Source organism: Pezoporus wallicus, unplaced genomic scaffold, assembly GCF_028554395.1.
Source record: "Pezoporus wallicus isolate ANWC-B61680 ecotype Strahan unplaced genomic scaffold, APGP_CSIRO_Pwel_v1 contig_2871, whole genome shotgun sequence".
Lineage (NCBI taxonomy): Eukaryota > Metazoa > Chordata > Aves > Psittaciformes > Psittacidae > Pezoporus > Pezoporus wallicus.
Window position 1 is genome coordinate 3,323,800 of NW_026640775.1, and position 72,089 is coordinate 3,395,888.

General features: G+C 41.4%; 1 long non-coding RNA gene across 1 annotated transcript; it reads right to left on the reverse strand.

Annotated features, from left to right (window-relative positions):
- Window positions 1–8,210: 8,210 nt before the first annotated feature.
- On the reverse strand, window positions 8,211–47,893 carry LOC130605291 (uncharacterized). Its single transcript, XR_008973662.1, has 3 exons — window positions 47,759–47,893; window positions 12,121–12,227; window positions 8,211–8,337 (listed from the first exon to the last, which is right to left on the reverse strand). It is a non-coding gene; the product is annotated as an uncharacterized LOC130605291 (long non-coding RNA).
- Between the last annotated feature and the right edge of the window lie 24,196 nt (window positions 47,894–72,089).

Below are 72,089 nucleotides of genomic sequence, written 5' to 3' on the forward strand. Positions count from 1 at the left end.
TCAGGTTATTACCCCTGCATTAGTGAAGTAAGGCAGGGGACACGTGGAGGAAGATTGTGCCCCATAATTTAATGTAGTATGGCTAAGAAATAATAGTAAATGCAAAAAAAAGAGAAAAAATGACAGGACCCAATAATCTTTCAAAACTGGTAGTTAAAGATCAAGAAATACAGAATCAAAGGGAATTCGAACTGCCCTGCCCAACAACCAGGAATATAAGCCTGACCAGTAATACAAAAATAGCATCTTTTTATAAAACAAAAAATCTGTCCTAAGCCACAAAGCTTCAAAGCATCGTCTGGTTCTTCTGTTAAAGTATCATCCTTCTCTGCCAGACACATTCCTGCTCTGCCCTTCCAAATAGAAAAAGAGAGGGAGAAAATTGCTCAAACATGATGAAATAAACTCAAAAACTACAGAACCTACGGCAATTACAGATAAAGATGTGGAAAAGGATTCTTAGAGGGGAAGTTTGTAGTGCTTCTCCCAAATGACTCAGGCCTGTCACTGGCCTGCAAATTATCACCTCTGAAAGATGTCATTTTTAATAAAATTATTTATTATTTAATTATTTATTCTACTTCTTCAAGAATAATAATTTTATAGAGTGAAGCAAAAAGATAATAATAGCTGGGTATGTGTGAGCAAGGGAGCAGTGTTCCCCAGCTGTGCCCCAGTGGAGGAAAGAGGGCAGTTTGCCAGTGCCCTTGGATTTGAGAGATTAGAGACTGTATCGTCTTGCTACTTACAAAACACAGAAAGCAATGCTTCATAGAGAGGGTTTCAACCTTTGCAGCTGGTGTCCTGGAACTTTTGTAGCTACTCCAGTGATGGATGGATTGAACCTTTAGTGGTCTGGAGGTATGAGCTGGCTGAGGTATGCCACCAGGCCACTAAGTTTAGGTGCATAATTGGGCTCCTGTGCCTTGCAGGAGTGGGCCAGAAATACAATACTGTGGGGACCAAATCCTTTTAAGTTTTGTACGTAGTACAAATCAGTGTGAGAGCTGTGGTCAGAACCTCTTGCTTGTACTGGGTCACAACAAAGCTGAACTGCCAGTCGGTGATGACAAGGATCTCAGCAAAGCTCAACAGAGAAGTTAGCTGGGACTCACAAGCACCAAGGCATGATGATTGTGCACTGAACTGCTTGGAAGTCCCTCAGGTGGTCACAAAAGTGTCATTGGCCAATCCTTGCTGCTTCTGACAAAGCTATTCATTTGTCCTTCTCTCTTGTAGCAGCTTGACTTCCTACTGGATATCAGATGTCTATACCCCTCTGCCAGCTCTTGACTTTCACTCAAAGGCTTGGCTTCCACAGCTGAGATTGCCCAGTAAGCTCCATTTTAAAAGTCCTATCTGGGAACCTGCATTCTGCTAACAAGCAACAAGTTAAAATAATAATTAAAACAGGCTAATTAAACATTGCTTCATAGGGTAAAGATAGGAATGAACAAACAAATAGTTTGGAGGCCAACAACAATAATTTCCTGAGTACAAGTAGAGGGACAAGAATCAGCGACTATCTTTCCTGGGAAAGGCAGCTCCCCACTACTATCCATGCCAGTCCCTTAGATCCCATGCTTCTGGGCCATGAAGGGGGCAAGAGCTGAAGCCATTTCATTCACTCTTCATAAGCAGCCAGGAAGAAGCTGGAGCTGATGATCGCCTTGGAAAAGCTGAACTGCCTTTTCAACCACCACTCCAGCTAGCAACCCTCTGCCTGCTACACCACTCACCTCCTCCTCTTCACTGAGTTTAAGCTGCTCAGTAGATGACAGCTGCATGAGGGCCCAGGAAGACTCCTCACCCGAAGCCATTTATTTCCCACACAGGCTCCCCTGCTTCTTCCAAAAGCCATACCTTTAGGTCTTCGGGACTTCAAATTGCATTGTCTGAGTTAGAGAGGCTCACGTTTGCTGGATACTTTTGGGTTGACCAAGACTTTTCATATCCCTGATATACCTTTTTCAGTTCCTTCAATGTATCTATTTGTGTGGGTTTCTCTGAAAAGTAAATGCCCCATGGATTGTACAAGGTGCAATGTAAACAAGATATTTTTAGGTGTGCCTGCTGGCTCTGTCCATGTATCCTCACTATCTTTCTGGCTTCCGGCTCTGGGTTGTTCTTCATGGGAATCTACTCTTCTTCCTCTTTAGACCTCAGCACTAGCCTTATGTATCAGCCTAATAGAAACTCCACATTCTTGAAGGCTGCAAAGCATAATGGGTTGTCTGAAGAGACCTTGGTTTACTGAAATTTTGCATCAAACCCACATTTTCAGCTGTAAATTTTTGTATGTTAGTTATTTTTATAAAATGGATAGCAGGTGCTTGAAAATACGCAACAGTCAACCAAAAACTTTGCATATGTGACTCAGCATATGAAAGTCAACACAAAATTTGGGCCCAGAGCTAAGCCACTGGCAACTCAGTGGCTACCTTTCCTTACCGCTTCATTTTGACCCCCCTTGCACTCTCTCTCCACACACTTCATTATCGCATCACTTCTAAATCTGTTGGAACGGGATTGCTCACGCTGTGTTTCCTTACAGACCTCAGACTCTCAAAGCATGTCTAGTATTCTGTGAAGGTCTGCGTTAAAAGCTTTTTAAAATTATGGCTAGATTAGATCTACCACTTTATTCCTGTTGGCTCTCTGGCTGTGCAATATAAGCGTTCGAGCTTTGAGGTAGATGGAATTATGGCATTAAGAAAAACACAAGTAAAATTAATGACCGGACAATGGTCTACCTAAAGGAATATATTTATTCCTCACAACCTTCATGCTAAACTGTAATATAAGCATTTATTTTTTCATGATAAGATCAGTCGATAGTTCAAACATACCAAAACTAGACCTCACAGAGAGGGATACTCAAGCTCCTTACTTGGCGTGACCTGTGAATATGTTCTTTTCTGAGTCCTAAGGCTACTGTAGTCTTTCTAACAAACTTTTTGTTAAGATTTTTTTTCAAGCACATTTGTGTGTGGAACAGAAAAAGAGGGAGCAAAAGGAAAAGTTAATGATACACCAAGAGAACGGGAGAGAGAGAAGATAATCATCCATATTAATGCAGCTTATGCACTTTCCAGATGCTTGTTAATGAAAAAAAACATATAAGGGATGAAATTAAGATAAAAATAATCGAAAACCAAGTTCACATTTGTGTATAGTTTGCCACAGCTCGGAAACCCTTTGTGTGAACCTGGACTGATTTATAATTTCACATCAAAACCACGCCAGCCAGGGGATTTTGCATGGTTAGGTTGTGTGACCAGATGATTCTCACTACTTCCAGGGTTTATTCAATTCCCAGAACACAAAAGAAAAGCCAGAGGGTGCAAGCCTGCATGAACTGACATTAAAGAGAAAACAGCAGATCTCTGAAAAGCACAAGGGCCAAGTTTTACATAGCTCCAGTTGTGAACTAGGAATTTCCACATATTCTTTCCACACTAGTGATTCCTTTGAAATTGCACCCTCTTCCTCTTCCAGCCCAGAGAGCCTAAAGTTACATGTGTCTTGACTCTTCTGTAACTACATAGCTTGGCTCTCAATCCTCATCTGCAAAGCTACATTAAAGTTCCCAAGAATCCTTAGCCAGGCACAGATTTGGGACAGAGGAAGAAATTGAGGGCTTGAGTGCATGCTTCAGGTCATGTAAGGCACTAGTGCTCATATAGCTGCACAGCTCTCTCCACACTAAGCATGGCTGTCTTGGCTTGTGCTAGGCTATTTTTAAATCACAGTATGCCATTTCCTCATGCTTTTCATTCTTTTATCTTGCTATTGCTCAGAAATGTTATTCTCATTTATTTAAAAGGCTGGAATACCAAGCCAGCATGACTTCCTTTCTAATCTATGTGGACTGCAGACTGCTATTTCTTGGTTATGCTTACCCATTTCAACATGCAGAATTTACACTTCCCATGTTTTACATATGTATGTACATACATATACATGCACACACACACACATATATATAGTGCCCTTTGACACTGGTTCATCTGCTTCTTGGTTCATTTAAATAGTGCCCAGGCAATGGCAAAAAGTCCTGAGAATCCCACAGATACTGTTTCACAACATTATTTGGCATACATTTCCCTCATTGTAATTATTTATCACAGCTTCAAATCCACATGGAGAGGACAGCAGTTGCCCAGTTGTAGGTTCTACATCCATATATTTCTCTGACATGGTTCATCAGTCTGTTTCTCTGCTCTGTGGAATTGATCTAGAGGTTTTACTTCAAAGGATGATAGTTCATTTTGGTATCAAACTGACTGACGGTGAAAATAAGAAATCCACAAGCACCCCTCTGCAACTTAAAGTCACTAAATAACTCTGAAATACGGCCTCCTCTGTGCAGCTACTATTTTTTCTCCTTGGGATCTGTATTTGAATAGCTCACCTTGCAGTTGTTTCTGGTGTACAATAGAACTAGCACTGTAACTAAAGGTTTGCAAACTGACAGACACAAGCTACCTCTAAGGGGCATGGCCAGCAAAAAGAAGGATGTGTCCTCTACACACAGCAAGGACCAGAGCCCTGAAACTCTTGCTACTGCTGCCATTGCTGCTGCTGTCTTCCAAACCAGTGAGGGTTTGAGAAGCTCTCCCCTAGGCGATTCCTCCTACTTAGAAATAGACATTATTAGCAATTCTCTCCCAGACAATGAAGTGGTTCCTGCCTCAATTAGTTCATATGGGTCTCTACATTTCCAGCAATAGATTTTTCACATCAGCTTCTGGAAATGTGGCCAATTCTTTTCTTGCTTCTAGTAGCTGTTGGGCAGTCTGCATTTTCCAGTTCTCAGCTGCTGCAAGGCAGCATAACTCCTTCACAGTAAATGGGGTTGAACAACATCATGCCACTCAGGATGCCACACCATGGGACAGTATTTACCTGTAAAGTACCCTGGACGTACATGGGCTTTCAGCTGCAATTCTTCCAGCTTTTCTCACCATGGTACTCATCTGTCTAAGGCTTGTTTGCATTTTCATGCATTTATTTACTGGCTGTGATGTAATGGCATGTACCATGTCTTAGTTTTTATTGTGCTGCTGAATGAGGAATCACCCCCTTGTGATCTGGATTTGTGTCACCTACCAGTATTTTAGATTAACAAATGTGCTGTTATAGAGCATGTTGGTCCATGTGTTGAAAGCACAAAGTTACCACAGCAACTCTGACCACTGTCAGGAGATTCCAAGCCAAGTCTGAGGACAGCATTTCCCCCCCCCCCCCCCAAAAAAAAAGCCCAAACCTTAGAAAAGATCCCCAAACTGATTGCTGTCTATGGCTCTGGGTGACCAATTCACCCATTCCTACTCCTTTGAAGACATTCACTTTACACAAGTCCTGTGCCACTGGAAGAGCACATGCTGCAGGGAATCCTGGCATGGTAATCGCAAATCACTTCCCATTCCTAGGTGACTCAGAAATGGTTCTTATTAAGTAGTAGTCCAAGGTTACAAAGGTTTTAATGTATTTTAATAAATTAGAAATCTGTTGGAAAGGCTGAGAAAGTTAAAAAAGCTCTGCACTTCATTTTTGCACTCAAACTGGTGAGTGGTTCCTGGGTTGGAGCTATTAATAAGAATTTCCAAGCCAATTAGATTTAAGATGCCATCTTAATCTCTCATTGCTAGGGGGTTTCTCCTAGACTGCCAAAGGAAGCAAAAAAGTAGCACATGATGGGACAAAGCTGCCAAATTCTCACCTCCTTGACAACCGCTATACGTGAAGCAAGCTGGCACTTATCTTAAGGCACACCAGTCTATGGGACTGTTGGAAGAATTTAACAATTTCAATACCTCAGACTACTTTCTGAGACATTCTCTGCTGGCCCCTGAGAAGCTGCCAAATCTGCAGGGTTCCTGGCTTAGATCTGACTAAAGACATCTTTTTCTAACTGGGAAATTACTTCAGATTGTGTAATGTTGTCAGGAGATTTAGAAATTTAAAGCTAAACCTTAAATTAAGCTTATTTTACTACATGCTTTCCCAGCTTTTGCTGTGTCTTCGACACAGGCTTGTTTAATTCAGGCTTACTTAACTTTTTGTGAGGTTTGGGTTGGAAGAAAATGGGAGATAGTTTATGGAAGCTGGCAGGGTAACGGAACAGGAATCCTACCCATCGTTTCATCTGGTTTTGTGTGTGTGCATGAATTCAATTGCTTTCAGTACAAGTTCACCTCATTACTCCAGCTGCCTTTTGAGAATGGTGGAGAAGAAAGAACATCTTAGTTAATGTGCTGGTTAAGTCATTTAATTTTATCTTTGAGTTAGAAAGATGTGCTGACTTCTCCTTCCTAGCATTTCAAAGAGTCTACAGCCCTGAGAGAAGTGTCTAAACAGACACTGTGACATTGGGTTTGAGCCCTCAGTGCTGGGCTGGTCACCCCCTTATGCTGTAACTGATGAAGTGCAACACCATGTCATCTGTGGCAATGGCTTTTAGACCTGAAGAGTCTAAAATAATGTGGAGTTCTTCATTTACCCCCCAGTTATAGCTTAAAAAACCCCAAAATATGTAATGCCCTATTAATTTACGAGTGGTTGTTGTTTGCACAGCATTTACACTTATCGCTAAAAATAACCCAGAAGAGTAGAAATTACATGGCATATCTTTGTTGAGAAGTTCTTTATTGCTTGCAAAAGGCTGAATGAAGAATAATCCCAGCAGGACACTGTTGTACACTAATGTCTTTTTCCAGGAGAGTAAGAAATCTATGTCACCTCACCAGTTTCTCATCTGGAAGAGTCTCTAGGGTAACTCCTAAGTAATATTACTCTAGCTATTCCATGTAAAATTGCTGTTGATTCTTCCTGAGCTTGTGGAAAACACCACTTTTAAAAGACATTGTGTAAATAATAAAATACATCCAGCAAACTTGATTCCTTTAACACTAATATTTTCAAGTTAAAAATTGCATGTCTGTTTCCAAAGCCTGGTGCTTTTTTTTCCAGTGCTGTTGTAGTTTATTAATGTCTTGCTTATTAAGGGTGATCAGCATCAGCAGTTAAGGAAAAAAAGTAGGAGAAGCACCCAGATAGCTGAATGCAACCTCAGAAATTAAACCATGACACCTCCCTTTGCATTTTCTGAGTAAATGAATTTGCCCTTGCCCTAGTAACTCCTTTGATGTGGTACCATCACTACTACCAAACAGGCTAAGCTCAACTGGTGACTTTAAGTAGTTAACTATCTTTTTTTGTCTTCCTTCCTTACGAGAAAGGACTTAGTCATTTTTCAGAAGGATCTAATGGTTTTGGATACTCCAAGTCAGAAATCTCATAGATATTGCCTAGCTATGTTAGGAAGCATCAAGCTCCCTGGGAAACAGGCTTGCTGCAGGATTCCCAGCTCAGGCACAAAACCAAATAAAAACTTCAGCAGGGAACTAGTTCCTGGGCAGCAAAAGCCGACATCCTGGTGGGCTGACTGTACCTTGCAAAAAGAACACACATGACTTCGGATCACTTTCCTTCAGTATCTTCATTCAAACCTGCGTGTCTTTTGTGAGCTCTCACAATTCACTAAAGTTTCTTAGGGGGCTCTTTGTTACTCCCATTCATCTGTCTTTTTTGTCTTCTCTGACAAATGCTTCTGCTGTACTTTGCCAGCCTCCTTTGTGTGCAACATTGATTTTGGTGGAAATCCTGCCTCTGAAGATCAGGCTGGTTCACTGACCTATTCTTCATTCTCCTACACTGCCAGCTTGCTCAATCACTGAACTTTCACCTAGGTTTTTGCCAAGTTAATGGTTTCCTTACAGACTCAATAGATGGGCATTTCTTCCTTGCCATGTTCTTTTTCCTTCTTGAGTTTCAGAAATGCACATAACTTTAAGCTACTCTCCAATTACAGCTAAATTATTCCCTAAGGCAATTAAGGTGAAACATTACTTCGAAAGACATTGCTAGTGTTTCGAATTAACAGCAGCATTTGATACAGTTGTCAGTATTTTTCCATTAACAGTGCTAACCTCCCCATCCTCCCTGCAAACCCATAAAATTGATCTGATTCCCATGGAGCTGATGGGAAAAACCCAGGTGTAGTTTCTCCCAGTGAAGCTGAAATAAAACATTTGCAATTCTCAGAACTCCATGCTTCGTTTATTGATCTCTTTCATTCAGTGCATTACAACTTAAAAAGCTCTTCCTCCCCCCTTTTAAACCCCTTTAATCAGTGGAAGATCATGTTTCGGCAGGGCTTTAATGGATTCTTGAGGACAGTTATGGAGCGTTTTACCCTTATGACTTGGCGGCTGTGTAATCAGTCTACTGGCTTAAAATCCATTTGATTTCCTGGAATTCTTCTGAAGAGATCTGAAAGGACCCCGACAGTGACAGAATTACACCGCAGCAGGGAAATCTGCTCATACTCATGGTATGTGCTACTGGTTACTCATTCCTCTCTCTACGTGTCTAGCAGCGACAGTCCAGCACACGCAGTGAGAGAACAGTAGTGCTCATCCAGGGGATTTCAAAAAGGCCTGATTATCCATTTATGCACACAATGTATTTCCAAGGTTAGAAAGAATGTAGTTACATTACACTTCCTTTGGCATTATTTATAAAGCCATGAGCTCTCATTCCCTATTGATGGAGGATAAGGAGAAAGGTTTGGGCAACCTAATTCTCTAAGATACAATCAGTGCCCGATATTGTGTTGCTTGAGTAATGCTGGCATCAAGCTAAGCCTTAGCTGAGTGACAATGCCATCTTTGCTCAACTAATGAATATTTTTTGACGTTACTTCATGCATATTTATTGCATGTTTATTGATTATTTATATATTTATTTAAAGTAAATTAGCATTAACATTTGCTCAATTCTAAATGTTTTTAGATTAACTCTTTAGAGGTAAATGAAGGTATTATGATGTGTGAAACTGCTCTCCATTGATCTGTTCTGAACAAGGAAGTACAGAAGGATACCTTAAAATGTCCAGGCTGGCCACTCAAGTATGGTGGCAGCTACAGTGCCTGGAATACCGGGCACAAGAAAACAGAAGGGTTGTTGTGGTTTTTTTTTTTTCTGTCAGAAACAGCTCAGTCTCATGGCATTAACCTGATAACATCCAAAAAAACCCCAACATTTTCTGGGCTTTGCATTGATAGATAAAACCCTTAGGAGTATTGTAAGTATTCTATATGCAGTGAGGAGGTGTCCTAAATAAATGATTAGGCACAGCAGGAGAGCTAGTGCAAGGATGGCTCTGGTTTGTACTCTGACTGGAACATGGTGCTAACCTGAGCCTCTGGCCAGCACAGCGGAGATATGCTGGTAGTTGCTGCATCTGACATGTCTTACAGACCAGTTCCTGTTCCTGCCATGGTCTGTCATTAACAGTAAGTGATGTGGCAGGCAAGCAGGACTGTTTGAAACAGAACTTCATAAGACATGTTGAGAAGTTACAGTTTTGAGCTAAGGTTACAATTCTAAGTAATTCTGTGGACAAGTTCGTATAACTGAGTCAACAGCCCTGACCAGCCAAAATGTTTCGGAAATCCTGACCATTTTTAGGTCTTTTCTTTGTATTATAAGGGATCCCTCTGTGGCTGACAGAATTTTGGCACGTACATGCCAAGCGTGGTCATGGAGAGTTGCTACCACGTTCACAAGGCAGAAAAGACACAACACGCAGCTCTTCCATGTAAAGCACCTTTTGTTCTCCCCAGAAGTCTATGATGTGACCTCATAGCCTCAGTTCAAAAGCTGTAAACAAAGGTCCATAGGAATTTACATGAACAGACCAAGACACAGAGCAAAGAACCTGTAATAAACTAGGGAAACAAAGGGAGCGTATTGTCTTTCTCAAGAAATACAGCAATTGTCATGTGCACTACAGCCAAGGCCACTCTGAGAGAAACCATTCTTCACAGATGTGCTTGCGATTTATTCTGCAGGAATTAATCTCCACATTGCAATATTTTTGCTACCAGTAAACATGAAGGAAAATGAAAAAGCGATAGCAAAGTGACTGCTGTGGATGGCTGCAGCAACTGTCATTGCCTCTGCAACTTGCAGACCTTGCACTCCAGGACAAATTAATCCTTCTGTCTTTCCATAGGCTTCCTAAGTGGAGGTAACAGGCACACAAAGTGTACGAGGACCAGTGCCAGTTTGCTGTTAAATTTGAAGCCTGTTGTCAGTACTAACAGCTCTCAGCCATGAAACACTGGTGAACTGCACTCAGCACCTGATGCCAAATTTTCACCTGGTAAAGAACTTACAATTCTATTGCAAATTGTTCTAGAAGCAACTGCTAGAAGCAAAAGTACAGATAAACCCGTGAGATTGAGGACTAGACTTTCTTTTAAAGGCTATATGAGCTGTGAGAGAAGTCATGTTTAAAACTAAAATTTAGTAGGTAATATTTCCAGTTACTGTCGCTTTATTTTTCCCAAATATCAAGATAATAGCTGACCCTGCTTTGAGCAGGAGGTTCCTACACAGAGACTTTCTGGAGTCCCCTCTAGCTTGAGCCCTCCTGTGACCCTTAAATGTTCAGATCTTTCAGCCTCTTCTGCAGAATGTCCACATGCCTTCATGGTGCCAATATGAAATTCCTCTCCTCACCACTTACCCTTTTCATTCCTGTTCCTAGATCTTTGCCAAAGCTTTTACTGTCTCATTCAGAATCATTCTACTACCAACATAAAAAAATACGGGGCTTTGAGCAACCCGATCTGGTTGAAAATGCCCCTGCTCGTTGCAGGGAACTTGGACTAGATGACTTTTAAAGGTCCCTTCCGACCCAAACCATTCTGTGAATACATTTCTCTCTAAGTCCTGAGCTCCAAGAAACTGCAAGAAAAGCGTACATCCTAAAGGATTACTTCCCTTGTGGTTACAAAGCAGCAGATTTAATAGGACTCCCTGTTGTAATTCAGAGCACCTGAAGGAGCCCAGCAAGCTGACCTTCAGATCTACATTGCTATGCTTGTGATCTGGGGCTCGCCTTGTTCCTGTCGCCCCGGTGTAGTCCCCCCTGTCCCGTCCTCCCCCTTGCTCCTGGGCCCCCTGTCAGACTCTCCCAGACAAGGTGCCCAAATCAATGGGGTTGCAGTTCACCAGCTGAGCGTCTGGCCCACAATGGTTTAACTCTGTCAACTAGTTGGATCTGGTTAATATTAGAGATGGATAAAATTCATCTGTTTTGGAAATAAAGGTAAGCCAACAGCTAAATCTGCCATCAGTAAAATAATAAAAGAGGTTAGGGGAAGCCTGAGAATGATCAGTTCTGGGCCCAAACTAACCAGAAAACAAATACTCCTCAAAGCTACCACCAAGAAGAAGAGGTTGAGGCCAACATTTTGATGCATGATGGTGTAGAAATAACTCTGACTGAGAAACATAATGCTGGAATCAACTTTATCCACTGGCGCAAACAATAAAAACCACGAGCCAAAGCCTACCCCGGACGTACACATGGGACTCCCGTTGATTTCAGTCCTAGCCACACACATGCATCTCAGGGTGGATTTTGGAACCCCAGGTCTTTAATCCACTACCTTTACTAAGCTGAGTTATTGCATGCACTGAGGATGAGGGTTGAATAGCTGTAAGTGAGAACAGAATTTGGCCCATTTATTGTAACTGCTGTATCTGAGGTGGGTTTTCTCCACTAAAGAAACCTAACTTTTCAGCATCATGGAAAATCGTAAGCGCCATATCATAAAAAACTTCCAGCCTACAATATAAAATACACCCTGGAAAACTAATTATATGAACAAAATCCATCTTCCAGAGTCAGGAAATGATTCACTGTAGAAAGGGAATGAGGAAAGGCTTTCAGTTTCTTTGACTCTGGGCTGGGCTAGTTTTCTCTGCTAGTTTTCTGACTTTAAAGTCCTTTAGTACTCTTCTATCCAACTTGTACTGTCTCTGAAAACATCTGACCCTTTGCTCAAATGGATTACAGCATCTGTGTCTCCCCTCTTTGCTTTGGCCAGCAACACTAGGCAGACAGATAAATAACTTCAGAAACACATATCATAAATCACTGGGAAATTGAGGTAATTTGAATAGTCCTGCTGAGTTCTGATACACATTAACTACACACACAGCTTTAGGAAAGGCTGCATGCAATTGCAAGCCATTAACCTGAGGTGCATCCCACACTGTGTTCCTCAGAGCCTTACCCAGTGCTGCTGACCTTAGGGGAGTGCTCTCCAGAGTTCATGGCTCACGTACTGAATGCTTAAATCCACCTGGAAAATCAAGCAGATTATGTTTTTCTTAAGAATCCATGTTCGGAAAACATGAATTATCACAAAAAATGTTAGCAAAACAAACAGAGGATTTCCAGGGGACCACAGAAATGTGGGTGTTTGCACAAGTTCTGTGTTTGCTTAGGGTCATTGGGAAATTACAGCCTTCATAGGCTGAACTTTCTGAAAGCATAAGCAACAGCTAGGACATGAACTGCAATTGAAAGCCAAGGGAAAGGACATGTCAAACTGCTGGTCCTGCTCTCAAGAATTTTCCTGAGGGTTCAGTAATATGACTGCTATTAATTTCAAGGCCATCTAAATCTCTGGCTCTCGGGGCCCTGAGTGCACTCTCCTCAAGGTTCAGCTGCCAGGGTAAGGGTCAGTGGGAGGCTGTTCCAACCTGTGATGGTCATGGAGGGCTGTCAGTAGTGATGGGTGAAGGCGACTTTCAGCCAAGCCAGGCACTTTGACTCTGCCAGAGCTACCACCATGCAGCTCTGTAGGAGTCCCAGAGGGATATATCACCATAACCTTTAAAAGGTCTAAAGACAAGCCACATGGAGGCTCCCTGAGGCAAAACACCTCACCTCTGAGAATATTTAGCTAGAACACAGCTGAGCCCCATTTTTGCATCCTACATCTTGGCCATGAGCCTGCTTCTGGACTTCAAGAAAATCCCATGGGGGCTATGGGAAGCTTGCATTTGTTTCAGCACAGTGACATTTTAAAAAGGGGTCATTTACTGTTCTGAGCAGGTTCTGATTTATGTGCAGAAAAGAAGAACTCCAGCACAATAAGATACCATCCACCAAGAAATACAAGATCAGTTTTCACTGGCAGCTTGGGAGAAGGCTTTTCCCAACAAGTAAGTTATCTGTCACGGGCATTTGCTCCACCTTCGTTCTAGATTCAGACATAGAAATTGTACCACAAAAATCAAGAGTACATACATATTTTTATCTAAGATATATGTCTGCTTCAAAACATTGTGTTTAACTGATATGTGGTCTGACTGTTGAAGCTGTAGCCAATAGTTTGGGGAAGAGCTGGTAGATACATTGAAGGAAATTCATGACAAACCCATCAGCATACCCTGCAGTTGCCTGTTACAGTATTTCTCTTTCTATTTTAAAGAGTAAGGGAAAACTGATTTGAAAAGTAGACTGTAACGAGCATCTGTTTAGGAAAGAAGAACACTTACATTGATATGTGACAGTTCAGCTCTTCAGCTGGAAATTGTAAAAGTTGTAAATAGTATGATTTTTGATCAGATGATCAATGCTTGTAAAAATAAGGATCTGTACATATTGTTCTTTATGCCTTAATGTCCTGAACTGGGCTGCAAGTGAAACATCAGCTTAGCTGACCGCATTAACCTGTTGGAGTTTAAATCCTAGGAAGTCAAAAAAACCAAGAAATGTAAAACAATGTTAAGCATGACTGGGTCTTTCACTCATTTCATTCACACGTCCAGGCAGAGGCACCAGATTGACTGTAGACTCACTTGGCACTGATGAAACTTGAAGCAAACTTGACTGAGGGAACAGTCTGCTTTTGAAAACCAAATTTTTCTGTCATTTGGTGCTCTCCATGCTCCACCCCAAGCCCGCAGAAAACATGCAGAGTGCACCACTTCCTTTGCTGAATTGTGCAAATGTTTCTGATAAATTTATCTCATGCTACCACGCGTAATGGATGGTTCAAGTGCCTTGGTGAGGCTTCTGAAAGGACTGACTGTCATCAGTTGATACCGAAGGCCAGTGTGCAGACACAGTTGCCACAAAAGAGGCAAAAAGCTAAAATAAACACCACAATATCTGATGAGGAATGGCCGTCTCTTATCGGAACCATTAAAATTCCAGTCTTGCAGGGAGAGTGGGCCGGATTGTCCCCTGGAATTTGCCGCCGTCATTCAGAGGAGTGTGGCATTCAATAAAACAGTGAATAGTCGAGGAAGTGCCAAATACATTTTTTATTACAATACTGTATGGCTGCCTATTCTCTGATTGATGCTGTATGACAACATTTTGCTGATAAGAGTACTTGTGAGTGGTGACTTAGCTTGGTCAGGTGGGTTTGCTTCTGCTTCCTGGGAGAACGGTTTTGGATGGAAAACAAGACTTGCCTTGTTTGAATTACCTGAGTAAACCCAGCCTTGTAAACAGACTTACTTCTGCGGAAGGTGAATATCACTCTTGTAAATCATAAAAAGCTGCAGGATGTATGTTCTTGGCTCTGATATAAACCAGCAAAAATGAGGAATTTCATAGCTGGAACTTTAAACCTCCGCTGCTGTCATTTTGCTCTGAACAAATTCATTGCACAAATCGGAAATCAGCCTCTCTAATTATATGAGTGGACTGCAGCAAGGCAAACAAGAGGGGAAACTGGGCATCCAGCTTTTTATTTTTTGACAGTGGAAAATCTTTCTCCAGAAATACTCAAGCTAAACTTGACTGACTGATAAGACTCAGTCGTATCGCTTAAAGGAAAAACATGGTCCTTACTTTGATTTTTGCTTTGCAGACACTGGCTAACATAATTTTGTTCAGCAAGGACCTTCAACATTATTATTACACATGTGGAAAGGCTTTATTCTTTGGATACTTTAAGAGAGATACCCTATTTTCAGTTTACTCCTGGAAAGGTATTAAAAACCTTTCAAATGCAGTCTTAAAATAAGCAGGCTTTTAGAAAAGATATTCAAGTGGCTTTGAGTGCTGGCGAGTGTTAAAAAACATACTCCTAAAGCCTTTAAAGATAACTTTTATCCATCCAAATCCATCATCTGTACTATTGTATTAGTATCCACTCTCTCCCTCTTTTCTCCTGCCTACCCTGCTGATGACTGGACTTCTCTGAGCTTCATACGCATTGCCATGCATAGATTGTTAAAATCATCTTTCTAGCATGACCAGCCTTCTTATCTTTGTAATGTTGGCACTGAAAATCATTAACAGTATGCCTACAGTTGTTACAGGGAGCACTGAGACAGAAGGAGGATTTAAGGCTGACCCAATCCAGCCTTAACTCCCCAAGAAGTGGTAAACTCACCTGCTGACAGTATCCCGGTGATAGGATTTCTTTGCCTACTTCACATATGAAGATTTAGTTAGTAATTGTGGTTCATGTTATCTCAGTACAAAAACTGGGCCATAACTCTATCCGTAATGGCAAACGCTATTGATACTGAGACTGGTACAAATGAAAATGCAGTCCAGAAGCTTTCCTTACTATGCAGGTCTTCCAGAAGACAACTTTTCATTATGGGTAGCATTTCTGAAAAGTTTGAGATGTTCTACAAATAGATCCTTTCTCTGTAGTGGAAACTGGTGCCATCAACTCAGCAACATTGATGCAGCTTTGCTGCATAATCAGAGAACATGTATTTTGGAAAAGATCTTTCCCTGGTGTTGCTGAATTATTTGGTGTTCAAATTATCAGGACATAGCCAACAAATTAAGAAACAGAATAATAATAATAAAACTTTCCCACCTATATACTAAGAAAGTCAAACTTGTGTCCAGGTTTGCCAACATTTCTTGCATATTTCTATTGTTCTACCAATGCACAGCATCTTATCAAAACATCAGCTATGCCTGTCACTGTTTAAATGAGGGAATCTTTGAAATCTTCTATATACAAGGTACATCCACACTTTATTTTATCCCACTCCTTCTTGGTAGCCCTCCAACCTTAACATGAGGGCCAGCATAGGTAAATTCGAGAGAGCACCAACACTGAACCTTCATATGGTTTCTGTTTACTGGAGAGCCAGAAGAAACATTAAATAATATGTCACAGATGTTAGAAGGAGATGTCCACAGACATTACAGATGCAACAAACACTCTCTGTAAATGCGCTGGATTAAACAGAACCTGTGGGTTAAACATGCACTTGTGCATGTGCACAGTTTTTAGAACAATAATTAAGGTCTCAAACAACACTAACTACAATACACGTTACCTGCAGTGGAAGAGGAGGGAAAGGCTTTCCTGCATAAACTATACATGTTCTACACTTTGTAAGACAACATAGGAAACCAAAAAGCAGGTTTGGCCTTTGTTGAGGACAGCGTGCCTCTGCTGTACAGACACTACTTGTACATAGGTGATGTCACGAATTCTAAATCTGATTTGAACTGTTCTAGATGAATGATGACCATAATCACTACGAGCTAGCAGCTAATTCAAACCAGCGGACTATGCATTTAGAGAGAGGCAAGGCAATTACATAGTACAAAGATTCTTGCAGGGCATAACAGAGTTTATGAGCAGCTGGTAGATAATAGCTTTTAAAAATAAACACTGCCTAAATGCACAATCCAGATTGCACACAGCTCTTTGACTCTTAGTGGCTGCTGTTTTATTTTCCCTGCCGGTTGCAGCCAGAGACTTAGAAAGATGGCAGTGAGCTGACTGCTGGTTGCAATTACAGAAGCCCAGTAAGGTGGCATCCCCATTAGTAGGTGACCTCTCTAGCTCCTCTGTTTGCTTTAAACAGCTCAGCAGAAAGTGTGACACCTCCCAGAACATTATCAGAACTCAGGGAGGTGGAAGGGAGGGGTCCACAGGGATCTTTCTATCTGAATTACTTTTCAAGTCTAAGCATGCTTCATCTAAGGGGTTGTGATTATGGGCTGCAGTGTGATCCTCCCTCTCAGAATTTTCCGTATTACTCCTTTGCCTTCCCTACTTTTTTTTATGTTTGTCCATCATATTTGAAAAATCATGGCAGTCAGGTGAAGTTCCTGGTGACTGGAAAAAGGGAAATATAACCCCCATTTTCAAGAAGGGGAAAATGGATGATCCAGGGAACTACAGACCAGTCAGTCTCACCTCTGTGCCTGGCAAAATCTTGGAGCAGATTCTCCTGGAAGGCATGCTAAGGCACATGAAAATCAACAAGGTGCTTGGTGACAGCCAGCATGGCTTCACTAAGGGGAAATCCTGCCTGACCAATTTGGTGGCCTTCTATCATGGGGCTACAGAACTGATGGACAGGGGTAGAGCATCTACCTGGACTTGTGCAAAGCATTCTACACTGTTCCACACGACATCCTTGTCTCTAAATTGGAGCGACATCAATTTGATGGATGGGCCATTGCGTGGATAAAGAACTGGCTGGATGGCTGCACACAAAGAGTTGTGGTCAATGGCTCAATGTCCGGCTGGAGACCAGTAACGAGTGGCGTCCCTCAGGGGTCGGTGTTGGGACCGGTCTTGTTCAGCATCTTTGTCACTGACATGGACAGTGGGATTGAGTGCGCCCTCAGCAAGTTTGCCGATGACACCAAGCTGTGTGGTTCGGTTCATACGCTGGAGGGAAGGAATGCCATCCAGAGGGACCTTGACACGCTTGTGAGGTGGGCTGATGCCAACCTCATGAAGTTTAACCATGCCAAGTGCAAGGTCCTACACCTGGGTTGGAGCAATCCCAGGCACAGATACAGGTTGGGCAAAGAAGAGATTCAGAGCAGCCCTGTGGGGAAGGACTTTGGGGTGCTGGACAATGAGAAAATGAACATGAGCTGGCTTCAATGTGTGCTTGTAGCCCAGAAAGCCAACCGTATCCTGGGCTGCATCAAAAGGAGCGTGACCAGCAGGTCGAAGGAGGTGATCCTGCCCCTCTACTCTGCTCTTGTGAGACCTCACCTGGAGTATTGTGTGCAGTTCTGGTGTCCTCAACATAAAAAGGACATGGAACTGTTGGAACAAGTCCAGAGGAGGGCCACGAGGATGATCAGGGGCCTGGAGCACCTCCCGTATGAAGACAGGCTGAGAAAGTTGGGGCTGTTCAGCCTGGAGAAGAGAAGGCTGCGTGGAGACCTCATAGCAGCCTTCCAGTATCTGAAGGGGGCCTATAGGGATGCTGGGGAGGGACTGTTCATTAGGGACTGTAGTGACAGGACAAGGGGTAACGGGTTCAAACTTAACAGGGGAAGTTTAGATTGGACATAAGGAGGAAGTTCTTTACTGTAAGGATCATGAGGCACTGGAATAGGTTGCCCAGGGAGGTTGTGAATGCTCCATTCCTGGCAATGTTCAAGGCCAGGTTGGACGAAGCCTTGGGTGAGATGGTTTAGTGGGAGTTGTCCCTGCCCATGGCAGGGGGGTTGGAACTAGATGATCTTAAGGTCCTTTCCAACCCTAACTATTCTATGATTTTATGATTCTACTATAGGCTAGTTCACAATCACAAGAGACTTCTGGCTAAATTTTTTCACATTTATTTGAGCTGAATTTCTAAATCATTGCCATTTTCTTGATCAGGTGCCATTTCACTTTTGAGATGGTTGCTCATTTTAAGATAGCATCTGTAGATCTCTCCTTTGCTGGACTGTCACCATTGTACTCGGAGATGCCTCTGGACCCCTGGCTGCCCACTGACTGTAGACAGACACTCTTATTCCAGGGTTCAGGACAGTCAGGTCTGTACAGAAAAGATCCCCAGACACATTAGGATGTTATCAACAACTACAGAAGCCTACTCAGATGTGAGGAGAAATAAGGGGAGTTTAACAAATGCACTCATTCACTAGGAGAACTTTGTCTAGATCAATACCTGACAGGAACGCACAAATAGTACCTCATGTTCTCACTTACTAAGAATGCTCTGATCAAACCAGTAGGACTTTGGGGATTTTTTTCCAGCTGGGAAGTATCACTGTTTTGTCATAATCCCTGTCCATAACCTTTGCTTTGATATCTCCCCGCTGGACATTATTCATCTAAGTCAAAGGAATCCATGAGAAGCACAGATAAATGGCCAGCTGGACAAGTAGACTTCTTAAACTTACTTGGATGCATAAATGTGAAGTACCTGAAATTCAGCCTCTCCTAGAGGTATCAACATCAGCTCTTAACACAGAAGAGCTGAGCCGCATGGCGGGACCAAGTTCTACCCTCAGACAGGACCTTCAGTTTTGTGCTGCAGAGAAAAGGCTTCCCCAGGGTGATGGGGTATCCACTCTGAGATCTGTTGCCTCTCCTGAGAAGCGGAGACAACAGGAACAACAAGCAAAAACTGAGAGGGAAAAGGAGAAACCAAAAGATTTACTAGAAAACATGCCACATTAAAATGAAGGCAATCCCACACCATTCCAGCTGTACAAAATTTGGGCCCTTAAGTTTTTTTCCAAGCGAAGATATTAATAGCAGAGACCAGCATTTTTGATGCAATTCTTTTTATGTAGAACAATATAGAGAGTCTGCTCTCATAAACACAGTAGGAGACAAACAACCAGAGGCAGCTTCTCACAGCAGCAGATCTTTCCCAGCCAGCTCTCTGACCTCTCAAGCTTCTCCCAGGACAGGCATCCACACAGCTCTGCTGAGCTGCAGCAACCCTTTGCTGCCTGTTTCCCACATGCTGTCTCCTTCCTTCCCCACCTGAACTGTCTCTCATCCACCCACAAGTATTCCTTTCCCAAAATAATACCCAGACAAAGCCCAGCTTCCCACAGTATTCAAATTCCTGAGCTGCCTTTGTTTTGGGTGGAAACATGTGCTTAGCGGTCTGTTGCAGTGTCTTAAATGAAGGAGAGTTTACTCTAAGACATAATCCAGTTTACAGTACACCAGTGTGCTGAGATACTACATTCAGGCCTTTGCCCTGAGCTCTCTTCTTAAACATCAGCTGTCATATGTTTATGCAATACTAGAGCTGCGTGTCCTTATCGCAGTATTAATACCAATGACGTTCTACCAAAGTCTGTTGTCTTGTTTCTATGAATTCGACATCCAACACAGGCAACAGTTGTACTTGCAGAAATACTGTTAGGGTCCTGCACCTGTGATAAATAGAGAAAAAAAGCAGAAGTAATGCGTGAGAAAGAGCAAATGGAAAATGCCTGTGAATCAGTGCTGCATGCATCTGCCTCACGGCAAATGACTTCCTCTTCACCACCTCCTCCCAGCTAGCAAAATGGCCCAGCATACAGCCAGGGTAAAATCCTCTTCATATCAAGGCAGAAAATGAATATAAAGCTCCACTGTCCCCTTTTGTAGGGTTTTTGTAGTGTTTTATGTCACCACCTTGAGGCAGTGGTCCTGTGCACCTCTGAAAGCTGAATGTGAATCACGTGAAGCAGTTATTGCCTACACCTGAACACTGGTAAAACAGTTAGGTTTTATAGCTTAAGTACTTGCTGCTTTGTCTCCACAGCTGATGAGATCCATGGTGGCAGTGGAATTGAACCCTCTTGTTGAGCACATTTTCTCCTGCCTGTATAGGCCACCCACTACCCACAGATGTCCTGTAAAGGCATACCTTTAAAAAAAGCAGGAGATGAAAGAGGTAATATTAAAGCAGGCTGCAAAGTGCATGGTAAAGTTCCTTATCATGCAAGTACGAGTGTGGTGGGTCATTTACTTGGCGCCTGCAAATGCAATGCCCCTGGGGAATCTCGCTTAAATGTTATCATCCTGCAGCAGGGTTTCTCCTCAGAGCCCCATAAAAGAGGCCAGGAAGTTACTTGCATTCCCGGGCCAGCAACTCTGAGAGTACAACAGAGCACTAATGCCCTGGCTAAAGGATATCGGGAATGAGGCATTAGCAGAGATCTGGATCCTACCCGTATGGATCTTGACAGATGGTGACTTTTATCCATCAGAGGATAACAAAAGCAGTATAGGGATACAAGCAAAGCTGAAACACTGAAGCCAAATATATTCTTGTCACTTGCTCAGTGTCAATGCCAAAACCACCCCCTGTAGATACATGGATATGAGGCATTCTGGTACCAGACACTTCTTCATGCTGGGTCAGCCAGCGTGGTCCTACTGCATAGCTCCTTTCCAGAAGTGGTAGCATCCACATGCAACCTGTGAGAGCAGCCTCAGGAGTCTGGGAGGTGTCATATTTTTTTATGTGAAATATTTGTAATACTACATTCCCCTGAAAAGCAGTTGGAAAATACAGCCAAGAAGCAAAAGGAAAGGATGAGGATACTGTTTTCTCCAAGACATCTGTATCTGTCAAGTTTGCCTGCATGTGAAGACTTTGAAGAGATAGGACTTAAGAAATAACAATGAGAGCTATTATAGACTTTTAATACCAACGTTTTAAATGCCTCAGCTTGGGTATAACGAGTAAGAGAAATGACAGAACAGCTAGAAGAGTCTGGCTTGGTCTCAGCACACTTCAAAGAGAACATTAAAACAGCTTGGACCTACATATACAACTCTAATTCACTTGAGTACTAGCCCCACTCTGCTAAAATATTACTCCAGTGCTCAGGAACAGGATCTGTATTGCATTTTGGAGTTATAAAATTAGCTAGGACTCAGGTTTTGAGAATGTGCCTCCACTTAAGCACAAGCAAAGGGGCAGAAGTGGTTTTATCAAGCTGAAGACTGGGGATGTAAATCTGCGGTGAAAGGAAAAATGGAGAAAATAGAAGTTTTGTCTGAAAATGGGTCTCATTCCAACGTAACCAATTCCACCCTGACCCAGCATCAGAAAGTGATTTAATGAACCACAGCTGAAGTGGGAAGCAAAACTGTTCAGGTTTAAGAACATGCTGTATCCACTCTATGAGGCACAGGGAATTCATGTTGGGGTTTCAAGGGAAACCCCTTCTCTTGGATCACTGTTCTAGCCTTATATATTCATGCTGACAAGATTTAACAGCACTGAGTAGATAACAAACTTTTGGTTGATGTTGCACATGAAAGAAGTTACAGGGCTCTGCTATGTACAGGATATAGCTGCATATAGGTATATGCATCTTTCCAAAAGTATCTGTACATACACAGATGCATCAGACTTCATCTCGTTTAGCCCACTCTTTGGTAATCTCAGGGGATAGCCAAAGAAATACATCCAGAAAGCTTAATGTCTATTCTGACAAAACACATTTTTAAGTTAAAGAGGACATGTTTTGTTCTGGGGAAATCTGTCCTGATTCCACTGTGGCAAAGCAGCAGCTTCAGAGTCCAGGTCTCTTTGCAATGTGGTACCTCTCAGGCAGGTGGTGTGGATGTGAGAGTCAGAAAGCTCATGTTCACCCTGGATTCCTTTGGCCTTCCAGCCTCTCTCAGCTTGAGCAAAGGAGAAAAACACAACCACTTCTGGAACAAAATGTCCTTGTAAAAACAACAGATCTTCCTAACTTTAAGCATTTGCTAATTAAGGCTATGCCTAGGAAACAAGACCTGTTCTCTCTAATCTCCATAGAAACACTCAGTCATGCTTCCTTCCTAAGCCATGCACAGACCACTGCAAGCATGTCAGCTCAGACCAGCAGACCAACCCTGCTGGTTGGTTCAGCCTTTTTTAGTCAGCACAATGTTTGTCTGAAATATGCAGAGAAGCTTTTGTTTGTTTGTTTTTAAAGTATTCTCTTATTTATAGGCACAATGAGCAAGAAATTCAAGTGATCATTCTACCTTTCCTGTTTATCATGCATCACAATGGGAAAACTGGAATACTGAGAGCTGGCTGCAAATTCCTGGAAATCCACAGACATTTGAATGCATTCCCATAATATTTGACTAAAACTAGGACTAAAAATCACAGCCATGAGCAGATCAGGTTGGATGGGGCTTTGAACAACCTGTTTTAGTAGAGGGTTTCTCTGCCCAAGAAGAGGGGTTGGAAGTGGGTAATCTTTAAGGTCCCTTCCAACCCAAACCATTCTGTGATCCTATGAAAATGCTTTTTATAGCAGGTGTTGGTCTTCCTTTTTTTGTTAGAAAACCAGGCTATTCAATTATTCTTCAGATTAAGACTTCGCCTCAGAGACTCCAACTAGAAGCTAACTTGAAATCTTGCATGACATTTGAGGTCTTGCTTGCAGCCTGATGGCTGGAAATCTGACAGCAGCCTGAAACAACTGAAAAGGCCACTCCACCTTCTTCTGGCAGAACCTAGGAGCACCAGGAGCAATGCATATGTGTCCTTGCCGGTCTGTTGGCTGCTTGCAGGCAGACTTCTGGCGCTTGGTTTGGGTACATGTAGCAGGATAGTCACAGGGTTTGCTCACTCCTGTGACTGACTGTCCTCCGGAGAACATCTTCTTGCAGTGCAAGGGCCCCTTAGCTAACCTGTCCTTGGGTAGACCTTCAGGTGTCATGCATGCTTGTTGTTAGGTCTTCTCCTCACAGTCAAAGGTATACCATGGTGTTCAGGATAATAGTGCTGCCACTGTGATTTAGAGCTCTCTGGCTTACCTGCTCTGTGAACAGGATCCTCCATCTTTACCTACACCAGCAGTGACTCCTTCCATCTAGAAGCCATGGTGTGATCACCACCAGTGATAAAGATGCCTGGTGCCAGACAAGGCAACTCATTTGCCTTAACTTATCATGCAGAGAAGGTCCGCCATACACTAGCACTTGTTCTGTGGCCAGTGTGTACTGGAATTTTCTTCCTTCAATGCATGCTCATGGAAAAGACTTTGTATGCTCCGTTCTGAGTTCATTTCATTCATTCCTTATCTCTTTTTCCCGTATTTATGAGGGAAACAGATTTTTGGTTGGACTGTCTCACAGTAGCAGTTTACTTAACATCTCAGAGAAAATCCTAAAGAAAAAAGAATGGAGATCCACTCCAGGAAGCAAGACTTGTGTAATGAGTATGGGTTCCATATCTGTTCCCTGAGTAATGTTTCAAATTCATCTTAATAACAAAGCAACTGAAGTCTATTTGCATTTTATAAAAACAAAATGTGAAATCCTAGCCTAATGCTTTGAAATTGAATCTAACAGCTCACAAATTCCATGTGTCATGCTAATCTGAAGGCTCTGCCTACCATAAACATTTCTGAAGCCACAACTGCATTTAATGCTGCCTCTGCCACACTTCAATGGAAGAAGAGAGAGAGAGAGGAAAAGCTCTCTCTGCAGCACTGAAAGTAATCAGCCTTAGAATAATCAGCCTTTTGTAATCAATCTTAATTGTAAAAATGTTTTTGAAAGAAAAAGGATAGAGTAGGAACTTGTGACATTAACAACAGGATTATCTGGACATTGGATTTTTTAATTCTATCGTCTAGTTGAATTAGCCAATTCCCTCCATCATTCCAATGTCAGATTTAGCCAATTAACATGACCAATAAACTTTATGACGTGTAGATTAGGATTTCAAAATCAATTAAACAATGTTTAGAAGGTAAGTGCAATCAGGCTGCATCACAATCTTGATGGTATTTGCAATTAACTAGAAGCTTCAACATGAATGACCGAAGTCCAGATGCTCAGCAAAGCACAGCTGGCAGTAAGTTAATTAAATTATATCACATGATGCTAGCTCCTGTTTGGGCTTAATCCAGAACCCTAGCCTGATGCAAGATGAATTACCTTAATTATACACTGCAAAAGGAGAACATATCCCCCACTGGCTGTAGGTAAATCATGGTATGCACCTTAGCCCTGAATCAACAAAATTCATACATAGTGTAGAAGAGCAGCAGTGCTGAGTCATACCAGAAGCCCATGTCATTCTCTCTGGTGCCTCTGAGAGCACTTGGTAGCAGATGACAGGGGACATCCCTGCCAGCTGGTTTCAGTGGGACTTAACATTAAGTACAGGCTTATTTACGTAGGAGCCTCGATGCCAAGGAACTGGAAAGCCAGGGTGTACAGCCAGAGACAAATGCAAACAGTGAGACTTCTGCTGCTTTGCCCTTTGCCATTTCCCCCAGGGAATTAAGATTAATCATCATTAATAAGGTTATGATCTTAGTTTAAAAGGCTATGAAGCTGTAGCACTGGGTATTTCAGTGGCCCATGGACGTCACTACCACAAGGTCTTTGAATACCTTAAAACCTGTGAGCAAATCTAAAGGGACTAGAAAATTTTATGGACATGGATAAGGCTCCAAACAACATGAAAAGATGCTAGGCTATTTCCAAATACAACAGAGAAGTTGCAGTGAACTGTCATTTTTTAATGACTACTTAACAAACTAGGTGCTTGGCTGTGAATTATAAAGATTACTGTGTGGTTGTTCTTGAGTATATTTTAGGAGGCAATCAGCATTTTTTTTCTTTCTTCCACAGAAGCTGTTGAGATCTACATCTTCAGGAAAAAAGAAATGAGAAACTTAGAAAAGGGCAGGAAAGGACAGAAACATATGTCTAGCAATTTGAAAAAAAACAAAAGTATTTTTCATCTGATTGTGTTAATATATTTGCTCACAAAGTCTGAAATTCATCTTGTCCAGCTTCATATATATAAGAAGTATCTAAGTTTCCCTTATAAGAAGTAGAGAAAAATAAGCACCCCCAGAGGGCATAATATCCCAGCTATCTTCCATGGACATGCTTGAATGGGGTGACTCACTCTTCAGAGATGGCTATTTCTTTCTATAGAGAGACTTCAAAGGGTGAACTTAGACTGGGATAACCAGATTTCAGTTACTGGACAAATTCCACCCAAGGAAACCAAAGTTGTGAGGATTTTTCCTAAAGAACTAGTCAGTGATTAAAGTAAGTAGGAAACTGAGAAGGAGAACAGAGCCCTGAGATAAGAATTATAGCTCATATACATTTATCTTCCCATTTATTCGCTTGTTTGCAGCATTTAACTGCTATGTACTAAGACATAGCCTGGATCCTTACTCTGTTTTGGCTGAGCAAGCTTTTGAGGTGAATGGGAACTTTTCAGAATAAGGGTAAAGATAATACTAAGAATGCACATCTGGATTTCTTCCTGTGAGAAAAATAGGAACGTGGAATCTTACTTATCCTTTGCTACAACAGATGAATGTCATCACCCACTAAAACCTACCTACAACAGGACCAGTAAAAAGAACTTGCAGTCTTTGAGCCAAGCTTGGAAAACTCTGTTCCTGGAAGTAAAAGTGGCTTCTTTCAAGATTAATGGTGCATCATGCACCCTTCTGCTTAACATGGGAAATGGAAAAAAGGCTTTTGGAAAACATCAGCCTTGGGCAATACATGTATTTGGAAGGCCCTATAACATGTGCCTTTGCTGAGACCTTGCTTTCTTCTTATTCTATTTACTCAGAGCAGCTTGATACCTTATTCTTCTTTTTATCCCAGCTGATTTTCACTTCTATTTTTCACTGCTACATTCTTGCAGTGTGTTATGTTGGAGGTCAGGTGAGGAGATCGTTTTTCCAACCGTGAAACTGCTTGATGTCTGTTCACTGCACCTTCCTTTTCCTTTTCTCTCCTTCTCATGATTTCATGATCACTATGACTTCAGTCTCCAAAGCTTGTTTGGCACCATGAGATTTCTACCTATACTTAATAACATTCGTTATCTTATTGGTTTATTTTAAACACATAATGGTGATGAAAGCCTCTATTCAGCTCTTTTGTAGAAATTTCACTTTGGATATCCATTCTCGAAAACTATTTGTTCCATGATAGCTGGAATCCATTTGCAGCCTCTAAAGAAGGTGAGCCTGCTCCTGTACAATAAAACTGTTATTTCATAGCCCTAGTGTAACTTCACTGATTTCACAGAAACACAGCAGAGTGGAATTTACACCCATTTGCGTTTATGCTACTCCAGAGCACAACTTGGTGTAACTTGTTTATTGGTTTTAAACCTCTGATGCAATTTTGAACCTGTACTTTATGTATTTGTCCTGAAAAGCTTTGCCCTATCCAACTCTGGCTGTCTAGAAAAGCAATTTGATTCAAAGGCAAAATTACTAATTAGTGCCATTTTAATGAGAAAAAAACTTTCTAGAGTAATCCAGTTTTGTCATCCTGATTTGATTAAGGTATCCAGCTTAAGGCAACCAAATTTGCTTCTGAGCAATCCTCTGCGTTAGTAAGTTGGGTGGATGTAGGTGATGGAAAGGTTGGTCTGTTCTTTCTAAAGGTATTCACTGTCAACTCGTCTACCTTACTTGTGCAGCAAGTGGCTGCCTGCAGTAGCAAGGGCTGATGGTGAGCTCAGAAGTAGCTTATTACCTGTGCTCTTCCACATTTCTGTTGTGGAATACTCCTTTGTGTGACCACAGAACTACTGTATTACACTAAAATCCCAATTAGAAGTAAATATGCACCTGAGAGACATTTCTTTCTCATGCCTGCTGGTCTGAATTATTATACCTTAAAACTTTAAGACTTACATAAAATTTTTGCTGTTGCCATTTTTAGGCAGTGGTTAAAATAAAGTATGTGAGATACAGAATAGCAAATTTCAGGTTGTTATCTGTGGATAAGGATTAAGATGGATGTTTAACCTTAGAGTCCCAGATATGCCCTGCAGATATGTATAGACTAATTGGTGAACAGGCAGTGACTAACCCAGGATTTCTCTTTGATATGACAGCACTGTTGAGGGTGGAAGGATCCTACCTGCCCTGCTCTGCTCAGCCTGCTGCTGTGGCAAAGAACTAATCTAACCAGATTGAAGCAAGTCAGCCTTGTCAGCAGATCCAAGGCAGGAAGTTCATGGCTCACATTTTGGACAGAAAGCGTACAAAATGTAGAAATTCAGCAGAGTGATGCTTATAGAATTGGCTGAGGGGGCCATTGGTGAGATATTAAAGAAAAGGGCATTTTGCTGTACTTTCTGAGCTGGCATGAACTTAACCCCAGGGTTCTGTCAGTATTGCCTCCTGTGGCTGGGAAAGGGGGTGCTGGGGGCAGAACATCTACACTGGTGGTCCCCATGTCCAGACCATTGCCACCAGCCAAGAACCCAAATCCTAGTGACCTTCATCAAGCAAAACTCTGACGTGCTGCAATGGTCCATGAAAGCTGGCATAGATTCCCACTGTTAAATGCTTTGGGACACCTCAAAAATGAATGGAGCTGTATAAAATTCAATTCTATTGTAAAGAAAACAGCTGTCGTGAATTAGGCTATGTTCAGCTTTTGAGATGTGGACGACTGTCCAGTAGGGAATGAACAGAAAACTCAACCCATTTAACTTCAAAACAGAGATTTGTCTTCTCTTTCCCAGAAAACAAAACCCCAGGGATTTTAAATCTATAAACCACATATAGCGTATCACCCAAACAATTTTTTCTGAGGTTTGAAAAACCCCTTGCTGCTAATTATCGGTTATAGATGTTTGAAAGAAAAATGTAGTTTTAATGCTGGCTTTAATTAAAATGCCTTTAATAACAGTCATGGATTTTGCAGCACAAGTGCTAAAAGGCCAAATCCTGCTTTTGCAGTGAAGTGAGTTCAGAAGAACTAGATGAGCAAGCAGTCCAAGGCAGATTCAGGCCAAACTTTGCAAAACAGTTTTGCTTTTAATGTGATTGAAGTTCACTTTCTCAATAGGAACATTTTCTGGAAAGGAACAGATTTACTGTTTGAACTTTACCATTTCCTCTTCTACAAAACAATAGGAGAGAAGAGGAACCTTTCCAGTTTTTCACCCTTTTAATTAATAAGACATTCTTTGGCGTATGACAGGAAAAATATGTGATGAATGTACTTGATAGGTTATGATTAATAATGGTCTAGGGAGGTTTTGGAGACATGAGACGCCCCATAAACACGGAATTAATACCAAAGTGAACATTTTTATAATGTCCATTTTGGCACTCTCCCTGACCTAAGATGTTAGTAGCTTTATATGTCATTTAATTAGCGCTTTAAAAAAACAAAATGCAAGCAACTCTTTTCAAACCATAACAATTCATTGCATGACTTATGTGGGTTTGAACTGGCACAGTTAGTCAAAACATTCCTAGTGCCACTTTATTTCCATAAACCATTTGTATTGTAAACTTTACCAGAAATTTCTGTGCCAGGTTTGAAGAGTTCAGGCAGAGGGCACTTTGAATACAGGGAGAGGATGTAGCCTACATATCAAAATCATTTAATAATGTAATTAGTAATAATTAGAGAAAGAGAGGGAAGCTACACCAACAGTATCTCTAACTTATGATTATATCTAAGAGTCTGCAGCTAGATGTATTTTAGGAAAAATTAGTATCTTTATTCAGGACTGAAAATACTGGACCTGACTTACCTCTCGCATTGGTAGAAATTACAAGTAATTAGTGGTGTTAATCCAAAATAATGAAAAAATAAAGGGATCTATTTGCCTATTGCCTATCTCTTGCAAGAGATCACCTACATCAGGTGTTTTTTGCTCCTGAGTGGCAGCCTCTGAGCATGTATTATCCCATCCTTCTGGTTTTATATACTTGTCCCAGCAGGCTTTTCTTCAGTGGTTGACTGCCTCCACCATCAGCTCAGTACCCAAAACAGCCCTTGACTGAGGACTTTTGGAGAGAGGACCAAGTGGAGGACATTGCCTGCATCAGGTGCTCCAGCCCTCTGAGCATCTTCATGGCCCTCCTTTAGACTTGCTTCAACAGGTCTCACATTCTTCTTATGTAGGGGACACCAAAACTGCGCACAATACTCCAGGTGAGGGCTCACAAGAGCAGAGTAGAGGGGCAGGATCACCTCCTTCAACCTGCTGGTCATGCTCCTTTTGATGCAGCCCAGCACACTGTTGGTTTCTGGGCTGTGAGTGCACTCTAAACCCGGCTCAATCCCTCAGAACCTGCAGATGCATTTTATCAGGTACCATCGGTTTGTGTACCTTCTTCAGGTCCCTCAGCCTTCTACTACTCATCGACCTGTCCCAGCCTTCAAAAGAAACACTGGAAGGGAGGAAAAATTGAATGTTGATACTGAAAGCAATCACTCAAGTGATGGCACTGTTAGAGAAAGGGTGATTTCTAATCTAGTTACTAAACTAGCAATCATTATGGGACAACTGAACTGTTCAGGTTGTCGTGCCCCCCCCCCCAAAAAAAAAAAAAAAAAAGAAAATTAGGATGTGTAGATGAGGATCTTAAATCTTGTTTCACCAAAAATGCAAGATATTTGTCAAGGATGAAAAACAGGCATATTGAATGGTTTGTGATTAAAACATGTATTGTTAAAGAAAAATAAGGTGGAGTAACATTATGTACTATGCTGCAAGAGACCATAAAGGAATAAGTAGTCACATAACATGGACAAAACTACTCAAAGTACATAAGTGCAGTATATTATGCTATGCAAAAATATAGGATGAAAAATAAATATTAATATTAAGGATAAGGTCCAGGTTTCCTGAGTATGATAGCAGAGAATTTTATCAACTGAGATAAAAGGTTCATCAAACAAGAGGGCACCCTTAATTACACTTTGTTTTTATAAGTGATAAGAAATAAAAACTTGTTTCAAGTAGATCATGGGTTGATTCAGTTTAAATACAGTTTAAGGATAAATAAAGGCAGTTTTGTAATTAAGGTTTTAGATTTCAAATGGATAAAGACTGAAAAATGAAGGTATCTAATTAGTGAGCTATCCAAAAGAAATCAAGAACCTGAGTGCAGAGGAAAAATATCATTACTCAAAGTCAAAGGGAAGAAGACTATCTGTAATCTGTACCATAAGCAAAGGAAAAATCTTTGTAAACTTTGAGGGAAGCACTCTGGACAGAAAGAGATAAATAACCACCTTAAAGAATATATTAAGGTTTTAGAAAAAGCCTTCTCAGGAGGGAAAAATTGAATCAGCATAATGAGCTACATTAGCTGTCAGGAAACATACAGGTAAAGTGAAAACCAATGAAATTCAAGCTGAACTGCACCTTGAAAGAAAAATTGAGACAATAAGCAAACAGCTGTTTAACCGTATGTATAAGATTGAAGAGTGGACGATCTCCCTCCTGGAACTGTGAAAGAGATGGCATGAGAAACAGGATCAAGAAATAACTTTTGTACTGATCACGTTAAATTGGATGATGCATTATGGTTAAACATACCTAATGCAACGTTACTTCTTGTGAAAAGATGGAAATAGGACACTCAGAAGTAGGGCCTAACGTTACTTTAATAGTGTACAAAATGTAAGAACGAATTTTGAAAGAAAGTATATGTAGGGAGAAATACAAATCAGTATGAAATTGAGCGTGGCTTTAACAAAACTGAATCATGCAAGAATAAGCAGGTATAATTCTCTGGTGATAAAAACGCTTTGCTAGGCAAAGGAAATGCAACATTTTATCTGGATTTCAGGTAAACATTTGATATGAAGGGAAATAATAGGGAAAAAAGGCTACATTATGTGCAGAAGCTCACTATTAGTATAATAACTATAAGGTCAACAGGGAACTGCCTAAAGGGCAGCTCACAACAGGTTCTGCTGAAACGGAAATTATCAGGTGGGAGGAAATCTATTGTTTGACAGATTGACTTTAGGACCTGGTTACTTAATAGTTTCGTTACTGACCTTGGCACAGAAAACAGCAGCAAATGAGAGATATTTACTGATGACATAAAACTGGAAAGCACGAAAAGAATTGGAAAGAAAGAAATGGATGACCTTGGGGGCTGGCGCACTGAAAGTGAGATCATGTGTAACAGAACGAAGAGCAATGCCCTTGCATGGAGGGAGCAAAGACACAGTTCTTCCTCCATCTGTCTGCTACTGGCTATCTTGAGCCTTTCAGAGATAAATAACCAGTAGTAAGCACATGGATACAGGTTGAGTGTAGGCCACCTGCCCCTAAACCAAAATTTCTACTGGAAATAAATATCCACATACGAATGGGCCACAGGATGGGTCTGGGCCATCAACAGGATGCATCCATGGATAAACCCCAAAGCTATAGGGTATATATAGAGTATATAGGGGAAGTACTTCCAACAGTAAAAGGAAAGCAATAGCGCTAAATGAGAATCTGTGGGAAGTCCAGAGGAGAATACTGTTTTCTTTCCTGCTCATCCATTATCAAGAAAGAAGCACTGAAACTAAAAATAATGCAGTGAGGGCCTTCTCAGAAGGGTAGAGAGACTGCTTCCTGAGAAAATATAACAGCAATTGTTTGGGTCAGCAAGGTGAAGTTTGAGAAGAGGTAGAACTCTTTTCTCTGAGTACATTGTGGGTGGTGAAAGGAGATCATAGAAAAAAATAGCTATTTAAATTGAAGAACAGCTCTGGCACAAGAGCTGCGTAGTCCGCTTCCTACTCAGAGCCATAATTTTTGGAACAGTTTCCTGCTAGCAGTGTTTAAAGGAAGAAACCTCACTAACTGGTTATTAATCAGTTTACGCAATGGGCTCTGCTTCCACTAGCTGCCTGATGTAGCCAGGCAGAGGGCTCACAGCTGGCAGGATCTCTTCCAGTCATACGCACTGAAACTGCAGCCGCATGCATCTTGCCAGCTGAGGTTCACTTGCACAGTTTTCCTCTGACAATTTCAATATAACTGATTCCACTTATGACCTATCATCATAAATATTTGGATGCTTTAAAAATGCTGGCTTTGAAAGAGAGGTGGGAGACCTGCAGAGTGGTATCCCCACACTTTCGGCCGTATTAGCCTCATCACAGGGATTTTAAGAGTTAACCGAGCTCAGAAACACTGAAGCTGAAAAAAGGAACAGGGAGGGTGCGGGGCAGGAGGGAGGAATTGTCAAAAGAAGGCAAGTTAGGGTAAGACCTTACTGAGCTCTGTCCTTTCAAATTTCCTATGCTTGACACATCATCAGGATGATGTCAAAGTGACTTAACCACCTATGACACTTCATTCCAATGATGTGGCCAAGCAGAGGAAATTTGAAAGGATGTGGCTTATGGTACAGAAAACAAACGTTTAGAGAAATGCATGACTGCTGTTTTTCAATTTAAATGAATTTTAAGCCCTTTCTCTCGTCTTCTAAACACATATTGCATGACTTGGAATATTTGCATTACTGCTGAGCTTGCCAAAGTTTGTTAAAATAGCTTTACTGTGATTAAAAAGCAGCCTCTAGTTTTGATGTGGGGACTTCATCGTCATATTGGCTGTTGTGTATTACACTGTCTATGGCACTGAATGGGTAACTACTAAAAAGAAAAAAATTAAATTCTATTGTTATTGCTGTTATTAATTTTAATGCTATTACTTTCCAGCAGTAGCACCAAGCAAGCTCTATGAGCCCCAAAGCTTTCAGCACACTTCCCCCTCATGCGCCCCCTCACTTTGTGGCCCTCCTCCGTACCCCTGGCCAAGCAGTTGGTCCTGGGGAGGATGGGCAATCCTCACTTATCTGGCCAAATACTGTGTCAGAGCCTGGGACAGCAAGGGCTGCCCCTAGGATGCCCTAGCAGTCTTCTGTGTGTAGACAACTCTAAGGTGATGGCATTCCTCAGTAGCAGATAGCTTGACCACATCCCGCACCTGCAAAGCACTTTGTCTCATGGCTTTTACCCTGCAGTAATCCTCACTGCTACAAGAAGGATACACTGAACATCATGGCTTTTTTTGGGTATCGCATTTTCTTTGTGGTGGAAAGATGGTGCTGTCTCTATCTCTCCCAGATCTTCCTTGAGAACTTTACATTAAAGCTGCTTCTCAACCCTGAGGGGTAATGTGCCTCATGACAATATGGCATAACAATTTCCAGAGCACTGAAATGCTTTGGAAGCACCATTTTCAAAAGGAAGTCGATATTCAAATATGTCTTAGCCCTGAATAAGCTTCAATAACACAAGTTGCAGTTCCAGCAGTGTCTCAGTTCCCAAGGCACATCTAAAACCTCTAGCTGCTCTTTCATGAATAATAGGAGAGAGCAGATTGTTCAAGCATCTATTTAGAGGATGTGCAGCGTATCTGTGTTTGAGGATGCTTAACCCAAATCTGGGTGCAGTAAAATAATTCCCAGGAACAGCGAAACTGTTACACCCACAAAAATATGTTAAAGGACACTTTATATATTACCAAAAAGAACTGGTAAAGTTTGTTTTGGTCCTGAAAAAAAAAAAAAAAAGCCAGATAAATATTGAAGCATTAAGGAATACATTAAAATAAAACAAAGAAGAAGATTTATTTTTGAAGGTGGAAAAAAAGAGAGAATGAAATGCTCAGAAAATCGAATAGTTATGTGACTCGGTCACTAAAATACACAGTAACTATAGCTGTTAAAGAAATCTGAGGACAAGCATAGCTTCAGTATTTACACTCTTCTTAGTTAAAAACAGATAGCTTTTATTTAAAGAATGTGAATCCTTTCTTTGCTTTTGCTAGTCTGTTAGATGCTGGTTTACAGTTTCAGCTTCCACTGCTGTTTTAAGCAAGCAAAGCTTTATCTTAAACAGGATACATTATATTTTCTGGCAAGTCTTAAATCCTTGAATTCTTCTTATCTCTATGGTGACAAGCCTACATTTGGAATAAAGTATCAGGGCTTTTCGGAGTAGAGGCATTTTCAGATAAAAGCTGGTGCCTTTGATTTACGGCAGTTCTCAGCGTCTATCATTTGAAAAAGAGAAATGCCTAATTATTGATTAGGAATTAGCTTTTTCAGGAATAACTATTTAGAATTAAAAAAATCCAACTCTATAATTACACAATTCGCTAATTTACGTGAAATGATATGTGACTGCTGACACCAAATGGGCATACACGTGTCATCTGTGTCTGAAGTACCATAAAACTCCTTGTTGAGAGGAAGGAGAGGAAGGAAGCAACACAGACTAGTCTAGGACTAAGGCGAAAGAAAATTTTCCCATGCAGTAACTTTTACAAGTGGTATTTTTGCTTCCTTACTCATGTACACTCACTACCACATGAACTGTAGCTATGACAGTAGCCAAGAACTGTATGGCCCATCTTTCACCAAAAGGGTGTGATGTTCAGTTACATTAAATCTGTTAGGAGAACACTGAAGATCCAACTTCTTAATAGAATGGCATTACTTTTTTGAGGATACAGACCTGTTCTGGTTCTGGTGGATGAGCTCATCTCTCACCAGCCTTACACCCACAAGTTTGCAACACATAAGCATCATAAGCAAAGCATCATGATGAAAAACATTGAAATACAGATTTTTGCATTCAGATACACAGAAGCTGACTGCAGAGGGTCTTTGAGTATGCCTGAGGTAAGATCTGGTGCTTTGTATGCACCAAGAAGACAGTGAAAATAAATAGGATCTTGCTAAGTATATGCAGTACAGAACACAAACTTTCGAGTGGAACATAGAGTCCTCTTTTTCTTAGAGAGTGCAATGGCATTATATTGCAGTAATATTTTGACAGGTAATACTTCGCAAACCCCATCAACAATTCTTTCATGAAGATGCTATAGAAGCTTGTGAGGCTGACAAAACATCTTTTAAAAAGAATCTGTGAGGGCAGCTATTAACAGTTCTCCAAGCTTTCTCACCTTTGAACTCAGCTATGATGCTAGTTCAGTCATAAAAGCCCAGTGGAAACTATGTGCAACACATGTTTGGTTTCAATTGTTTGTTGATTTCACCCGATTTATATATATCAGATCTTTGCCAGTGAGTGTAAAAATTTATTTTCTTTACTACCAATTGAAGCCTTACACTAAGTCCTCAGAGTTCGTGTCAAATTTTAACTTCTGTTGGCTTTAGCCTTATAAAAAAAGAACAAAAATGTTCCAAAATCAGCTCCCCTGGACCTCCTTGATCTCATCTGACATGTTCATATGAATGCCCCTCTAGGTCTCACAATCTCATTATTCATGAGCAAAGATTTATAGCATTTTCCTTTTTTCACAAAAATATGTCAAAGTGGAAACAAGCATTTCAGGCCTCTTAAAACATTACAAGAAATATGATGTCGGGAAAGAGGTATACGAGGAAAGCTAATAACAGCAGTCATATAATCCCCTGGGGAAAACCTGTTTCCTTCAAGAAGCAGTACCTTTTTGTCTTTGTATGGAGGTTGAGATATTTGAAAGGAATTCCGAACTGGTATCTCAAAGGGATCTGACCAGACAGAAACATGTGATTTTGAAATGCTGTTGAGCTGGAAGAAAAGACAAGACCAGCACATCTGCGGACGCTATAGAGACCAAGAAGCTTTGGGTGTCTGCCTGCACAGTATCTACTGTGTACTTTTGTTGTGTTACTCGTTTCAGTCTGACACAACCAAGAACCCTGGACAGGATGTGAGTAGCTACTGGGTGACAAAAGACTAGACTTTCAATATAAAACTGTTGTCTTCACCCATACATTTTTTAAAAACAGAAAACAATACTTTTCAGTGAAAAAAGTTAAGAAAGAAACATGAAACCAATTATTTTCATGCTTTGAGAAAAGTCAGACGCCTGTAACCACAGTGCATAACAGCTGTAGTCATGTCAGATAACCTCCAGACCAAAAAGTGACATCCTGCCAAAATGAAGTTTCCTTTGCTGGATGCCTTCTCTGAATCCCCCCACTTTCCCTCTTTGCTGGATGCCTTCTCTGAATCCCCCCATTTTCCCTCTTTGCCCTATGTTTATCTCCTCCTTACCTCTAATCTGACCTTATTTCTAACCTAATGCTATTCAAATGGCGATTTTGAATGCTATTTTGGCACAGCCATTGGTGTGCTAACCAGGGGGATTCTCATATTTGCACTCAAAGCCACTTCTTGGGCTGCCACAGCATTTCTAAGCCATGACAGTCTTCTACAAGCACTGTAAAACCATTCTTCATGCAAACACTTTATCAAACCAGAATTTCTAACATGGGCTTAGCTTTCCACGGCTGTCACAGGAGGCATAAGTCACAAAGAAAACAAGTTTGTAGCAAGATTCACTGCAACTCCCCCCCCCCTTTTTTTTTTTAATCAGCTTTTGGGCCTCTGGGCACACCATTATATACAAACCTATTCAATTACCGTGTTTATATTTACAAACCATGCACCCCAAAGAAAGCAAAAGAAGTTGCTATTAATAACTATCATTTATAGGCAGGGAAGGAAGCCACCAAATATATTAAAGGCCCAGTGAAGTCAGTAATGACCTTTCCTTTTGATTCATCGGGCATCAAACAAAAACAGCACCCAAGGAGGAATACTCAAATGGGATTTAGGAAGTCTAAAATGTTATAAAAGAACACCCCTAAAACATGTTAATTCCCCATCTTTTTGTGGACTGTGAGCTTTCCAGAGCTCTTCTGCCACTTCTTTAGCCCAACTAAATCTATTCCATTCCCTTGCAGTCTGTGACACTGAATTCAGCCGTGTGTCAAGGCTTTTGAATTATCTTTCATCTTTGCACGTGTAGAGCAAGGTACAGTTTTGCTTAGTGCCTTGCATGACTGGAGATGGAACAAAAGATAAATTCTGTGAGCTTTTTTATATGAAGTCCTAATCCACAAAGATATATCTATAATCTTTATACCAACAGGCCTCTCCTTTTGATGGTAACAATGATGACAAGTATTCCTTTTCTGCAGATCAAATGTACTAGGTAATGCTTCAAATTATCTCTTTACTTAAAAGGAAAATGCTGACAAAGACCATTGTTACAGGTGAATCATAGAAATAGCAAATTCAGTCCAGTCCCAGCTGCATATAATTACTGCAGCAAGGATTTTAGATGCCATGCAGGGGGACTGTTGTCTTAGTTGGACAGCCTTTGTAATGAAGGTGGGAAATGAAATCAGACTAACCTGGTTTACTTCAAAAAAGCATATTAGTTGATAGGACGCATCAAGATAATCTCTGTACTGTATGTAAAGTCATCCTCGACACAAGCTGCTCAACAAGGGACACTTCCGCCTTTTAAACTCAGATTGTTCCAATGTGGAGATGGGATAGACATCCTGCCTGTGAGGGAAACCAGGACAAAGCAGGACGGATAAACTTTCTGCCCTTTTCTCCCTTCTTATCTCAGTATAAAAAGACCTTAGAAAGTTGGCCAGTCTAAAATTACTTGAGCTAGATAAGAGATGTAGAGCTCAGTAAAGAGAAGACAACAACCTGGTGGGATGCCATGAGATGGGGATCTAGTGTTCCATATCGGAGAGGCATGCGCTCAGGATGAAGAGAAGGATTTGGTTGTGTGCATATTTGTTCAGAGAAATTTGTGGTGAAAGAAGCTTTTTAAATCACACAACCCAGAAAAAAAAAAGGCTGTGGAAGGGTGTGCTGTATTTCTTCATCTCACTGTCACTTGGGTGAGCAAGTGGCAGAGTGTGCTGCTCAGCAGGGTATGGTGCTACGAGCACAATTAACAGTGCACAGTGGATTTCCTGTCCAGAGCACTAAGAAGAGTTAGGTACCAAAAGTACGTCCCTCCTGCAACCAGAGTGCATGCTTACGCCAGCTTAAACCTACCTCACTCGGTCAGCTGCACCTAAAGTACCTCAGTGTGAGCTTCACCCTATGCCATGCAACCCCCCTAGGAACCTCTGGGACATCCCTGGGCATACCATCATCTATACTGCCACTGGCACCTGTGTGAGAAGGATTCACAGGGTTGTATGCGTACCTGCCCTTGCTGTAATTCCAGATGGCTCAGCAATGTGGCTGAAACAAAGCAAGCTGTCACCTTTTGGTTACTGGCAATTCGTTTGATCAATGTAAGTGTGGTTGCTCCTCACAAATTGGTATTTTCTCACTGGTGTAGGTAGACACACATGCACAGAAAAAGTAAACAGCTTTGCACTAAAGAAATGATCATCACTGGTTCCAACAGATGCCCCTATAGTTATACTCCTATAGTGGGATTTGTACAAACTACAGTAATATGGTGCTAGCCTCCCTTGCCTGTAAGGAATGAAGACCTGGCAAGCAAGCCTCACTGCTTGTGTTTGCCCATCTCCTAACTGAATCACAGGGAAGTGCTCATCTTTGCTAGTGATTCATAAACTTGACTCCACCACTGGAGCCAGAGTGTAATTCTTTAATTTCACAAACCAAAGTTAGTATTATGTCTTTCAAAAGGTAGGTGAAAGGCCTGCTTGCTTTTCAGACATGAGCCCTGCAGGTAATTGATCTCTGTTCATCTAGGAAACAGGTACAGTTCCAGCATCTGCCTGAGGACATTTGTGTACACGTTATCTACCTCCCTGGGTGAACACTCCCATCATGCAGTCATTTTATGGGTAGTTCTGCCAACCCCCTCTTGGACCTGTCTTATTAACTCTTTCGACACTGCTTGGGCACAGGAGTGCCCCACGGTTTTGTGTAGAGGTGGGGATTCCACTCCCACACAAGCCAATGCCTGAAAAGACACCAAAACCACATGAGAGATGAGAGGAGACCTCCCCTACTCTACTAAAACCTGAACTACTCTACACAAAGTAGAACTTTTATGTTCCACACTGGCATGTATTCACAATAGGTGTAATGGCTCCAACTCAAAGCCAAATTAGAGCCTCTATTCAGAAAATGAGACATGCAGGGCCAAACATCCTCTGGAGGAGCTTGGATCTGCCAGGCTAAACCCCAGAATCACCAGGCTGTTGATGAAAAAGGAGAGAAATCTTCTCCTGTAAAAAGTGAGTGGATCTTAGCGCAAGGACAGCATGACAGTTTCTATTTTGCAACAGCCACAAACTGCTTTGTAGAGTATTACAGTGATTAATTAATTGTTACCTGGCATATTCATGTTAAAATTAAATCCTTTCCTAAAAGATAAACCCCAGGAGCCACTGTGCTAATATATTTTGAAAGTATTATTTCGTCCTTTGCAGAATTTTCTAGACTTACATCTTATGCTACACCAGACTACTGAGCAGCTGATAACATTAATGTCTTACGGCTTTAAAAGCTATCACCCTCTAAAAGCTTATAGGTAAAATATTAACCACATCATGTACCTTGTATATCAAAAAGAAATTCAATTTGACAAGCCTACTTAAAAATGCATAAAGCTTCTACTTACTTAGTGCCCACATAGACTAGAAACTCCTTCAGATTTTTGTGCAAGCATATATGAATTATTCAAGTAGATAAGGAAAATCTGATGTTCTGTGATGCTTCTCACAGGAAACATTAATATGAAAAATTCCTTTGCTTTCTCTGAGTCACTTACTTTTTGTTCTCTCTTTTTTGAGATTTTTGAGAACCACAAATCCTGCATTGTAAAGTATAAGCAGTCTCCAAAATGAACAAGCAATATGAAATGTCTTTGTAGTTTGAAATGCCACTGTTAGGTAAAGGAGTCTTGTTCCATATGCCAGTGCAAACAGCAATTAGTTCAAGTAGAAAAGATTAGACCAGGTGCAGGTTTTGAAGTGACTTTTGATGGGAGGAGGGAAAGGTCTCTCTTTTGTTAATTGTCTGTGGTAATTCATCAGGCATCTGAGGAATTTAGGGATATTCAACCTTTTGTGCTTAGCCAACAAAATGCAGCCTCTATGGCATCCGTGAACTGGTTGGAAATACAGGGCTTATTGATGGTTGTCAGTCTACTGATGTGAAAGAACATGAGGAAGTAGCACATGTTATACTTGTCTTCCACAGCACATCTATTTTGCATGGGCTTTGTTGGACAAGAAGAAAGGCAGAATGGGCCCCTCCAGTGCGGGAACCATGGGCAAGCACAGCTTGAGGGCCAGAGTCAGGAAGCAAGCACATGAGGTGGCTGCAGCGGTTTCCTCAAGCCTTGCAAAGCTGTAGGTGACTTTCATAAAATGACAAAGAAAGGGGGCTAGCACAACAAAGTCTGCCCTTAAGAAGAAAGATCCTCTCAGAACTTCAAAAACCTCCTTAAAAGATTGGATTAACTTCTTCTAATCCTTTGAATCATGGGTAGATATGAGTTCAAAGGACTAATGTAATTTTATTATTACATTTAATCAAATGTTTAAGTTAAGAAATAGGAACTGAGCTAAGGGCAACCTCCCATTATCAGCTTCCAGCATCTGAAAGCAGGAATGAATTAATTAAGTAAATGTAACAAGCTTAGGGGTATAACACAGAGCAGCAGCTGAGTCAGCTTGACCATCGGCCAGTTATTGGGGTGAGATGTGTGGCTCGAGCACTACCAGATGATTCAATTCACATATCTTGGCAGTAACAGATAAGCCAAAAGGGATGCCCAGAGGGAAATAGTGTCATGAATTGGCAAGGCAGAGAGTCATTCACCAGCTTAAACAAAATGTTGTCCTCAAGGAAGTTACACATTTAATCTATACTGTAGGGTAGGCTGCCCTACCCAGTGAAAGCAGATTTTGTAGGTTAGCTTCTCATTAAAGGAGAAATGAGTTTTACCAGGCCCAGGCACATGTTATGCAACTGGCTTACATCAGGCCATGCATTCTAACCTCTCATTTTCAGCAGTTTCAGCCCAGATACCAGTGCCAAATAAGAATCCATTGGTCAAGATAAGAGAGTTAAAAGAACAGAGTGTATATTCTTGCCCTTTTCCATAGCTTCTCATACGCAAAGACTTCGTCACAAGTGCAACAGTAATGTAAAATTTCTTTACAGTTTGCGCATTGACTTGTATTGTTAACCAGGAAAATGTAATGCATAATCAGCTCCACCATCATGACGTATGTCCAAATGACATATGACTAAAGAATTTTCTTTCTTTCTTACTGTAAATTAAATATGGATGAGACATGACTAAATTACAACAGGTTTCATTTATGCATAGTCAATTAAGTCAGTGCTGTTTAACAAAAGAAATTCCATTCTAACAGCGTGGGTTTCAGCACCAGCTTTTTTCCTTAGATGACAGGTAGAGATCTTCAGAGGTGGACAACTAAGTACAGGAAGACAGAAATTATCTAAAAAATCAGAGTATGTTATGGCAGATTTTCAATTCAGTGGGAACCTAAGTGTTGCTGAAAGAAAAGTGCAATATAATTTGAATGACTCATTCCAGCAGCTAGGGATTTCTTCTGTTTGCTAGAAAATTAAAGCCGCAGAACATCTAAGGGGTAAAGAAAAGGAACGGATAAATCTGAGCCCTCTTCTGTTGCCACTTTCAACTACCCAAATCTGGGAAAAGCACAGAAATGTCACAAGTAACAACAACCTCAAACCAAACCAGCCACCCACTTAATATCCATGAAGAGAAGGCACTGTCCGGATGCTGAGTGGATGAAATCATGCTACCCAGGTCCAGCACAAGACCAAGAGCTAGAAATTTAGGAAACACATGAGAAGCATGATCCTCTGCTTCAAGCCCACGCCTGAAACGCAAACCCAAAATAAAACTGCTGGGTTTCCACTTTTGTATTCTTCCCCTGTTCCTTTTTGTTTGCATACATTTGTATGTGTGCACCTCATATGAACGTTAGTGCTCCTCCTGATTTCATCTTTTCTCCTATCTGGTTTCTGCAGAAAAACCAGGCCGTTGACTGCTTGCTCTCAAACACTGCCGCGGCAACATTTGTGATGTTAGGGACACAGGATTAAGAGTTCCTGGCATTGCTGAGCTAAGGGGAGAAGCCTGGCTGGGAAGGAGAAAACTCCCATCTAAACAGCTTTGACAATAGAAATGGGAATTTCAAGAGCAGCTAGTGAAGAACCCTCAGTAGTAAACTATCCAGAAACAACCAGAAATTCAGCATCAAAAAACAGTTGACTGAAGATAATACCAATACAATCACCATGGGAGTAAATAATTAAAATCAGTGGAGCAAAGCCAGTGTTGTGTCAGCACTAACTGTGGCATTAGAATCAAGATCATTTCACCATTTTACCAATGGAAGCAAAAGACAGTAGAGGAAAACATAGCATCTTTAATTAAATTATACAAAGATTTATTTCAGCAAATTATACAATGGTTATTATACAATCTCTACTTCTGCTCCACTGGTAAAAAGCTGAGTGCAATTTTACACCTATTATTCCCTTGGACTAAAAGTTCACAGTAGAAAAGACAATGTAGGAACTAAATGTATGCGTGCACTTAAAATAACCAGGTACGTCAGCTTATATGTGTGGGAGTACCATGCAAAACTGCAAGTGGTAACAAGGGACTTGACAGCCAAAGGCCGCTCCCACAGCTATCACTTTGGAAAAGGAACAGATATCAACAACCAAGCCCACAGCCCAGCCTTTTGGAGGCGTGGGACGGGACCCTCCCCAGCCCCGCAGAACAGCTTATCACAGCACTGGGGATGAGCACTGCTGCTCCCAGCCAGCTGCCAGACCTTCTTGGGTTGGTCGTGCAGCTGGAAAGGGGAAATTGGAGAGAATGAAAACAAAAATGGGGAAACAAATAGAGGGATGGAATGAGTGCGGAGGCCCAGAGCAAAAGTTGAGACTGGGTCATGTTTTATGTGAGGGTGGTTTGCAGCAGAATGAGCTGGTTCCTTCTCCAACACTGAAAAGAGGGAGCTGGGAACAAGATGCCTTGTTCCTCCTCTCCTGTCTGTGTGGCCTTGCTCCTTCTGGGAGTTGCTACTGTAATGGCTAACCTACCTATGTGTGTACACATTAGGACACCTTTAAATCAGAAAAGCTCCTTCTTCTTCCTAGACGGGAAGCCTCATGAGCCATGTGTTGGACAAGGACGGGATGTGATGAGCTAAAGGACCTCAAGCAATGTATTTCAATGGAAAACTAAATAAACTGAAGGAGAAACACCCCACCACACACCCATCATGATTTTGAGGATAAATTTAAGAAAGCCACCTGGGAGTCAGCACCATTTCAGCACTGTGCTGTGACTTAAGTCATGTCTACACCCAGCAGGGGAGTACTGAGGCAAAGAGCCCCGAGCTACCTATTTCCACAGCTGAATGCTATATAATTACTAACTGGCCTTGCTTCAGAACAGGGTGCAGCCCCACATAAACCCATCTATATTGCAGCTGGGACATGAGCCAGTACCTTCTGTGTCCCCATATCATGCCTTGGAGACATGTCAGAGGTTGCCCACGGTTGTGTGTCCTGCTTTGTGGGATGCACCTGCCTGATGAAAGAGCTATGACACAACTGTTAAAAATCAGTGCTTTTGGAATTAAAACTGTTTCACCTAAATTCCAAGCAGACCAGCTCATATTATTTTTGGTATTGATGCTGTGATGACTTCTGATACATGATTTGAATTGCTAGTAGGATTTTTGTGCCTGTTTTGCATCCCAGAAACCCAGGGCTGTAAAACAGAAACTGCGATTCTAGCAGAGAACGTTTTCCTCAGTGTTTGTGCTGCGTCTTTCAGTGTCAGTGAACTGTGAAGAAGCCACAGTCCTGATCAGCAGTGATCCCTCTGCATTGTTTTCTGTGTTGTCGCTTTTGGTATTTTAAGCATCTGATGTATAGATGACAATTACCCATACTGCTGACATGCACCTATGTGTTGCTGTTGATTCTTCCCATTTTACTGCTACTTCTTCATATTTCTCTTAAAGCATGAAGGAATGGCAGTCATAAAAAGTTACTTTAACATTAACCTCCACTTTTCAACAGCCTACCTCCTTCTCATGTTTTGCTGGCTTTTCATTTCTGCCATTCCCAGCACAGCACTTTGCAGAAATGCAGTTGATACAAAGAACTGGCTGTACATTTAAATGGAAACAACAGCGTGGGGGGTCAGTGCAAGATGCTTGACCACAATTAACCCATCAACTCAGTGGAGTGAGGAGGGGGCTCTTTGGAAAGGGCAGCTGGGTTTCTCTTCAAGGATGTCGTTCCCTGAAATAGTAGGGTGTCTCAAGTACCTTCTGCCTTAGTAAGTATTGCCACATGGCATCAGTTATGTCAAATTTATTCTTGAAGTTGTGGTTGCAGAATAGGCTCCTACTCATATTCGTGTATTTTTTCAAGTGATTTTGACTTAGCCACTAATATTTTTACGGGAGTTCCCTGAATAACTTAATCTTGCTTTGTAATAAAGATATTCTCCCAAGTTACTGTGGAAATGTTTTGCACCTGCAACAGGCCATAAAAAAGTGTACAGGACAATCACATTGTGTCTTTGCAGATGAAACGAGCGAATTGTTGAGGTTCCAGCAGAATAAAATACCCATAAGGGGAAAAAATTAAATAGCTCTTAAATTCTTATAGCCAAAAGTGAGTGGGAAGGATTTTTAGTGGCCTTGAAATACACAGTGGTCAGAGGAAAAGAGTCCATTTTATCAGGAATGATTTTACTATTGACAGCTGTGCCCTCAAGCACCTTTCCATTCTGAGAGCAAAATGAGATCAAGCAAAAGGAGTTTTTAACTTAAGCTAAAATATTTGCTTGTTGTGTTTTGCATAATCTTTTCATTGTACCTAGTTCACTAAGTATAATTATCCTGCTTAAGAAATCATATGAAAAATGACAGGCAAGCTGCAAACACTCTGATATCATGTGCAGACTCATGTCCACATGTTCACACTCGTGCTCTCCCTTTTCCTCCTTTAATTATGTTATTTTTCTAGTAAGTAGCAGATTACCTGACATGTATGTCAATTAGTCATTCTTTTCCCACTGCAAATCTTACCATCTGTTCAAGATTTCTTATGATTCAATGGGAGTTTTCAACCAACTTCTTTATTCACTGGGTCAGACCCCCACACGTTCAAAAATGGTATGATTATACCAAAGTTTAAATCCACATGGAGCCTTATAGAGGGAATACATTCTGATCCAGCTGGATACAGGAATTAGATCCAACTAAATCATATGTTTAAAGATGGAGACCTAAACTCTTGTTAATTCTGGATGTTCTGGTTCACTTATGCAGCCATTTTTGTCTTTCTGCTTTTATAGATACAACAAAAATGTATTTCTTGCAGCGCTTACCAGCTGTAAAGCACCATATACTACACAAAAGTGAGTAATCACCAGCCACTCTTGTATATAGGAAAGCTGATGCCACGTGCAGCTGCTTGTTTTGCTCCTGGTCACACACTGTTCCCAGAAAAGCATTCAGGTGTTTTTAGTGCCAGATTAATTCCTGTAGCGCTCCTAGGATGAAGTCAAGTGCATGAAACCCCAAGGTTTAATGCAAGTGCAATTAACGTCAAAGAAACTAAAGCAGAGAGATACAAGGTCTGATCCTCAAAAATACTGATGGATAACTTTAAACTTTATTAATTTCATTACTAGATTAGTGCGCTCAGTCCCTTTAGGGATGGCAACTGTTGTGCAACTTGCTCAACTCTGTTAAAAATCCCCAACACTTAATTGTTCATGTTTAACAGTCTGATCTCTCTAATATTCTACGTCACGGTTTCTGGTGGTCTTCTTGGCCCTGGTAATTTCACACATAATAAAAGTTTAAAATAAAAGGTCAGCCTCACTAGATGTTTTGGATAAAATAAGTAAAGTATTTGGCAATTCTTTCTCTTGTATAAGATTCTGAAAATGCATCACCAACACCAGAAATGATTGATGCTAATAAAGCCTGCCACCATTCCAGCTGACTAAAAATAGAGGTCTGTGACAGGCTAAGAATAAAAATATTCAGTCGGAAGTTTATAACTGTTAGTCACAGTTTGATCTCTTAAATCTATCTTCAGTGCAAGAAATGATTATACAAAAGCAAACCCAAGAATAAAGTTTTGGAGAGTTTTGAGGATATATTACAGACAGCTTCAGTAAGTATGTATTTCTGGTCTAGTAAAATCATTATACTAAATGCCCAACTCAGTAATTGCATTTTTGCAAGCATATAAAGAACATCATTCATTATATTTAGTCTACTTTTGAACTACACATGCTCTTCCAGAGGACTGACTTCCTGCATTTCAGCTGTCAGCCATCACAAGGCCAAACTAGCTCATCTGCAGTGAAGACCCATCAGGTCCTTGGCACCAAGCACTGCTGCTCCTGGGCCACACTACCTCCTGGTACAGACATAGTCAACTTTTCCTCAGCCTATCTCCAGTATAGCTGGACTTCTTGGCATGGTGTTTAAGAAGTCCCTGTTGATCCTATGCTATGTAAGAAAGCCAGGGCAAAATTTTAATTTCAATATCCCACCACAATCCCTCTGGTCCTGCAGGAAGAATCTCATTCTCCTGCTACCTAGAGAGGAGAGAGGGGAAGGCAGCCCCAGGGTGGATGGTGAGGGGAAGGATGTACTGCTGGTACTGCAGGGATGCAGGATGATACTAAAGGACTTGGAGCACAGAGGGTGCAGTGGGAGCTGCAGAGAAGGGAGATACTGTCTTTTTGGGCAGCCCCACAAACCCTGTATCTCTGGGGAAGCTGCCAAGGGACATGTGGCAGCAGCACAAATTGTTTAGGACTGCTTGTCCCCTGCCAGGGCAGATGGGGTCAGAGGAGAGGCTCTCCTTGCACATGTGACATACCTCATCTGGAAAACAGAGTCTCCATTCCTGTTCTCTTCTCTTCTGCTACCGACTATGCAATCAGCAGCATTTTTGTTTGCCAAAGCTTTGCTTTCCCCCATTCAGGATCAGGTCCCTCTGGGTTTTGTTCCCTACTTCTTTTGCCAATTGCAACAGCTTATTTTCTAGGGGATATTTTTTTATCCTACCATACTTGACAGATCTCACAACTTGATGAGATTCAAACTCCCTAGGACACAGTTAAAAGTTAACTGCGTCCTCCTTAGCTTTATCCTTTTCTACATTTTTTGTAGGAAGAAAATGTTCATTTTTTTTTCCCTAAATGAACGAGATCCCTTTAAAAACCTGTGGTTAGAAATTCCAGCATGAAATCTTGTGCAACAGTCAAGGAAGGGTGGAGATATAAATATCATAAAGTATAAATTCATCACCAAATCTGGAGCACATCCACAAATTTAAAAGCCGGTGGGACACTCACAGTAGAGATAAACACAGATGGACAGCAACATTGCCAGAGAGAAGGATTAGACAGGACCCGCGAGTGACGTTAGGGAATGATCAGATCAAGGCAGTGCATTTTACTCCCACAAATGTCCTTGCTTCCCACCTCTTCCAGTAAGACGAGGCAAGAAATTTCTTACCCCCCACTAAGAATTCTTGCAGCAGAGACCTTTTAAGGGTGCAGCCAGTGTGTTCTGCCTGGGTCTGTGCTTCTGGCATGTCCATCTTTAGAAGATTGACCACTGAGTGACCTTCCTGTCCTCTTCCCACTTACTGTGTTGTCACTCATCTATAAGAGATGCCAAAACTTTCCCTCTGAACTGTGTCCTAATTCTCCTGACTACCCTGGTCTGCTCTATGTCTTCTTCTAAAGAAACCTGGGTCCTTGGACCACATGTGCATGTGCTTGCTCTTTGGTATAAGTTGCTCCTCTTCATGCAAGCAGACAGCACTCAAAAATTCAGTTCTTCCTCTAACGAGAAGGTTGCTGGTGGTGACTTTACGTGGATAGAGCCCTTCAGGAATAAGAGAAAAAGGGAGGATGATATTGCTCCATCTTCTTCCTTGCTTCTCCCTGGGGGCTTTGAACTCCCCGGGTGCATCAAAATGCAAAAAGAAAGCTTTAATTTCTGAGACAACCCATTCCCTCCACATTTCTCTTGCTTGCTCTCAGTATCTGTATAGTCAGACAACTACTGTCAACATGCCCACAACAAGCGTTCACTACCATATTAGTAGGGAACGATGCCTCCCACAGTCGACACCTAACACACCAGCAGTATGCTAGCTGATGTTCTCCACAGCTTAAACCTCTGCATTGGTCTAAGCTGTTCTCACTCTCATTTCTCTATGTAGCAGGCATTTGCAATGAATGTAGTAACCTAAACAGCACCCTGGATGAGTCACAGAAAAAAATTCAGCAGAAGGGTTTTGACATTGCAACACACTTCCCTATATTTAGGCACAAGGAAGGATGCCTCAAAAACTACAAGAACTCATGCAAGTTTGAAAATGAAACCTCTAGGGTAATTGTCAAAATTCTGCCTGAGCTACCTGGGAAAAGCAGACAGTGATCCTTTGAATAAGATCAGTCATAAGCAAGTGGTGAGGTGGTGAGCTTAACACAGCATATACTCATATACTTTGGATATACACACCTAAGAGAGATTTGTTACTCTGACACAAGGGGTAATGGGTTCAAACTTAAAAAGGGGAAGTTCAGGTCACACATAAGGAAGAAGTTCTTTACTGTGAGGGTAGTGAGGCACTGGAAGCTGCTGCCCAAAGAAGTGGTAAATGCTCCATCCCTGGCAGTGCTCAAGATGAGGCTGGAAGGAGCCTTGGGTGACATGGTCTAGTGTGAGGTGTCCCTGCCCATGGCAGGGGGGTTAGAACTAGATGATCTTAAGAACCTTTCCATCTCTGACTATTCTACGATTCTAAATCAGACTTGTTGCTGGAGTCCCCAACATTAGCTAGTAGTTTTTCACTTTTGGGTTATTTTTTTTAATGTACTATAGTTGCAGATGCAATGTAATATTGCAGCTGCTGGTTCCCATTCATTTCTGGGCATGGTTGATCCACGCTGTCCTGTGTGCCGAGACTGTTCTGGTGGCTGCATCCCTAAGGCCTGATTCCTGTTTAAACTGGGGCCCGATTCCTTTTTACACTCCTATAAAGCAGCACTGGAAAAAGGCCTTAGCAGAAAGAAGAACTGGGCCCTAAATAAACTGAGAACACCTATTTGTCAGGTAGCTAATCCAAGATGTTATAGCCGTTTATAAAAACTTGTTATTTTCCTGCAGTCATCCAGGAATGTTGTTAATAGCTCTCCGTCATGGTGCCAAAAGACACGTTTTGAAGGGATTCAGTGCCCAGTTCATTGCAAATCTGGTCTTTGTTTTTGCCTGTTCCCCAGCCAGCAGCTATGAACAAAACGGACTTTGAAGCCTGCAGCATTATTAATCTGAGACTTGTTACAGTAAGAGAGAGAGAAGGAAATAAATCCCTTCTTCTAGCACTACTAATTCAGTGTAATGGCCCAAGAATGACAAGCTAAACATTACTCTAAAATTATCAGGCTTCATTTCTCATGACGGATGGCAAGCAGCAGATTGCACTTTATCTTTTTAAGCTGACCTGACTGCAAACAAGGAATGCACAGAATGCCCAGGCCCTCTGCTCCCTCTGTGTAGCAAAAACTCTGTATCATGATGCAATATTTAGCACTTTGTTCTTCTAGTGCTTGGGACAAATTTACATTCAGAGCAAGCTGGTTCCCTGGGAAAAGAAATGAAATACAATCTGAAGCCATTTCCCTTTGCAGACCTGTGCAGCATACGCCTGTGTTGTTTCTGGAGGAGAATGCAGGGCTTGGTTAGGAGGAAGCACTTCAAAAACATATATCATCAACATATCTCTTGACCTAAGCTTTGATCAGCTTCTTTTACTGTCTGGCAGAACAGTTGGTAACCACTAAAACATTTGGAATGATGTCATGGGTACAGACAGGATTGGCCTCAGTGTAAGACAGTCAAATGCCTTTACAATGAAGACACTCCTCTGACTGTCAAAAGCATATCAGGTTAATGACAAGCCAACACTTTATAGGTGCCTAAAGACTTTGCAAGTGGTCAAAATCACCAGAGATAACAGTGTATTTTATTTTCTCTTGAACAACTTCCTTTTATCATCATGCTCACAATTTCATTCTAAATTTTCATATATTTACTGGGTATTTTCCCCATTTATTTCCCTCCTGATAGAAAAACTGTCTAAATAAAACTCTCCTTCTGTATTTTCTCATTATCCTTACCAGTCTATACTTCAGCTCCTAGAGAAGGAAAAGAAGCAGCAAACTGAGTTACGCATGGAAACATCATAGCTAGTCCAGTTTTGAAAACTGAAGATTGGAATACTGTTCAATCAGAATTAAAATTAAAATTAATTGAGTTCATGAAAGGCTTGAAAAGTGAAGTTTATCTTTTTAAAGAATGTTCATGCCAGTTGCTAGTCTCTGTAGAAGCTGTAGTGTATTGATCAGAGGAAGTTCAGAACCAGTCCAAATATTCAAAAGCATAGAGATACATATCTGAGAGAAGTAAATAAAAATACTTTATTATGTTAGATGCTGATAAATTGCTATTTTAGAACAAAAACCTCACATCTTAATTTAGTTCTCCTTTATTTGTGCATCATTCCTTTAATAAGTCTTTCCCCACCTACACTGTAAACTTGGGCTGGATATATTGGAAAGCATCAACTGCAAATGAAACTGCAGCAAAACAGGGAGCACAGGAGAGCCTGTCCTAGGAGCGCAGTGCCTTTACTCTGAAGCTGCAGCTGTCCCAGGTTGGTCCCATCAATCTCGATGCATAAGGGAGGTATTGCTGGAGTCATAACTCTCCGTGGCTGTATTTTTGGTAGGTGGTGAGCGTGCACTACACTGCCCAAAGACCCGGGCCCCTAAACACCTAGACTGAGGACCTGGAACACTGAGGAGGAGTACTACACTTCTCTTCAAACCCACAAGCCTAGATTGCACAATCAGCCCAACTTGTGCCAACTGCCTCACTTTTCTTTGTTAGGCAAGGACCAAAGCTTTGCTTTCCCCATTCAAGGTCGTTTCCCTTGACTTGTGGCATCCACCCTGCCAGTCGGTTTTCTCTTAGGAAGCTGGGAGAAGCCCAGCAGCCTACTGCATCTATGGAAAGATGCAAACTGCTTTTTGTAGCCCATTGATTTGGAAAATGTAGTGACTATCTTACCTAACCAGCAAAACAGACTTGTCCCTAGTTGCATTGTTTCTAAAGAAGAGGATACCTGAGTTCATGTAGCATCCCAATACTGTAGTCCTGCATTACTGGTATTTCTCAGCAGGACCCAGGGTAAAGCTCCTATCACTTGCCAAGGCTGTCATCATGTCCACAAAAATAAGCAAACATCCACATTACTGTTTTTCTCCTGCCATGCCCTCAAATATTTTCTCCCATTTCAAAGGGAGAGTACAGGGACAGGGTTGCAACATCCAAGCTCTGGGTGGGAAAATTTGCCCATCATCCCACATTTCCAAATTTCTTCGATGCTTCTTAAGGGTTAAGTTCCTTTTCTATAAGCAAAGCATATGTATTTTCTTAGTTCATGCATTTAATCCAAGTATTATGCAGAATTTATTCACCTGTTTCATAAAACACTGTATCTCTTTGTGCTGCACAAAGATTTTAATGAGAAAGAGCAGAAATATGGGGTAGAAAAATGGCACTGCAGTCTCTGCTGTGTTTGTCAGTAATGTTTTGTTACTACAAGAATGCTTGGGGTTATATTTTTTCTGTGCTGAACTGATAGATTGGGTTTTAATCTTTTGTAAGACCGGTCGTTTAGATCCCATTTGGAAGGCTGTGGAGAGAATTTTCTTCTCATAAAAAGTAAAAAAATCCAGTTCTTCTGTAAATATCTGCTGTCATATTTATCCTTTTGGAATTAAATTCCTTTTAATTCCAGAGGAATTGCTACCAGAGGAAGCAAGAGTTGCAAAAATTGTTTAAATAGGTGCTATTTGTGAATTTGAATAGTTTCAGATTTTTTTGTTTGGAGGCTTAAGCAGTTTCATAATTTCTGGTGCTGTTTTGTGAGTGTTTTTATACGGAAATAGACAAAAGCATGCTGAAACTACGCATAAGCAGTAGAGAAGGGGGAGGAGGACAGTTGTTTTAACAAGGGCTGGAGATCAGAATGGGAGGATAAATCTGTGAAGATAAATGAATTACACATATGTGAGTTGCAAAAGGAGGAGGGAGTCACTCTGCACATTTGGAAATGATAAGAAATACCAGGCTGTCCTGTGATCTCACAGTCTGGAGCTGTAAATCCAGGGAGAAAAAGAAGATCAGTAAACCACATCTTGGATTAGGATATGAGCCTTCAATGAACATGACAAGGTAGACGTCTTTACTACAGGATAGGGGTGGCTCATCAGGCACGGCGTCATAGACGCCTTCATATTTTTACTGCTACTTAATATCTACTTATAGGAGCACTTAAAGATAAATCACTTAAAGATTAATCACTCACACAGGAAAAAAAAAAGACAAAGAAAGAAGCAGAAACAAAGAAAACAGCAAAATGAGAGAAATTACATTTGCTAAGTAATAGATTAGACTCTACCCTAATGCACTCCACTCCTTATCACTGCATTCAGTGCGATCCCCTGAGCTGCATCCCTTCAACCCCAACACTGCTTCTCTCTTTCCTATCACCCCCTGTCTCCATGTATCAGTGACACGTACCAAAGGAGAGAAGGGTAAAATAACCTGCCTTTCCAAATCCATATGGACACTGCAGCCAAGGGTGGCAGCTATGGGCACAACCTGATCTGTGGTCTCCTCTCTTCCCAAAACACTCTTGCCATCACAGTGGAGGTAGTCACCCGGACACTGAGCAGGGGGGTGCCAGACCTTCTGCAGTGCACCAAGGATGATGCGCTCTTAAAGATAAAGCTTCTGGGGCTCAAAGACCTCAGTGTTAATATACCTTAATTATCCCTTCAAACTACATGAAAGGGAAAGAAAGCTGACCACACTGAGGTTCCAGCAAGTTTGTGAAATTTTTCTCCAGCACCATTTTGGGGTATATTTCTGCTCTCAGCAAGTGTCCTGGTAACCCTGTGCAAACACATGCAGATAAACACCCCTGCTTTGCATGGTTTGCCTGAGCCAGGTTGGCAAGAGACACTGTACTCACTGCTTTGAAAATCTGGCTGCAATGGTATAACCATGTCACAAGACTGGTCCCCAGGGACTTCCCAGCATTAGCTCCTCTGTCTGAGAGACATTTCTTTGTCTTAGCTTAGTTGTCCTGCCCAGCATCATCTCCCCCTCCACCAACTCCTTAAAAGCAGACTGTTGTTTGAAGAATGACTTCAGCCTCACGAGATCAGAAGCTCTGGGTAGTCATACACAGTGATGCAAAGACTCTGAGGTAAATGATGACACAACGAGCAGGGAAATGGTAAATCAGATACATGTGGCTTTCCTGAGGGTGTTTTTTGTGTTTGCTGCCTTGTTAAGAAGTCCGTCCCAAAAGTCACCAAGGGAAGTAAAAGTGGGATCATGCTACTCCTCATTCATAAGCTCTGTTTTCACATAGTTTTGATTCACTCCACATTTCATTTTTTGTGGCACACAGGATAGCAACTGCCAATAAAACCTGTGAGTTTATTGTTTTATTACGAGGAGCAGTGCTTGAGTTGGCCATTTACTGCTTAAGTCTGTTGTTCCCAAGCTGTAGCCGATAACAACTTACAGGCAGAAGCTCTGGGTGTTCATTTGTCTCCAGCTTCCAACACTTGCATATTTTATTATAATTTGGTTATCTGAACAGGGCTGTTTCATCTCTCCCTGTTGTACAGCCACAAATCTGCTTCCTCCAAGCTCCTAAGTTACAGCAAACTCCTGATTCAGTCTACAGTTCCTTTGAGCTCTGAGTACCAAATGCTGCAGATTAAAAAGATTAAAACCAGAGATGAAACCTGATTGTTGTTCCATGCATATGCTTTAAATTGGTTGTTCTGTTTATTTTAGAGACCTCAACTTGTGCAATGAAAGAGCAAGCCTCTATTCTGCAGAATTAATCTTGCTGCACTGGGCTTTACGCTCTGCTTTTATTTACCTTTCTTTTTTAGAGCATCACTGAGATCTTGCCTTCATGGAAAAATCAACATGACTAACAATTAGCACATGCCATTAAATTAAGTGCTATATGTTAAATCCTGTAAGTTATGACCAGTGGTGTTTTAGCTGTGGCTGACTGGTTCAGGGTCCCACTTGTTTAAGGACCACTCGTCAGCGTACAATATTCCCTTGTTAGAGGGTACTTGTAGGCAAGCACCATTCCCATGCTGACAGTCCTTTCATGTCTTACCATTGTGTGCCCAGCACCAATAGATACACTCTCCCATGCTCTATGGGGCAAGAATCAATAGCATGATTCAGTTCTTCTAGGATTTATACAGAGAGAGTGAGCCCCAGAGGTGTAATGAAAGGCCATGTAATGAAAGGGAGGGGACACCTCACTGTGTGGCCTAAGTTGGCACTCAAGATGGATGAGATGGAAAGGAAAAACTCAAGTGTGGGCAACACAGTTAACACTGACAGGGACCCAGGGACATATTTGCCACTTATGTCAGCCTTATTTCCTTGCTCATATACCCCTTCCATGAATCAGGGAAATGAGGTAAGTCCTGCCAAGAACCAAAATAAAGCCTTAGTGTCATTTAATTTGACTTGAACGATCTGTAAGTCTTGACCAGCTTTGTGCAGGGAGATGTATCCCCATCACTTGTTTCTTTGGGGAGCCAAAATACTAGCTTAACACTACAACTATTTGTGCTGTGATCCATGAATGTCACGAATGGCCCAAAATTGCTTCTAAAGTGTCTTTAGAAGATAGGCAAGGAAAGCAAGCCTCACATTTTGATGTAAAGACAGCAACTTCAATGTCAGGGATGAACAGGTACTCATGACTCAAAAGAACAGGGGCTTTACCCCATGCGACCTGAGTACCCAACATACGGCCTGAAGCTTCCTTTCCCACAGAGCACCAAGCTGCCTCTTACCACCAATCTACCACAGAGGTCAATACTTTGCATTCAGGTACCATGCCTGCATGACTTTTTAAGGAGCTGTGTAATGCCATCCCCTTTAGGAGCACAAGAACATTTGAATGGGTTTGACTGCAGAAACAGAGAAACAGTCCCTACCTCAGTAAGATTTGCTTAGCTAAATCACACAGAAGGTGATTTGCAGTTGCTTGAAGAAAAAGGCAGTGTAAATTGATGTATTTAAAAGGCTTAGGACAGAAGTATCTTCTATTTGTATTATTATAAGTGGTGTGAGAAGTTTCATAAAGCAAAATACTACCTTTTAATTTTTAAAGTGAGTGGAAAATGCAAGCTTGTGGCAAACTGCAGTAGTCCTCCTGAGTCTGGGTAATGTATTGGGATTTGACATCCAGTTACATCTCAGGGCATTCCGGGAACACAGATAATGTTTCTGGTGCCAGGCCAGGTTAAATGCATCTGACAAGATAGACCCTGCAGAAGCTCAGCTGGACAGATGAACAAACTTGATGTTATCCTATTTTTGGATGTCAGACAGAGCTTATTCTGTTCTTACAAAGCAAGGACATAACAGAGTTGAAGAGGAATTGGTTTACCGCAACAATGATATTCATGGCTTGTAACGCCCTTCCAATTACAAGAAGCAGACAATTGTTCATCATAAATGTTAGAGAGAGAAAGACGAAAGAAGAGAAAAAACAGCTTGCCATGATCAGGAATAAAAAGGCTGAATGTGAAACTGCACACTCACATAGGTTGATGCAAATCTGGCATGTCTCTGCTGTAACCAGCAGGGTTAGCCTGTACTTGCACCCATCTACACAACAGCTGAATCCAACCTCAAAAAGTCTCCCCCTGTAATTGTGGCAAATACCACTTCACAAAACCCTCTCTTTTGTTCTCCCAAAAACACTGGGCTCTCCCTTTTTCCAAACAAATCTCTGCTTAAAAGTCATAACAATGAAAGTTTATACCCTTTCCTCTATGTCTGCCACACAGTTTATTTGCCTAGGGACTTCGTAGGAGAAAAATTAGCAAAGAGGCAGATTCCAGCTATATCAAGGAGCCTCTGACTTCTATTTGCATCTTGCTGAAGGCCATGTTTGTTCTGGGATTGAGTGATGGCTTACCCTGATTTTGTCCTGCTATTACTTTCAGAGGAATTGCATTAGTGTAAAACTGAAATAGCACAATTGTGAGTCAGGCTCTTTAGCCTGGGCTTTCTAGAAGGCAGGGGCCTGAGGGACCTGAAGGTGGATTAAGTATAAAGAAGGCCCAAAACCGATGTGTTTTGAGGCTTCTTCAACCCAATGCTATGTACAAATGGGGGAATAAACCCGCAAAACCCTGAGGTTTTAGTAAGCCTTTGTGGGCCTTTTTGTGAAAGTGGCTTTCTAGACATGTCCAAGTGGCAACCAGTAAGACTTGCTTTATATGGTTGTTCAGTCAGCCTTAGCAGATAAAACTGATATTCCTCATTTCTCATTTGGGTGTTTCTGTCTGAGACATGCGGAGTATGTTATGGTAGGGAGTGAGCCACCTTCAAAACACAGAATAGAAAAACCTCAGAGAGCTTCCATCTGCCCCAGAGTCATGTGTGACCATAGCTGTGTTATGAAATAGCAGTAATAATATCTTCCTATTGCAGCTTACCACAAAGCTTTGTGACGGCTGAAAAACACATGTGGGGACTGATGGAGGTGCATCCAAAAGAGAGCAGAGACAAAGGGCAGTGAGCTGCCTGTTACCCAGAAACTGCAGCTACTTTTTAGCACCCATAGTAAAAAGACTACTCCATTCCAAGGAGAAAAAAAACCCTACCATATTAATCACCACCACTGATTAGATGAACAACAGTGATTTCATTTGTTTAACATTTTTATTTTACATGAAGCTACACCAACAAAACCACTACTTTTCATCATATCCATAAGTTTTTCTGATAAGGAAACTCTAAAGGCACATGGGACGCTTATCTTTCCCATACTGCAGCACCTGAGACAACACCAAAGCAAAGGAACCTTTGTATTTTCCCTGCCCATGAGAGGGGGCTTGGAACTAGATGATTTTAAGATCCTTTCCAACCCTACCTATTCTATGATTCTATGATTTGCCCAGCATCCCAAATCCTCCCTGCAGCACCACCTGGAAAAAGGTGGAATTGTGAGCACTCAATCTCAAGCAGGTACCTATTAGTACAAGACAGCAGCTGCAATGCTGCACTAATCTGTGCAGGGTCTCAGAGAAATAAATCTCACTATTTAAACTCACCACAGTCAGAGGCACTGTGAGATGCAGTACAGTAATGTATCAGTAAGGCAATGGCTGCTACTAAGATATGTTCCTGATGTATGAGTGGCCTTTCTCTGATTAGCGTGAAAATATGGTCAAACCTTTGTAAAAAAATCTTTTTTTCTTAGCTGGTTGATAAGAAAGATGGTATTTTCAGTCCAAGACAAAGCCATGAATCAGAAGCCATGAATCAAATGACTAACCACAAGAGATAAATTGGGTATGATCTTCACTAGCTCAGCCATGCCAAAGAACTTCGCTTAATAACACTGGTTGACACTGGCACCATCCCAGTGGTTCCCAGCACTTCCTTATTAATGCGAGTGTTTTCGATTCAGCACTTCCACAGTTTCATAAACATCGAGGCTGACATCATCTAAGCTGCAAAAAGCATTTATAAGCATTAAAGCTCAATGGCAAAGCTAACCTGAGGCTTGAGCTAAGCCTTGATTTATGCACTGAAGGCTTCTACAAACCAGGCTATGGGACGCCTCCAGCACAAAACTTAATTACTCGTTTACTTCTTCGTCTGTAACAGACCAAGTTAAAGCCCTGGAACAAAATCTTCAAGCTCCAGGTTCAAGTTGTCCAGTTTTGGTTGATTTCCAGTCATTCTGCAATGGAGGTAGCATAATTCAGCCACCATACTGAAGGTGCATGGAGACGTTTAGAATAACGGCAGCTTTCACAAAGCAACTCCTCCAGGCTGCTAAAATAGCTACGTCTCAAGGCAATCTCTGCTACCAGTCCTGAACGTTCTGGGATATGAGACAAGATGGATTTCACAGTAACATCACTTCTGCTACAAAAAGACACCATCTACTATGCCCAGAGCATTAAACCAGCATTCGTTCGAAAGCAATGCCAGATTTGCCCTTTCCCCTGCAATAACTGCAAAGGGAAAACAGTGCCTCAAGATTAACTGTCTAGGTCATCTGTGGCTACCTCCCTGCTCCAGGTCCCTGTGCTACAGTGAGCTCCGTTCAGTGGCTGGAATCTAGTGCAAACTGAAAACTCCACCCAGCTCTTCCAATGAGTGAAAATGGCCCTGCAGTTAAGAAATCTGATCTTATGGCTTTTTCTTATGAATGCAACTTCTTCACTGAAGACTCAAAAAAGTCCATTTAACTCAACTTGCCAAGTTTGACTCAGCGGTTTTATTACTACATCCCTTATCAGCCCAAGAAAGAAAAAATGTTTTGTGAGAAGAATAACATTTTGACATAGATTTAAAAAGAAGTATTCATAAGATACGTGTGGTACTGACAAATCAGTATAAATAGACTGGTACCAGTAAATTCAGTAGAACAAGGATAAGCAAGAATAATGCATTTGGGAATAGTACCGAGAGTCTGGCGAAGGACTAAAGGGAGCCGGGGGGGAAGGGAAAGACAAGATCAAAATGAAAGAGCTGATGCAACCCCTATTGCAGATATTTGCTGGTAAACACCTCTGTATGATGTCAAATTTTCCAGCACAACACTTTTATTCTTTGCTACAGGCAAGGTAGAGCAGTGGTCTTAACACTTTGAATACCTTTGAACATCTTTGGTGTTATTCTTCAATACACAGCATGAAAAGAATAGTCTTTCAGCCTATTCCTCTTGCAGCCTGTTCCTATTGCAGCCTTAATGGTTGCAGTGTGAAACCTGAAAGTGTGACCTATGTGAAAAGTCTCAGAAGTCTCAAACTTTACATCACTGCATAGGATGGTTTGAGTTGCTTTGAGAGACTCACAAAAGTTGCCACTTCAAATTTCTGGCAATAGGCTTTCTTTCTCCACTGTCCTAATCCAGCTTTAATGCATTGAGAGATGCCACACTGATATAAAAAATGCTGTAATGCTGGTGCTCACTCACCAGCACAGTCAGCTCAGGCTAGTGCCTTAACTTTGGGCTGACCTGGTGTAAATCAGTGGATCAAAGCTGGGAGTATGCACCACAGGTCTGACCTGGCACATATGTTCTGAACACCCGACCATCAATGGAAAAGCTATGGTACCCTCAAGCTGTTTCTTCTCTACATTTTGTATCACCTTCTGCAGCGCTGTCTCCCACAGTGAATCTACAGAGAGGTTCCTAAAACTAGCACCTTGAAATAGAAAGTGCAGGTTTCCCCACGTCTGAACCAAGTGGTGCACAAACGGAGATACAGGACCAGATTTGCTTTGTGTTACATAAAAGAAACCTGCCCAGCATATTCTGATCTGTCCTTCAGTAAGTGAACTGGTACAAGGCAGAGTAGATGGAGGTGGGGAAAGTGGACTGGGCTGAGCTAATAGGAGCCCTGCTTCCACAGCATGCCTGAAGGGGATGAATGAAAGAATATACCTCAACCTAAGAATGAGCAGCTAGTCCAAAAAGTCTTCATCTATTAAGGAGAGGAGACTGCTGATGAATGACAAAGGAATGCATAATCAGTTTTTTTCAGGTTCGACTTCATCAATCTTTCTGCTGCAAGCTCTGTCTCTCAGATGCAATACGTAGGGCTGGCCATGAAACAAGAATTTTGTTTCACAATGCAGAAGGAAGAAAAAGAGGGGTTTTGAAGTTTTTCAAATCTGTTTTCATTACACATCAGAATAAAATCATTGTATTTCCAAAACCTTTACATGTAAGGCCCAGAGAAGAAACAGGAGAGGAAGCCAAGCAGCAGATAAGCTAGTACCTCGGTGATTCCCCCCCAGAGGGGAAAGCCTGGCTCCGAGCTCCCATGCGCTCTCAGACAGGAGAGGAACAGCAACTTGGACTCCCACACCAGAAGGCCAGGGACAGCCAGGTTTTCTCACCCCCACACTCCTTTACTTAATTCTCTCACCATCTGCCCCCATCTCCTTGGAACCTCTCCACTCCATGTAAATAATTACATATGAACTGAGCTAGAGAGAATGAGAGTATGCAGTCCAGTGGTTACGAAGTTCCCTGGAGATAAAAGGGAGCTGCAGATTCAAGTTCTTTCTCTGTCTGATTTGAAGCTGACTTCAATTAAGTATTCATTGGAAGAAAGCAAAACAGCCGGTATAGCTTGATGGTCAGGGAACCACTCCAAATCAGAGCAACGGCTTGAACCTGGGGACCCACTTCCGGGGAAGCCTCCTAACCACTGGCAAATCCATCAGCTCTCACACTTGAAGCAGGAGTGAGAAGAAGGCTGAAGCACTCAGACAGTTCTTGGGGGAGCTGCCTCTTCTGGGGGTTTCACTCCGAAAGGAAACTCATATGAGGGCACACATCCAGCCAGTGTGCTAGAATCATCATGTGAACTCATGTGCAAGCATGCCTGTTCCCTCAGCCCCATCATGCAGGCCCCCACACAGACTGTCTCCCACGAGGATTTGAGGAAGCTGAGAAGTTGACATCAGGCATCTCCAGCGTAGGACTCATTTTCTCCTTTCCCACAATTCCCCTACTGACCAAGAAAGGTTTTCTGCTGATATTAGTTGAAACAGATACATTCTCTCAACAAGTTCCAGAGAAGCATCATTTCCAGGTGGAAAAATTGGTCTTGGATTGTATGGGATGGATCCAATGCTAGTAAAGAATAGTAAAATTATCAATCATAATGGAAATGTAGAAGTACTTGACAAATGTTTCTCTTTCAGATTCAGAAGGAAGCAGAATGATATATTCAGGTTCTAACTTGATACTTACTATTCCGCTGGCAATTAGAGATGATGTTAAACAGCAGTCATTAGTAACAACATTTCTAAACCTGCAGGACTCGATTACAGTCCTGGTGAGGATTGCCAGCTTGGCTGACAGAAGTAGCTGCAAAAAGGAAAAATATTTAGGTGTTTTAAGGTGTTTGACTCTCTCCCATGTAACAATCCATTACTGTTAAATGGCTTAAAAGCTGTCTCATGAATGCATTTCTGAAAGTAATTTTAGCAGAATCACTGTCATTCAAGGAGGCGTTCCATCTGGAGTCTATGGGGGCTCTATTCTTGGTGTCAGCTACTCCTGTCAATGACATCCATACCAACACCGTAGACAAAACCAAAACCATTGTGGCAGAAGTCTGAGAAAACACAAAATGCATATAGGATGATAAAAGTGATATGGGGAACAAGTTTGTTTAAATAATTAATTTCTTGTCATTTGCATTACTTGCATTTTCAGAACCAAAAATGAATGATGTGTCTTGCAACAAAGGCTTTATGTCACCCTTTAAGCTATGAACCAGCAGTTCAGATATAATTAACTCTGAAAAAAACTTCATGGTCACATTAGATAATCAGCTGAACATGACCCTCCAGAGCAATTCTGATCCTTATATAAATAAGCAGAGGATTTTGAAATAGTCAATGTATAGCTCTAGTGAGAATATTGCTGAAATACCACATGCAGTTCTGGCATCCAAACTTTAGAAAGTGTGCTCAGAACTTGGAAATGGTTCAGAAAAGAGCTACAAGAATGACCTGTGGTCTGGAAATCAGACTGAGACTAAAGACGTTTAATCTGATTTATCCCAGGGAAGTTTAAGAGGTAATATGATCACAGTTCACAGATACCTGGATGGTAGACTAACTATTATAAGTATCAGAAAGAGATTTTTAACTATAGGTGTCATATCCAGTGTGAAAGGCATAATGAAATCCACCAGACAGAAGTTAAAGCTGGGCAGACTTCAAGTTTGGGACAAGCATTTTCTTTAGAGCATAGCAATTGAGTATGATAAACCAAATTCTCGATCCCATGTGGTATTTAAGGAAAGGCCAAAAAGCTGTCCATTATTCTAGACAGAAAAACTCATGAGGTGCTGCAATGGAGTTTGCAGATGTGTCATCCAGGGGGTCAGACCAGATGATGACAGTAACCTATCCTGGGTTCAAAAACGTCTGAATGTGTGGCTATAATTGTTGGGTTTTTTCCTTTCTTTCTAACGGAAAACGATGACTGGCTTTACTGCATTGCTTCCTGATGTCAGCATCTGTCAGTATTGGACAGTTTGGGAATGAAATTATTTAAGGAGAACCTTGTTAAATATCCATGGCTAAAAATAACTTTAAGGGAACTTTATTACCATACTCTAAATAAGAATACCTGCTGCATGCTGCAGAAAGACAATGCGTATCTTCTTGTAATGACATGGAGTCTTTGGGGCTCCAGAACAGTCACTTGAGTGTACTATACTGATTTTGACTTTATCCTCCAACTAATAAGTTTTATGGTTTTTCTTTAAACAAAAGGAGGCTACAAGAACTACCATAGGAAAAAGCTGTATTTTATAAAGATTAGTATTACTCCTGAACATTTTATAAGGCCAAAAGTCCCACCCATGCATCAGATAAGATTCAAGGAAACTCAAAAATATTGTTATTCACTGTTCATAAATACTGCAGGTACCATCAAGCATTACCTTTTTGTGACTGCTATCACTGCACAGCAGGAGAAGTTCCCATTTTCTGCAGAAGATGGCTACTTACATAAAGGTTGAGCAGCAAGCACTTATTTAAAATGGATGTTGGTGCAAAATAACTTCCATAAAAAAAAGAAACAAGAGAAAACCTACTTGGGTCTGGGTTTCCCTAGGAAATCTGTTCTGGATCAGTAGTGCTCAGTTCACAAACACTTCAGCGAATCTCAAATGATAAATGGCTTTACTTGGCTTACAATATAGAGTGCATGAAAATCTTTCCGTGTGGTCAAGTCTTCCTTTGAGTTTTGGGTTTCATTGAAACCAAAACACCTTAAAGGTATCTAATGAATTAGGGGTCCACTGATATGGTCCATCGATATTGTATGCAATAAGTTGCCCCACAGTTCCCTTCCCTATGTGCTAACAGTCAAAGCAGAAGCAAAGGTGTCAGTAGTCTTATCCATGTCTTACAGTAACATAGCACCTAATCTCATTAGTCAAAACCCTGATCTCACAACAGATGCCATGCTGGCACATCAGTCCTTAAGTCTGGACTGGCAGTTGTATAGGACACCCTAACAACTCGTATTTAGTGCTATGGTGTCAACCAGCTGAGTCAGCATCTGCCAGTGATCCCTGTGCTCTAGTAGTCAAGAGTACCATTTATTCTTCTCTTAAGATCTCCTAGCTCCTACATCTAAATTAAGGAAAAACATAGTATCTCATATCACACTGTATGATAGCCACTAATAAATACTACTAATAATTTCACTTCTATCTAGATTTCTGCCTTTCTTGTATATGTTATAGTTAGCATATCGTTCTTCACATGACATTGAAATGCAGGGGTAAATCTTCAGTTTGCCTTTCAGCTCAATTCCAAGTTCAAGCATACAGATTTCCACTTGATTTCATACATACAAACACCTTTCAGTATATATGGATGAGTTTAAGAACAGCACTTCCATATTTTGTTCAGAATTTGTGCCTGGCACTTGTGTATTTCAACTAACCCAGGGCTGTATTTGTCCATGAGCCCTGCCATGGGCTCTGCATAAGGGTGAGGTGGACCTCAGGCCGTAAAGCAGACTTCTAGTTTAATGGATGAGAGCTCCACAACATCCAAGAAGCAGCACAGTCAAGTCAAGAAGAGACTGCTATACAATTGGCTTAAAAGGCATTTCTCCTAAACTGACAGAAATCTGGAACTGCTACTTTGTCTTTTTGATTGCTATTTATTGTATTGCACCGCTGTAGTCTCACACAGGGATTAGCACTTCAGCACGTTTGGCATCGTACAGTCACCACATACTTGCCTTATAATTAAACTATGCAATCCTTCTCTGATCCCTCTACCTCTCAGTAATGACCCAATTTAGCATGTGTGAAGGGCAAATTTCAGACTGTTGTGTGAAACTTTGAAATACAAAACCATTCTCATGAGATGTAACAATGTGAAAGTTGAAGATTTATGAAAAATTCAATATGCTATAGCTCTGTTACCTGGCCACTATTTTTGTTGCCCTCCCTTTTCATTTTCTTCTGCTCCAGCATGCCATCAATTCATGCTCCCCAAGTTGCACAAAAGAACCCAACAAAAAAAGAGGGAAAAATGGCTATATCTTCTTTGCAGAGCTAAGCAGGATGAAGGATTGTCTGGGCATGATCCACCTGGATGTTGCAGATCCAAAGTAATAAACTAGCACATGCTTAGACAACAATGCATGTACAGATGTACAGTGCCTATGTTGACTTGCAGAGCACCCAGGCCACCTGGATGCAGCTGTGTGATCCCACCCTCCACAGTGATGGGGACCGGCATCTGGGGAGATGCTCCCTCCGCTTGGGAAATATGCCTTCCAGCAAAGCCTGTCTGGAGACACAGTACCACATGCAGCACATCGCTGTGGCTTCCCTCCAGCGTGGGGCCGTCACACAGCTGGTGTAGCCTGCAGCAGGAGGGGGGCCTGCACTGCAGACGGAAGTGGGAGACAGGGTCTGGGAGCATCCATCTTGCCCTGACAGCCTTCGACTAGACAGGTCTGGTTACAACAGCTGAATATCTGATCTGCAACACACAAATCCAGCATGAACAATATAAAAATGGAAAGCATCCTGTACGAGGGGAACATCTGTTTAGGCGGTGAAAATCCCTTTGAGTGCATCATTCTGGGTGAATCAGCACAGCTGAGACTGCTGTTAGGCTGCCCGAGTGGCTGATTTAATTTTCCCCCGGCTTAGCCATGTACCATCACTAAGATTTATTAGCCACAGCACTGCACAATTCCAGGAGGTGCGGTTATCAGGAAGTACTTGGCTCCCCAGCTCTGTTACTGGGCTTTGCACTGCATAAATTACAAGGTGTGCACTGACTAGCAGATAAGCAGACCGTCTGTTATGCCTTGTGGTTCTGCATTGTCATTCCTCACTGTATTTTCATGTTGGTACTGATAGCACTGAACAAGACCAAGACTCTTTACTGGTGTAAATTGGTATCAACCTGTCGAAGTCAGTGATGCAGTGTGGATTTGTATTGCTAAGCATCTAGCTCTGCTTCAAAACTGGAAGAAAACTGTCGGGTGTCAGGAACCTGCAGGCCTGATAGTTTCTCTAATGAAGCTAGCAGCATTAACTGGGTTTGTATAGCTCTTGCTATGCTTCTGTGGTCTCTGTAGATGGGAATTCCTCCTTTGATGAAGCAGAATCATGGCCTCTTGACACAAGATGAGTATTAAAAGTTTTATCAAGCTTATGAAAATGAGTCCAGTAGAAAGAGAAGACCCTTGAGATGAGTTCTGGATGGCTCTATTGCATCTTCAGCTCTCCTGAGGCTATGCTGTCCCTGGGCTGCCCAGAGAGAGTCAAAAGTCACAGTTCTATTTTCTTTTTTATCTGGTCAATGCACTGGTTTCCAAATTGATTTCCCTTCTGATACTAGGTCAATATTTTACCAGGCCCATGTACAGGTCAGCTGACCAATATTGCTTTTCTTTATGAATATCAAAAATATATCAGGAAATTGAAACAGAAACGTGCTCGTAGCAAGTATTTCAGAAAAATGATTCTGTTTTGTGATATAACTCGGAGCACCTGAAGGCTTCAGGGTAACCTCTTTGACTAAAAATGAGAGTTTTCAGTTTATTTCTGTGCAAAAGAAATATTAAAACACTTCCACATATAGTAGACACTTCAGAAGTATGGAAATATTGCAAAAACTCCAATTCTCTGTCAAAGCTGAAAGTTATGAAGCAAAAAGTTGACAGGCTCCACCTGGATAAACCTTGAAAAAGAAATCTTCGGTACCACTGCTTTCTTACACATACCTAAGCAGTAGCCATTTTATGAGCATGGATATAGAGCTCAGATGCCAGCCAGGATTCAAGGAAGGCATGAATCTAGTTTAGCTCTAAACTTTGCCATAAATTCCAACAGCTTGAAAGAGACAAATGTGTACCAAATACTGAAAAAAAACACTTTTCTCCTTCTGGCCTAACCTTGTTAGAATGACAGCTATAACCTGAGTTATAGTCACAGCTTTGCTTAGAGCAAACTACAAGAAAAGATGCTCCTTATCCTCTTCCATTTCCAATTCTCTAATTAATTAATTCTAATTAGCAACAATTTATTGTTGACCTGAGACATAGAAGACATGGAATCTGCTGCTCTTGAAGAGACTGGTTTTTGATTTAATGACACCACAAATGGACTGTTGTACAACACCGTGTCTACCAGTATGTGAGTATTTGCACCAGTATAAAGAATCAACCGGTGCCCAAGTAAAATCTGGAAATTCAGGCAACTGCAGCTTGAATAATTTTTTTTAAATCAGAACCATAATTTTGCTGAGGGTATTTTATAAATGTCTCTTTGCTCCATGGAACCAGATTCTGGTTCCTTGCTCCTGTGGTTACAGCACTCAGCTGAGAGTCCTGTCCTCTTATCTCCTACTTGTTCCTAACCACCCAGCTGAGCATCAAGTATTCTGTTACAAACACCCATGCATCCAGGGTAAGCAGTTTGGTTGGAAAATACTGTTATTTGAAAACACATGTTGGTTTTATAGCCTTGCTTCTGAGATAGACCGAAACCCCAAGATCTAAACATCTCCAAATTCTCCAGAAGAGACAGATGAGGAAACAATGCATTTTTTAACAGCCAGAGATACTGAGGAACCAGTGAATGAAAGAGGAGTTTTTCTCTCCACACCCCACAGAAGTGGTACTTGACACAAAGCAACATGATTTAATTGCTGCTGTATGAAAGCAGATCATGGGCAGACCCACCAGACACAGTAAGACACAGTCCCTTCTGCTTCTGCTGCTTCTCTCCTACACTCAGATGGAGCTGTAACTTGAGTGACATCCTTTGGTGAAAATATGTATCATTCATCTGATCCTAATCCTGATGTCCTCTTGCAAGCAAAACTCAGTTCTTGGCAGTTTTATCTGAATTAGTGTTAAACAAATGCTAAGTAGAAATGGAATAAAAATATCAGACTGTCAGGTCATAACAATAAGTTACTGAGCCTGGCCATACCATAAAATTCAAATTAATGGGATATGATAAAAAGCCCACAGGACAGTCATCTATCAAACTGACACAAAATATAGTTTACCTAATCTATACTGCCTAACATGGCTTGAGTAATGTGACTTCTTAGCCTAAGGGACAGATCTCCAGGCCCTCATATCACCTCCCTCCTAGCACTTTGCTCTGCTATTCCTGAAAGCAGCATGTTGAAGATGAATACTTGCTTGCATCACCACCTTAAGGTCAGCACCTTATGCCCAGAAATGGAATAGATTACTAAAGTGTTTATTTTCATCTCACTTTAAGGGTCTTATCTTCCCAAATTTTTGCATTATATTGCTCAGCATGGAAGGGCAGGATCTAACAAGTAACTCTTAACAACAGTGTAAATGTGTTTCTGTTGTGCCATTAAAGTGTCATGTTATTATGCCACATTTCCAAAATGAAAGCTGATTGGTACAAATCACAAAACCAATAGAAGATACTTGCTATTAAATCACTGTGGGGAGAAAGGAATCACTCTCAGAACTGTGTATTTTCAAAGAGAGTTCCTGCAAAGAAATAACTTTTAACCTAAACTTTATTAAATTTAGTGTTTGAATACTTTTCCCCTTGGTAAAGACCTTTCATCCATTAATGCTGGAAAACAGCCTTCTGTGGGATTCATTCCAAATCAAATTTAGGAGAGAAGCAGGGATAGTGTGTTCACAGACACATATGTGCAATTAAACGAGTACATGCTCTCATAACAAAGAGCCAACTCAATTACCTCCCAAGTATAAAGCTTACAGAGAGGCAGATGTGATCTCTATTCCAGAAGGTTTACTGAGCAAACATGAGAGAAAGAATGTGGAAGAAATTTATGTGAAAGCAAATACTTCATACCTTATAAAATCCCCATTGGCTGATTATAAAGATCTCTTGGAAATGCCAATTAGTCAGGTGTCTCTTTGTCCTTTTTAATTCTCCTACCCTTATTAAATCAATATCTGACAACTTAATGGCTCCCCAAAGTCTAGGTCAAACAGAGAGGCAAGAGGAGGTGGAATGAAAGGCTGTGCTTAATTTTGTGCCGTGATCTAACTGTGGGTGAGGAGAGAAGGAATAACTTAGCTTGATTAAATAACTAAATATACAGCGCCTTGAAAGGAAAACTAGCCTTCACTCACAGAACTATTGAGACAATCGCTGACCAAAAACCATTACTGCTGCTGGTTGCGAAGTTGTGACAAATTGTTTCCAGAGGCATTTCATTTGTTCTGTCCTGCACATAGGAAATTTTGTCTCCTCTCCAATGGCACCCTGTGAAGAACCTCAGGACTGAGTCACAGCCCGGACTGCATGCAAAGCACCCTCCACCTTCATGGGCAAAACAAGATGCTGCTGTCCGCAAGCTGCTGCTCAGCTCAACCTTTTCTAGCAGGTGCATGAAACCTGGCACATGGAGGAGAGCATGACTGCAGACTTTTGTCAGATTCAGAGATACTTCAGGAATTTGACTAGTGTGGAATACCATATTATATGGAAAATTATGTCGATGGAGCAAAAGTGTTATGGTTGAGGAAAGTAAAAATTAGGACTTCCAATCTTATCTACAAGATAGTTTGGGAGGATAAAGCCTGAGTTGAAAAGAGCTGATACAGTTCCAAAGACCTTGAGGGAGATACTATATCACATCAGCTGGAGACCTAGCTGAAGATGTCTATTACAAGCTACTTGTCCCTTTTAAATTAGGGTGTTGGGTCCAGCTAGGAACTGAACTATCTGTTGAATGTTCTGTGCTCATCCCACTTCATTAGATAGGACTGGAGAGCAACAAATCTCTTTAATTAAACACTTCAGTCTGGTACCTAAAGAGGGGATGACAAGAATTTCAACCTAATCATACTAAATCCTCACTTCCCATCCCCTCTATAATGCTTACATTCTTGCTAAGAAAGTAAATCTTCCCCAACTCAAAGATCAGACTCTTAGTGAAGACTATTTAAAAAAAAAATTAAAGTATAAATATGTAAAAATAAGCCCACACATTTCTGGGAACCTAGATAAGATTTAACTGCTTCTCAGTAATGTCCATATGATATGAAAATGTTTAGAGGTCCCAAGGAGAACAAGAAGTGGGATTATACTAATTAATGAACTCTTAACACTATTATCTAAAAGCAGAAAGGGAGAGCAGAGACCATATGGTGGTAAAAGGCGGAGAATAGGGCAGAGAGAGGCAAAAACCACACAAACCCTTTCCCTTGATTTTGGAGATCAGCCAGTAGCTGAACCAGAGCACAAACAGGGACAAGGTATATGGGAAGCAACCAAGGTAGCACAGGAGGAGGAATTATGACTTCATATTCCTTTGCCTGGGCAGCGTGAGGAATGATACCACTAGACACAGGAGTTAAATCAGGGCTGCAAAGTGGGCAACCTTTCCTATACTGAGCATGGTTTTCTCATAATATTTCTGTAGTGCAATTGAATAATCCTCAGTCTGAAAATGAGTATAAAAAGATCCAAAGTGAGCCAGGCAGGGTTTTGAAAGACTAAATCATATAGAGTGCAATCTATACCAAACAAAATCAGGTTTTCGAGGAAGCCTATATGTAGAGTTTGCTGTGTTAGTCTGCTTGCTTAATGGAAAGAAAAATTGTAAGTAATATTTATCAAGAATAATTTAATTTCCAATTGGTCTAAAACAGGTCTTCCTTCTCTAAATGCTTGACTTTCAGAAGGAAATTGTTGAGGAGAGGAATGACTTCATTAGGCTGCCTTTAATGGCTTGTTCAGCAATGGTTCAAACGCTAATTTCTTAAATTGTTGAAGTGAAAATTTAGCACTGAAAGTTAAATTGAAAAATCCAAATATTTCACTCAGAGACTGGTAACATGAAAGCAACTGTTTGAATGACTAGAAATTGGCTTCACATATCTATACATTTACCAAGACAGAGTACTGTGCAATGCAAACCCTTTCAATAAGAACATTTTAAAAATGGGAAGTTTCTACCCTATTTGAGCAAGTAATTATTTTGTACAAAAGGGACTGCCAACATACATCTCTCACTGCCATTTCAATCTCTGTGCCTTTAGTCTGACTTGTGTGTTCTCTGCAAAGCAGTGTAGCAAGTTAACTTGATCAACAGTTTTCATGGACATTGATGGATGTGGCTGGTTCATGTTTATTGCAATTCTATGACCTCTAACACTCGATTTGCTCTGTACATCTCCTAATATTTCACATGCTGACGACATGGACCAAGCAAGGTAACTCAGAGCTCTCCTCTCACCGAGAAACCATTAAAAGGGTTTGTATTCCTCATTTTGCCAAACCAATTAATATTTAAAATCTCATGAGAAAACAACTGTTACTTCTTTTCTAACATTTTTGGTATCAGGACTTCACTTTAATGCATGTGGCATAATGAAAATGATAGTAATGTCTATGCTGGGGGAGTTCCAGCTGCCAAAATAAAACCCTGCACCTGCACAATCCTAAAAAAGAGAGGCTGCACACCTTGGGGGGAATCCATCTCTATGGCAAAGTTTCCTGGATCAGGGCCACTGCTTATTTTATACCCATGGACTGAAAATTCCTAAATTCTTCTGCTTTGCCTTCTACGAGTTGCAGCAGTGGTTGAGTCATTTTGCCTCATACCTAACATGTTATTTCCCATCATCTATTGAGTACACAACCACAAGAAGATGAAGCAAAAACACAGCTATTTCTTATCTCACAACTGTGTTTATTTTGAGCTAATCAGTCATACTGACATCTGTTTGGCCCTAATCCTGATTTCGTTAATAAGCCATTTGTGTAAATCTGTTCTGTGCAAGACCATGCCTTACTGCACCCCTGATGACTGATGAATGTGTTTTGGAAGCCAGTAATGCTTTAGGATAAGCCCACCTTGGAACTCCAGTAATTTTCCAATAAATGTTGTCCATGAATGAGCTCATGAACCTCCAGTATGAAGATCGACTTTATCTCTGGGGTCAAATTCATCCAGTGGGCAAGTTTCCAAATAGGAAAACAAAGAAACCTTCTTCCTCCCCAAGATCTTCCCCCCCATCTCTGCTGCCACAAAAGAAATGGTCCAGTCTTTGATGCGAGCCCTAGGAAATACTGTGGTTATTTAATTATTCTGTTTCTTGTCTCCTGGTAATTCTCCTAGACCCTTGCTACAACACTGATTCATATTTCTGAACACCAGAGCAGACCAGACTAAGCATCTGGTCTGGCCTCTTTCATAACACACACCACAGTGTTTCACCCTCTGATCTCTGAATCAAGCCCTGTATCTTGAGGGAGATCCAGGGTATCTTGATTTTGTCTCTGAAGTGCTGGAGAATTTACCACATCCTTGGTTAGCCATTCCAGACGTATGTTGCCCTCATGGTTAAGACATTTGAGTTTGATTTCCAATTTGGATTTTTTCACATTTTTCACCTTCCACGCCTGATGTCCTGCTGTGCTCAAGGCACAAAGGGCGCCCTTTGGTATCCTATCCTTCACCCCGTGCAAAGACTTCAGGCTGAGACCCAGGAGACCTCTCAGTCTCCTTCTCACATTTCAAGCTACCAGGACTTAACACCAAACTGCTCTGGTAACTCCTCTCTGATGTCCCTGCAGGTTCACAGCATTTGGTCTGAGGACAGAGATCAGCATGGGAGGCAGCAGAACTG